The 61,777-nt window shown below is 33.7% G+C and overlaps 15 protein-coding genes across 15 annotated transcripts; 7 read left to right on the top strand and 8 right to left on the bottom strand.

Moving 5' to 3' along the window:
- Nucleotides 1–4,830: 4,830 nt before the first annotated feature.
- On the bottom strand, nt 4,831–5,391 carry GO595_009855 (60S ribosomal protein L18; the record flags this gene model as incomplete). Its single annotated transcript, XM_067923586.1, has 1 exon — nt 4,831–5,391. One exon carries the CDS (start codon nt 5,389–5,391, stop codon nt 4,831–4,833), a length of 561 nt encoding a protein of 186 aa, XP_067769983.1.
- Nucleotides 5,392–16,046: 10,655 nt separating this feature from the next.
- Nucleotides 16,047–17,531, top strand: GO595_009856 (Polyadenylate-binding protein; the record flags this gene model as incomplete). Its single annotated transcript, XM_067923587.1, has 1 exon — nt 16,047–17,531. One exon carries the CDS (start codon nt 16,047–16,049, stop codon nt 17,529–17,531), a length of 1,485 nt encoding a protein of 494 aa, XP_067769984.1.
- Nucleotides 17,532–17,764: 233 nt separating this feature from the next.
- Nucleotides 17,765–18,583, top strand: GO595_009857 (SDR family oxidoreductase; the record flags this gene model as incomplete). Its single annotated transcript, XM_067923588.1, has 1 exon — nt 17,765–18,583. One exon carries the CDS (start codon nt 17,765–17,767, stop codon nt 18,581–18,583), a length of 819 nt encoding a protein of 272 aa, XP_067769985.1.
- A 3,223-nt stretch (nt 18,584–21,806) lies between these two features.
- GO595_009858 (serine threonine) lies at nt 21,807–22,172 on the bottom strand (the record flags this gene model as incomplete). The annotated part of the gene is made up of 1 exon (XM_067923590.1): nt 21,807–22,172. One exon carries the CDS (start codon nt 22,170–22,172, stop codon nt 21,807–21,809), a length of 366 nt encoding a protein of 121 aa, XP_067769986.1.
- Nucleotides 22,173–22,328: 156 nt separating this feature from the next.
- On the bottom strand, nt 22,329–22,775 carry GO595_009859 (uncharacterized protein; the record flags this gene model as incomplete). The annotated part of the gene is made up of 1 exon (XM_067923591.1): nt 22,329–22,775. One exon carries the CDS (start codon nt 22,773–22,775, stop codon nt 22,329–22,331), a length of 447 nt encoding a protein of 148 aa, XP_067769987.1.
- A 1,892-nt stretch (nt 22,776–24,667) lies between these two features.
- On the top strand, nt 24,668–25,972 carry GO595_009860 (CMGC family protein kinase; the record flags this gene model as incomplete). Its single annotated transcript, XM_067923592.1, has 1 exon — nt 24,668–25,972. The coding sequence occupies one exon, from the start codon at nt 24,668–24,670 to the stop codon at nt 25,970–25,972; it is 1,305 nt and encodes a 434-aa protein (XP_067769988.1).
- A 280-nt stretch (nt 25,973–26,252) lies between these two features.
- On the bottom strand, nt 26,253–27,368 carry GO595_009861 (PHD-finger family protein; the record flags this gene model as incomplete). The annotated part of the gene is made up of 1 exon (XM_067923593.1): nt 26,253–27,368. One exon carries the CDS (start codon nt 27,366–27,368, stop codon nt 26,253–26,255), a length of 1,116 nt encoding a protein of 371 aa, XP_067769989.1.
- A 1,913-nt stretch (nt 27,369–29,281) lies between these two features.
- On the bottom strand, nt 29,282–30,019 carry GO595_009862 (26S proteasome regulatory subunit rpn10-related protein; the record flags this gene model as incomplete). Its single annotated transcript, XM_067923594.1, has 1 exon — nt 29,282–30,019. The coding sequence occupies one exon, from the start codon at nt 30,017–30,019 to the stop codon at nt 29,282–29,284; it is 738 nt and encodes a 245-aa protein (XP_067769990.1).
- Nucleotides 30,020–30,443: 424 nt separating this feature from the next.
- On the bottom strand, nt 30,444–32,423 carry GO595_009863 (TKL protein kinase; the record flags this gene model as incomplete). The annotated part of the gene is made up of 1 exon (XM_067923595.1): nt 30,444–32,423. One exon carries the CDS (start codon nt 32,421–32,423, stop codon nt 30,444–30,446), a length of 1,980 nt encoding a protein of 659 aa, XP_067769991.1.
- A 433-nt stretch (nt 32,424–32,856) lies between these two features.
- Nucleotides 32,857–34,245, top strand: GO595_009864 (exonuclease family protein; the record flags this gene model as incomplete). The annotated part of the gene is made up of 1 exon (XM_067923596.1): nt 32,857–34,245. One exon carries the CDS (start codon nt 32,857–32,859, stop codon nt 34,243–34,245), a length of 1,389 nt encoding a protein of 462 aa, XP_067769992.1.
- Nucleotides 34,246–34,307: 62 nt separating this feature from the next.
- On the top strand, nt 34,308–35,480 carry GO595_009865 (obg-like ATPase 1; the record flags this gene model as incomplete). The annotated part of the gene is made up of 1 exon (XM_067923597.1): nt 34,308–35,480. One exon carries the CDS (start codon nt 34,308–34,310, stop codon nt 35,478–35,480), a length of 1,173 nt encoding a protein of 390 aa, XP_067769993.1.
- Nucleotides 35,481–35,664: 184 nt separating this feature from the next.
- GO595_009866 (uncharacterized protein) lies at nt 35,665–36,279 on the top strand (the record flags this gene model as incomplete). Its single annotated transcript, XM_067923598.1, has 1 exon — nt 35,665–36,279. The coding sequence occupies one exon, from the start codon at nt 35,665–35,667 to the stop codon at nt 36,277–36,279; it is 615 nt and encodes a 204-aa protein (XP_067769994.1).
- A 201-nt stretch (nt 36,280–36,480) lies between these two features.
- GO595_009867 (uncharacterized protein) lies at nt 36,481–36,987 on the bottom strand (the record flags this gene model as incomplete). Its single annotated transcript, XM_067923599.1, has 1 exon — nt 36,481–36,987. One exon carries the CDS (start codon nt 36,985–36,987, stop codon nt 36,481–36,483), a length of 507 nt encoding a protein of 168 aa, XP_067769995.1.
- Nucleotides 36,988–38,927: 1,940 nt separating this feature from the next.
- On the bottom strand, nt 38,928–39,896 carry GO595_009868 (uncharacterized protein; the record flags this gene model as incomplete). The annotated part of the gene is made up of 1 exon (XM_067923601.1): nt 38,928–39,896. One exon carries the CDS (start codon nt 39,894–39,896, stop codon nt 38,928–38,930), a length of 969 nt encoding a protein of 322 aa, XP_067769996.1.
- Nucleotides 39,897–45,034: 5,138 nt separating this feature from the next.
- Nucleotides 45,035–46,366, top strand: GO595_009869 (Adhesive plaque matrix protein; the record flags this gene model as incomplete). The annotated part of the gene is made up of 2 exons (XM_067923602.1): nt 45,035–45,053; nt 45,210–46,366. The coding sequence occupies 2 exons, from the start codon at nt 45,035–45,037 to the stop codon at nt 46,364–46,366; spliced, it is 1,176 nt and encodes a 391-aa protein (XP_067769997.1).
- Between the last annotated feature and the right edge of the window lie 15,411 nt (nt 46,367–61,777).

Below are 61,777 nucleotides of genomic sequence, written 5' to 3' on the forward strand. Positions count from 1 at the left end.
AAAAAAGTAAATAAATTGACCTTCGTTGAACATCGTTTTTCAAATATATACTCTAATATATCATCAAACGAATATTTGATATGTGGATAAAGTGAAATGGTTTGAGAAATAAAGGATATTGGAATCCCTGGATTATTTGTACATGCTATGATGAAAGTTAGTGCCTCAGAATATGTAAAAGATTTTAAAACATTAATAAATTCATAGGGAAATGTTTCTTGTAAATTTAAAATTCGATCTGAATATGAATGAGCATATGAAATTAGTTGCTCATGATTTGATAAATCAGGATGAATATTGGAATAATCAAATGGAACTGGAGGATTAATTTGTGTATTAAGAATAGAGTTAATATAACATTCTACACCCCATTTGAAAAGTATTTTGTTCGTTTCTTTAATTGGATCTGTAATTGAAAGTGATTGAAAAATGGATAATGTTGAAACTAAATCTTTGTTATCTGATTTGAATAACATCGAATTTTGGAATTGGCTCAGTGAGAGTTCTCTAATGAATTCAATGGGAATTTGTCTTTTTATATTAGGAAATAGAGTTGAATCCATTTCCTTCGTATTCTATCGTAATTATCTATAATACATTTACTCATACATTGAAAACCTTTCTCTTAGATTAGCAGCACTTTTCGATCTGTTTTAAAGTGAAACCGATACTGCTGATTTTTTTCACATGTATTAGACTTAATAATTCAAATTAGAACAATAAATTAAAACATAAAATAAAGACAATTTTTAAAGTAGAAAATTCATATTGATTATTAATTAGATTATCAATAACAAAATTTTGGTGTAATGCAATGATGACATACACTTAAGAAGAATGAGTATTAAACAAACAATTCATAGATCAATTTAAAAGAAATTGTTTACTAACTTTTCAAAAAACTTTTGAAATCCTCTTCGTCTTGCTTTGTAATAGCTAGTTTTGGATCTTGAAAAATACATCTAGCTGCATATCTTATTGATGCAACACACCTTGGACCATATCTATCAAAGTCAGTGTCAGCTGCATGAATTGGTAGGTAGCGATTTAAATCTGATTTTAACATAGAATGTAACCACATTTCCAACTTGAAAGTATACCTTACAACTTTCCATTCTGAAAAGTAATCATTTGATAAAATTAAAACATAAGTAAACTTACTTGATTTTAATTGTAATTTTTCTTTTTCTTTTATTGAAGTAATATATCCTATATTATATCTTTCATTTATTGCCTTTTCTATCGAGTTGAGTTCATTTTGACTAATATTTCTTACATACAAAACATTAACCGTATACCCACTTAATGTTGTTGATCTTCTTTTATTATATCTTTCGAATCTTCGTAAGTTATTTCTAATATTAATATTCTTATACAATAAAAACTTTGAGTTACTGCTTGAAAATTGAACGCCAAATATTGCTTGGAATAAGTACATGGAATTATGATTTGGTTGTTCAAAGAATACATACGAAACTTGATAATTAGAAATAGATGAAATATTCGAAAGACTTAATATTTCAACATTGTAAAGATCTCTAAAATAAATTTTAGGATATAAAGTTGTTATTAAATTGCTTTCAATTTGATTTGCTTTTTTCAAATGATTATTAATTTTATTATTATAAATAATTCGTGGAATTGAAAATGCTAATCCAATTAATGGAACAAATGATAATATAGTAACAGCAGTGCCTGAAGCACCTTCATATAACCATTTCATGCCATTAAGTTCTTTTCCTTCCTGCATAAATTCTGTCCAGTTTTTATCGTTAGCTTTTATATATGATAATAAATCATGAAGAATTTCATTAGAATATTGCTGAAAGTCTAAAAATGAAATATCTTCATTGCCAAGAATATATGGTAATACATAACGTGTAGTCATAATAAATATTGTATTTATAGTTTGATGAATTGATTCTACATTATAATCATTAAAAAAAGATTTCATTAGAAGTAATGAAATATATTGATTAAGAGTTAAACTACATGCACAACACAATTTAAGTGAGCGATTAAGATTATTCGGAATCCTTTCATTCTGAAAATTAAGGATTTTATTCCGTACTTCAATATAAAATTCATCAAACAATGAAATAATTCCATATCTAAGAAAATTAAAACATTCATTTACATTCATTTGATTTGTTGTTGCTGTTAAAATAAAATATAATGATTGATAAACAGTGTTAACATAAACGTTGAAATTATTTCGATAATCTCCAAGTGGAAGTGGATGAAGAGAATTTGGTGCATAATATTCTTTAGCTATTTGATGTTGTTCCCACCATACACTTTGAAATCCCTTTATATTCTCCAAATATTCATCTGGATCGCTATTATTTAATACAATGTTCAAGTCTGCTTTATATTTCTTTACAAGAAAATATACTTTTGATAATGGTAGAGATGATGAAAGTTGAGCACGTCGAATAGTTGTTAAAACAGTTTTCATACTATCAACACTATCATTAAAATCAGAAATTGTCAAACAAACAGTAGAAACCGATGTAAATAATGCATTTGTTTTATCAAGAACATTTTTAAGTTGCATTTCATATTGTTCATCTCCAATTCCTTGAGAATCAATAAAAAATATTGCAGTTTCCTTATTGATTTTAGATTTTGTAATAAGAGAATTACATTTGCCAATAAGTTCACCATATACCGGTTCATCATCTTTTTCAATAGAAGCTATTCTATTAATTAAATCAGATCTAAGATATGGTCCATCAATCAATAATCCTTGTGTTTGACTTGCCGTTCCTTGTCCAGCATAATATGCAGAATTCCCTGTTAGTGTCTGTAAATACGTAGATTTTCCAGTTTGATATTTACCATATAACATTACGACCACAACTGGTCTATTACCTGCTCTTTTAAGAATTTCTTCTAATTTATCGACTTTTACAATTTCTTTTTTCCATTGATTTGGTTCATTTAATATTGGTTCTGGAATCAAAAAATTTATCATAGGACAGCGATCATTAGAAATTATGTATTGCTTGTATGTATCAACTTCCGCTACATTAATAGAAAGTGATTCATACTCTGATTTTATCTTTTTAAAAATTTTTTTGAAATTTGGTCTTTCCTTTGGATCTAGAGAAAGACATTTTTGAATTAATTTAGCAAAAAACTTAATATTAGTTAGTTCAGGAAGAATGTTATTTTTCTTTTTTCTTATAATTTCAAAAGTACTAAGTCCGGTATAAGGCATTTTGCCAGTTAATATTTCGTTCATGAGTAAGCCAAAAGAATAAACATCAACTTCTTTTGTATAATTATTTCCTTCAAAAATTTCTGGAGCAATATAAACTAATGTTCCAATATGTGTTGACATTAACTCATTTTGTGGAACTGTTCTGGAAATATCAAAGTCAGTTATTATCGGTCGGTATTGACTATCCACCAAGATATTATCAACTTTGAGATCACGATGACATATCTTTAATTTATGAAGGTATTCCATACCTGCTGCAATACCAAGTATTAGTATAACTTTATGTGTTAAGTTCCACTCATGTGGTGGTTTCTGAATTACATTTCTTAGAGAACCATGTTCTTGAAAAGGTGTAATTAAAAGCGAATCCTTGTAGTTACCAGTGTCGTAAAACCCAACAACTGTTTGAATACAAGGATGTGAGCACATGCATAAAAACTTATATTCATCTTTAAGAGAATTGTATGCACTTTAACTTTTGGCCTTTTTCATTGCTACATATTGTGATGTACTTTTGATAATACCTTTATCAATAACACCAAATCCGCCTTGACTAATTGCCTTTTTAACAATTTCAAAATTGTCTAGACTTCTTAGTTGATGCTTTTCCATTCTTACTCTAAGTTGCTGGGAAAATTTATTAGCTTTATTCATCTTCCTTAATGTAATAAAAATAATGAATGAAAAATGCCAAGCAATTATATCTGGCATTTTTATATTCATGGTTTTTCAACGCTGATAATTCGATCAAATCAAATAGCCATGTTACAGACATTGTTGTTGAAGGAATAATTGTCAAAAATGAGTTGATTGAATAGATGATTGAATTGCTATATTGAATTTTTTTGGTGTTTCAATCAAACGTCAACATGAAATTTCATTCAAGAAGCTTCTTGTCAAAAAGTGGATAAAAACTATTTGAGTTGGAATCATAATGCATTAAACTTGATAAAATGTTTGCGTCATCCATATTACAACAATATTGTGTTTCACCAAAATTCAATTAGGATCCGTTTTTCTCGTATCGGACAAAATGAACGGGTTAAATTTTCCAAATTTCTAACAAAATCAATATCTGTGTAATTTAACACAGGTAAACCTAAACATCATCATTAAAAATGGTATATTAATATAATTATGATATTTTCTAATGTTATTCCATTCATCGTAACCATTTCTACTTTTCACAAATATAATATTTTAATTCGCCTAGACCTTTTTTTAGATAAAAATATTCCTATGTCAGAAATTTTATTAAAATTTTGTACACTCTTGATGAAATCAATACCCAACCAATAACAAAAACTTTTGTGAAAAAATTTCTAACACACTGTGGTGCTTGCACAAAAAATCCCATTAGCCTAGAAAAAACTGAACATTATTGCAATAATAATTAATTGAACAATTTTTATGCATAATTACCGATCAGTGGGCATTTCCAGAATGCAGTGATCATAAATTCCATCTAATTTTAATAGATGAATAAACATCATTATATTTGCGCGTGATTTAACATTTTTGTGCTAAAACAAATGGGTTCAAGCATAATCAAAATCATAAAGAATGAATAAATACAAATTAATATAATTTAAGTTAATTGCTTTTTATACGTGGTAGAGCCTAGACTTCCTGCGGCCGCGTGCCATTTCGAATTTACGACCATGAGCACGAACTTTTGGACGAGACTTGCTATTATCATCACCAGGAGCAGCACCAAAATGCTTGCATGCTTCACGGCGTTTGCGATCACCTTCAAGAAGAAGGCATTTTTCACCTGTTGGGCGAAGTTGTGCAAGTTGGTCAAATGTGATGATCTCGCCACCTGCAGCAAGAATTCTAGCACGTGCTGTCTCAGAGAACTTAAGAGCAGCAACTTTCATCTTAGGAACAACCAAAAGGCGTTCATCATTAACAATCTTTGCTACGACTACAGCAATTGTATCAGCATCTTTGCCTTGAAGAGCAACAGCGAGACGAGAAACTGAATATGGACGTCTATTTGTGTTCGAAAGACAAAGACGATGTGCAATCTTCTTATTGAAATCATTTCCAGTACGTTGTGCGAGGTAGCTATATAATCTGAATAACATTCTGAGCTGAACATTTTTCGACTTGGGCTCGCGCCTCATTTTCTTTGGCACTCTATGATCCAAATCCACGCCCATTACTTATAATAAAAGTGAACTGAAGTCTCCATTCAATTATAGACAAGGTCTGTTTGGTCCAACAACATGGAGACCGTTTAAAATGCATTTTAAATTTTGATTGAAAGGAAAATTATCGTCAAAATCTTCGAGTATTGAAAATAATGTAAAACATTCAAAAATAAAATGCCCATAATTTAAGATATCAAATGATGGTCATTTTTTTTATTTTTAATGAACGATATGGAAGATACAACTAAAAGATTATATAACGTTAATCTTCTTCCTGCTGATTATTCTGCTGATACATTGCCTCCTACAAATGCATCTTCTCCACCAGATTCCAAAATCAAAAAAAGAATTACATTAAACGAACTAAAAGAATTGTTACTTAATAATATATTTTTAATTGTACCTGTTTTCTTATTAATATTTTTCACTATCCTATTTTTCTGTTCCCATTTTATTCCAAGAAGTAGATATTTAGAAGCCAAAAAACAACATCCCGATTTAAATTTTTTAGAGTTACCTACACACTATTAAATAGAACATTGGATATATTATGCGTGTTTAGTCCTTGTTTTTTTACTTATTCTTCTTGTAATATCTAAAGAATGGTGGTATCTCTACATAATTATAGGTTTAGCATCTGGTTACATATTATTTTGTGGAGTTGTTTATCACGAAAATGTTAATGACTTATCTAGGAAAATATGGTATCAATCCTATAATTATACAACTTATGAAAAAAATATTAGTAAAATGTTAAAAGAAATTCCATACATTAAAATTGGAGCAATTGGAAAATACAATGATGGTGAAGATCCTTATGAATGTAATCCAAAAGCATTTTATGTTTATGGGGAAAATGCGTCTGTATCTATAGATGAAAATGAAATTAGTGATTATGCATGGGTACAATTTATTATTAACTCTTCTGAAACTGATGAACAAAAACAATATATTAAAGAATTTAGTGATATATATAAATCTTATTTACCAAATGAAATTGTAGGTCGTAAGGTATATTGGGATTATGAATTTGGCTTTAGACTAAGGACTTATACAAATAAGTTAATTTTTGTAAAGAAAAAGGAAATTGAAAAAAGAATTAGCAAGCTAATAGGAATTACAATGATGGTGTTTTGGTCACATATAGGTTATATTTACAGACTTATTTCAATACCTCTTTATTATATAACAATATCATTAAAAAATATAGAAATTAATCTGACTATGATTCGTGAAAAGAATTCAAGTGTTTGGGAAAACTTTTATTTGGATTGCAGAGTGGTTTATTAAGTGACAAATAAAAAGTATTTTTCATTTTAATTGAATAAAAAAAGTTTCAATTAATGTTTCCATATACTTTTCGATCATCTTTCGTTGCAGACGAATTCATCAATTAATTGATGCGAAAAAGAAAAACAATTCAATATTATAAAGAAACACAAATGATATTTAATTAAGATAAACTTATTGCTGATAACATTTTTGAAATAAATAATAAAACATTAACATTATACTAAAACCATTAAATAATTAATTATCCTTATAAACAAACAAATAATTTTGTACTAAAAAAAAAATATTTTTTTTCATGGTAAACATTTATTAAGAAACAGAATTTATTATTATTTTGAGTTTAATGTCCTCAAGAAGTCCATATTTGATTTTATATTACTTTCGCTTTTTTGTTCTCTTTTTCTTTTCACTTTTTCATCACTGATAAATTGCAATGTCAATGGAATTGGTGCGTAATCTCCTTCAGTTAAGTTAATTCTCGGCGACACTCTATTAATAATTTTCCGATGTAATTCGATACCCAATGAAGAAAATGTTCGAACCCATTTTTCGATTTTATTTGGGAATTTCAATTCTTCTTCTTCTTTCAACTTATTAATCATATCGAATTGACTTGCGAATGGCTGAACTTTTAACACATTTAATTGTTGATCTAATAAATTTGGTAATGTTCCCAAATCCATACAATTGGTAAACATCGCATTAATTTCATTTTTATTATTAAATTTCGATAATTTAGTAATTATCGGACGAATTATTTCGCTCCATTTCGGGTTATTCTTTATTAATGAGATATCAATGATTGGATCGACGATTGTAACAATTTCTTTTATGAAATATAATGCTTCATTCATTGTAGTGATCATTTTCTTTGCAGAGTTAAATATAATTAAAATCGCTTGAATATTAATATCCAAATCTAAACTATTACTAAATTCCGAATTATATAAATTCTTTTGATTATTTATGAAATTCTTTTGTTTAGCATTATAACTAATTCGTGTATTATATCCAATTCGTTTATAAGTATCAAACTTATGAACAATTATTCGTGATATTGTAAAAATTCGTTGTTTAAGTTGTTTAGAACCATTTTTTATCATTAATGAATAATGCCCTAAAACTCTATTTAAGACTTCATTATTAGTTCGAGATACCATTCGAAAGTCTTTCATATCAGAGTTATTATTATTATGGATCAAAACACTTTTAATGAATTGTAAATCTTCTGTTTGAATGTTACTATTACCTAAAAAACTTTCAAATGTTTTCTTTGCTTTAGAATCAACTTCTAATTTACTTAAACATGTACGAAATGCTTTAATAAAATATTTCAATGCGTTTTCTTTAGTTATATAATTATCTAAACATAATTTATATAATGGTAACATCTTAGAAAAATATGTATCTGTTAAAACGGCGAAATCAAAAAATGAAATTATATAATCGAAACATAACATTTCATTATTAACAAAATGTCGAATAAATAATTTAAAAGTAGAATTAATATATTCGAAAATTGGTTCACGTGAATTTTTTTCATTTTTTAAAAAATATGATGTACTTCGATAAATACCTTTTAATAAATCAGTAATTATCGAATTATCAATTATGTATTGTAAATTGTTTAATATGTTAATAGATATTAATGAATATTTTAAGTTCTTACATCCAATAACCCAACGCATTGCTTCAAACGCCCAATTATTTATAGGGAACTCATTAAATATTGTTTTTTTACTCATTTCTAATAACTTCGTTTGTAGTTTTAACACAATAATTTTCAAATTTTTTGTTGTGTTATTAATTTGTATATATGGAATTTTTAATATTTTTGTGATAGTTTTATATAAATTTTCGGTGGAATTCGAATTAAATATTAATGAAAAATGTATTAATAATGGTAAATATTTTAACATAAATGTTTTATTATGTTTTAATGATTTCGTAATAATAGTAACCATCCAAAACTCTTTCTCAAAATTCATTCCATTTTGATATACTATAAAAGCATAAAAAGAAAATTGAAATCGTTGAATTAATCGATTTGATATTTCCTCAGGATATTTCGACAAAAGTCTCGAAAATATCATTAACTTTAATTCAGGATCATTCGAATTCGACACGAAAATAGGAATAATTTCGGAATCTTTAGATATCTCAAATAATATATTCCACAATTCTAAAATATAATCAAAATCTTTACGATGATTACCAGTTAAATTTAATAATGATGTTAAAAACTCATGTCTTGTTAATCTTTTCTCAGTGGTAATAAAAGTAGGTATACAACCTGCTTGATTCGGTAACATTCTAAATAGTTTAATCCATGGTGATATTATATCGACCATTGATTTATAAGAACCTTTAAATTTAGGATTATTTACTATTTGTAACCATGCAGCTACAATTTGTTCTGCAACACGTTCACCAAAATTCGTAATTATAGTTAAGACAATATCTTCCGAATTTAATAATTTTTGTTTAATTTCTTCAAATTCATTTGTTTTTAAATATGTGCTTAAATATATTAATGAGAATTGTTGTAAATATTGCCGTGAATTTATAGTTCCTTTTAATAAATGATATAAACCTACTAAAAATAAAGAACCATTATATTTAAGGAGAAATTGTGACTTAGATTTTAATGATTCTGTTGTTTCATTTTCATATGTAGGTAATATCGAATAAATGGTATCAAAGAAAAATTCGGTATATTGATTATTCATTAAAAAACAAGACTCAATAAATATTTCTAAAAAAAACAAATGATGTTTTAAAAAAGGTGTTAAAACATGATAACCAAAAGTTTCAGCTTTAGCTAAAGTTTTTACAATATTATTTGTAGACATTAAATTAAAATTATTACTTTTAAATATTGTCATTGTAGACACAAAATTTAATAAAGCAAATGCAGCATAACGTTGAACTCTATTTAAGAATTTATTACATTTAAATTGTAATATTTGAATTAAGAACATAAAAATATTATATTTATTTGATTCATTCGCTATGAAATCAGGAACATATTCAAACATTATAGTTATTGAATATAAGTAATATAGAAGATATTTTTTAACTTTTGATGATAAACAAATTTGTTTATTTTTATATATATTTTTTATTCCTTTATTATTTAATGTTATATCATCAATAAAACTTTTTTTAATTTTATTAAAACAAATTGATAATATATTTACAAGTGGTTCATAAAAATCTTTTTTAGATATTGTATTACTATCATAATAACATAAATAATAATATACAACAGATAATATTTTATTCGTTACATCTTTTTTATTATTTGGTTTCTCAAATGAATGTTTTAATGTTTCCGAAAGATTTGGTGCTGAATTAGAATATGATAAATGTCCAACACCTTTAATAATAATTGATGATAATATATTTAATATATGTGGAATTAAATTCGAATTCGCATGTTGAATTGCTTTAAATATTAATGATTTATTATTTTCATAATTAAATAATAATATCGAAATAACATTTAATATATTATAAACATAAATTTCCAAATATTTCTCTGTGGAAAATTTTGTTGTTAAATATAAATCTTGATTTTCATCATTATTATCAATCCTTAATGTAGATAATAATAATACTAAAAATCCAATTAAAAAATGATTTTCAATTGGTTTAATAGTTTTCGATAAATTATTAATCTCTTTTAATAATGGTGTATAATTAATAGATATTAAAAGTTTCCCTAATTCTGAGATATAATAAAGCCATGGAATTTGATAACGTGATGATAATGCATCCATAAAATGTAATATAATATCATTCGGTTCAGTAAACCAATGATGTTTTGGAATTCGATTTAATGTAATATTATGTGTAACATTAGATTCAATAGTAGGAATATGTGTTTCAAAATATCCATAAAATCCTCCATTTTGTAATAATTTATTAACTTTTATTAATAATTGATACCCTAAAATTCTTAACATCGGATTTTCTGAGGTTAATCCCAAAAGTGCCACCAATTCTATTTTATTTTTAATTTTTAAAGATATATCTTGATTAAAATCATCGATAGTTTCACATAATAAAGATAAACAGACAAATATTACTGGGCTTTTTTGATAAAAAGTAATCATTTGTAATAAGCATTCTAAAATTTGATTTCTATGATCAGAACTTTTTAAGTTTTGATAACAAATTTGATAAGCAGGTTTTGAAATGGAAGAATCGGTTATTGCCGATAGCAAAATAATCTTTTGAATCCACTTATTTGAATGGCGCAACTGATATTTCAATAGATATGGCAAAATTTTTGTGATTTTCATTGATTGTATTGATCTTTTAGTAGTTGTCGAACTAATTTGAAAGTATGGACCAGGTTTTAACTTCCAAATATTAGAAAATAAATTACCAACTATGTCAGTAGCAGTTTGAATTGTTTCATAATAAGGTTGGAAATCTTCATTTGATATTCCATAATTAGACATTAATTTAGTTACTTCAAGGATTTTATATTCGATATTTTCGGAAATTTGATTAAAAAATAAGTCTTTGATTTCATTAGATAAATTATAATTATGTATCATAGGAACTATGGATAACATAACTAAAAATCGATCAAATGAATCATCTTCTAATGAAAAATTTAAAAATTGATTACAAACTTTTTCGAAAAATTGATGAAAATCAGTTAGTGCTAAATGTACTAAAATGTCTCTAATTATATTTGGACATGTACCAAAATATTTTGAATGATAAAAATATTTCATAAATAGATCAATAGAATAAAATTCATTGTTTAAACGTAAGTAATCATATTCATTAGGACGATTTGTAGGTGTCCATGACCAAAAGACCATCTCTGGAGTTAATTCGAAATTACACATTCCATAAAGAAAGATTTTTGCGGCAATATACATTTCATTTTCAGAATGTGTAGCTAATGGAAAAATATGTTCTTCACAGAATTTGTTTATAATGTCTTTATCAGTATTAGTTTTGACTAATAAAAAGACTTTAAGTTCTAATGCTCCTGGATATAATACGTTGCTTTCTTGAATTGAATCAGAGAGCGATTGAAAATAATTCAAATTTTTGGGGTCCCCCGGATATGTCATGATTATAGTTGAAATAGATGAAAGTATTGATAATGTTAAATTACGGCGTTTACTATTAGAACGTTTTGTTAACGAAATAATTAAATCAAGAATGTCATCAATTTGATTACTATTTGAATCTAACCGGAGATATTTTAATAAAACAAAAAATGAATCAGCTCTGTTAATAACATAATTTGAAATCTTTTGGTAAATGTCACTGATGTAATTCTTTGAAATTAAAGAAAATATAACAGACCATTGATTTAATATTTTTTGACCAAGTTTTGTTGTAATTGTAGAAAATTGAAATGTGCATAAATCTATCCCACAATCAATTAAGGGATTTGGATTAAATTCTTTTGATTCTGTGGAAATAATCGTGCAAATTAAATCACTAATTAAAAGAATTTCAAAACATTGATCAAGTTCTTGATAATATTTAATAAGAGGCTTTAATTCTTGTGGCAGGTCTAATTTATTAAATAAACGATATTTACCATATCTTATTGCTAATAACATTTTTGAAATAAATAATAAAACATTAGAAACATCATACAAAGCAGTCTTAGATAATGTCGTGATAAAAGATGAATATTGTGGAAGTTCCCTAAAATAATTACTGAAAAATTGGATTAATAATTGGATATTTGATGAATTCTCTGCTGCTTGCCATTTAGAAAGTTCTTGATTAATTATCTTATCAAGATATTCAACTAACTTTCCCATTACAAAATGAAATATATATGGTTTAGACATTTTTTAAGTAGTAGAAGAATTAACGCTAACATTTTGGGGTGCCTTATTTTTAAAAAACAAAAATGGAAACAAATAAAGAATTTAATTTAAAATTAATAAAAATACTCATAAATTATGGGCGTATTTCAAGTGCAATTGGTGTTTTTCACGAAGTTATTCAATTAAATCCTAAACTTAATGAAAAAGAAAGATCATTATTAATTAATACATATAAAAATTTGTTCAACAAAAAAAGAAAAGCAATGAATATTTTAGAAACAGAAATGAAAAATAAGTCTGAAAAAGATAATGAAAAAAATGAAATAATTAAAGCATGTCATGAAATAATATTAAATGAAATGAAAAACATTTATTATGAAATAATTAAAATAATTGATGAAAAATTATTACCTAGTGCTGAAAATTTAGAAGCTAAAATAATATATTTAAAAATGAAAGCAGATTTTTCTCGTTATGTATGTGAATATATTGAAGAAAAAGATAAAAAATTATTTATAGAAAAGGCAGAATTATTTTATAATGAATCCATATCATTAACAAAAAATGTTTTTCCTAAAAATAGTTCAATTGTTTTGGGATTGATTTTAAATTATTCTGTTTTTATGTATGAGATTCAAAATAATAAAAATGAAGCAATTTCGTTATTGCAAAATACAGTTAATGAATGTTTAAAATCTATAAATGATATTGAAGATATTGATTCAAATACTAGGACTTTGTTGCAAATGATATTTGATAATATAACCATTTGGAGTACTTAATATCTTATGTAAAAAACATAAATTTCTAATTTTAGTTATGTTTAGACCATTTAAATCCTTTATCAATATATAGTTTAATTCTTTGTTAGTTATGCACGAATCTTGAATAATTTTGGAAGAAAAAAATAATTGTTTAAAATTAAAAAAACTCGCTGACCGGGAATCGAACCCGGATCACAGGAACGACAATCCTACATGATAACCATTACACTATCAGCGAACTTGAGAACTAAACTCAAAGATAATATTTGTTAATTACTTTAATGAAATGTTTTTTATGTTATAATTTTAATTTTGAAAGTTGGTTATGTTTATTTCAAATTTTTTTTTCCCACAGTGTTTTTTTCATATGACATCTTGTTTAATATAAATAATGAATTGAGATTAATAGATTAGGATGAAATTTTTGACGAAGTGCATATATTTGATATTTTTATTTCAATCTCTTTTATTGAATAGTACAACAACAATCTTCTTGTCTATAATTATTATGGTAATAATTATTGTTGTAGTTATTTGGCGTGTTGTATGCTATCCGAGGATTGTTTCTTTGGAGGTATTCAATCATTTGTTGTATTTCACGAAGTGGACCATAATAATAACTTGCCATCCAGTTAATAGTGAACGCCATTATTTTTAGACTCTTGACTTGTTTTCCAGCAATAACAAATGTTCTGGAAACAGCAACAGAAACATTTGTATTCGTAATTTCATAGAATTTATTTGTTGAGTTTCCACACAGTTCTGGGGCTTGAATCATGACACCATTTTCAACGAAGATTTTTGGATCTAAAATTAAAGCAAGACTTAGAACTGCTCGAATATCTTCTGCATTTAGTCGATCATAATTTCTATAGTCGTGAAGCCTATAAGGTATACCAAAGCTAATAAGATTCTCACAACAATCGAGGTAATACATCAATTTCCCAATACAATCATTTGGTACTTGAGTTGAATACCCAGTTGTTTTGACAGATATTTGATTACCAGTTGCAATGCCAATGGGTTCATTTCTTACGAGGCTCGTTCGAAGTGCCATTTTCAAATACGAATTTGAAAAATTTTAGTGTTTGAGAGAGTGATATCACAAACAAAGGAAAAATTGATTGAAAAATTGTACTGAAATGAGGTGATTTGAATAAAAAATCTGTCGGTTATAACCACCAGACGAATTTTAACCCCAACTGCTTGTGTAAAAACGGTTTATTATTCAATTAAAATTGCATGCAGCTGTTCAATTCGGTCGGTTCCCAGGCTCCAACAAGCTTAATTTTTTCTTTGAGTTATGTCAAATTGAATGCAATTACACTTAAAACTTGAGGCTTCACAAAAACATATGACTGTTGGCTTTTTCCGAGGTGAAAAAACTTGTCTCTGATGGGTATACCCATTTATTAATCGGCACAACTTTCCCCCACCAGACGAATTTTAACGGTCTTCGTCCAGCCTTATGCAAACCACAGATTTCAACACCAATTTTATTGGCCTTTATAAATCATTTGCACTCCTAGCTGAAATCCTCGTTACAGCATTTTTTGTTGCTCGTTTTACTACTGTTTCATCTGAAGTAATTCGAAAATTTATCCACATTGGTGTATCAAATTGGTGGTTTATTCTAGATAAATATTTTACTGGATTTTGGTTTTCAATTCTTGGTCCGTGCTTATTTATTATATTAAATTCAGCAGCTACTTTCTTAGGCTGGACAAAATTTTTTAAAATGAATGAAAGAAAAAGGAATTATGGCCTTATATATTTCCCATGTACTCTATTAATTTTAATTATTTTATATTATCAAAATGTTATTCCAAAATATGTTATTGGAATTTCAACATTAATAATGGGATATGGGGATGGCCTTGCTGCTGTAATTGGTAAAAAATTTGGGAGAAAAGTCATAAACCCAAATATTAACAAAAAAACATATGTTGGTTCATTCACAATGTTTATTTTTTCTCTTTTCATCCTTTACTTGTTTTCATGTTACTACAATCTTGAATGGTTTCAATCGTTACACAAGTGCGGTGTGATGATGCTGATTTCGTTTTTAGCAACATTCATTGAGTTTATCACTCCTTATGGTTTAGATAACCTAACTGTTCCGCTATGTGTTGCTTTTATGTTATGTGTTACCGAAAAGATCTTGGCAAATTAAATATTATATTGTAAAAATTCTATCCCGACTTTTTCATTTTTTGAAATTGTGCTGACTTTAAAAACGAATAACAGATATATGGTAAAAAAATTTTATTATGTATTTATATTTCAATATTATTCAAACGTGTGCCTGATATGTATGTGTCTTTACAATCTAAAAATTAAAATTATTTTTATGTGGAAAGAATTTTGTAAAAAATCCAAACACAGAAATTTCAAGCATTCATATTTTCAAATGAACATTATATTCTTAAATAAAACCATGATCATGACCATTTAAACCATTTGTACAGAAAGTTATGTTGATGAATTGCATATTTTCAATCATTTTATGTTATTACAAAAATTATTTGACTTAGGGTTGGCAATGAAAGGAATTTGGACTCAAAATGGAGGGGGAAAAAGAATAGGTGGACCGTTAAAAATACGTTATCCCCACTTATGCTTTTTCCCCCTCCATTTTGAGTCCAAATTCCTTTCATTGCCAACCCGAGTGAAATAAACAATTAAGATAAAAAGGTATAATTTATAAATCAGAGCACTGCAGTGCCAAAATAGATTGAAGCATCGCTGAAAATTCAATTAAAACGGTTTTTCATGGCTTGCCTTAATTTATATGGCTTCCCCAACAACGATTTATGTAGGCGATCTTCCTATTGATATGGAAGAGAGAAAAACTCTCGTTACAGAAGACTTCTTGAGAAGTCTTTTCAGAGAAGCAGGAACAATTCTTCCAGCACCACAAGGAGTTATAATCAGGCAACGCGAAGATCGTAATGGTGTCCCATATGCATTTGCTTTCATAACATTCGAAACTCGTGAAATGGCTGAAAAAGCTATATCTGATTTCAACTATACAAAATTAGAAAATCAACCAATTCGTATTTCTGTGGTAGACCCTGAAACGCGTAAGATTAGAAAGAGTGGTCTTGGTAATCTTTTCATCAAGAACCTTGATCCATCAATTGAAGTTTCGCAATTACATGAAGCTTTTGCCAACTTTGGTGAAATTATCTCATGCAAGATTCCTACTGATTTAAATAGTCAAGGAGAGCTGGTTTCACGTGGCTATGGTTATGTTCAATTCCGCAATCCAGAAGATGCCCAACAAGCCATCTCAGATCTGAAGGAAGCCACAATCAATGGCCGCCCAATTACCATTGAACCTTTTAGACGTCGCCAAAGGGTTAAGCCAGAAGAAACATATCAAAATGTATACATCAAGAATCTTCCACCATCCATTAAAACTAATGAAGATCTTGCCAAGATCTTTTCCGCATATGGTGATGTTCAAAGTGCCTATATTTCCATCAAAGATGGTAAGCCACTTCCATTTGGATTTTGCAATATGACCACCCACGAAGCTGCTGTTTCAGCTGTTGAAGCTCTCAATGGCAAAGAACTTGAAGGATGTGTTCTCTTTGCTTGCCGAGCCATGAAAAAGAATGAACGTCTTCAAGCATTACATGAGTCATCAGAAAAATGGCGTAAGTCTAACTTTGAGAAGTACAAAGGCAGGAATCTTTATGTACGTGGCTTTGATAAACAAATGACTGATGATCGCCTCAAAGAAATCTTTTCTGAATTTGGCGAAATTGAATCGTACACGATCAAGCGCGATGAAAGTGGCAACTCACGTGAGTTTGGATTCGTCTGTTACAAGAAAGCTGAAGATGCCGCAAAGTGCATCAAAGAATCCGTTAAGTTGACATATGACGGAAAACCGTTTTACGTTGCCAAAGTTATGCCACGTGATGAACGTATTAAGTATTTACACAACCAACGTGCAAATATTATGGCACAACATGCTGGTAATAAGCAATTAATGAATGCAATGCCAGGATCTACATTAAATAATAATCCATTGCCAATGCCAATGCAATACATTCCTCAAATGAATAGCGAGCAACAACAAATTATGTTTGCACAACCTATGATGTACGCACAGCCTTCAATTAGGGATAAACTCAAAAGCGAAATTTATGATAAAAAAGGTCCGAATTCTCAAGTTTTTATTCAAAGAATTAAGGATATTTCAGATGAACAAATTAATTTATTACTTTTGGACCAAGAATTATTAGAAAAATGGTTATCAAAATAAAGAAATAAAATAATTAGTAAATGGCTTTTAAACCCATTTTTTTCAAATGTTCGGAAAGAATAATGTTCATAATTGGACGATTTGTTTATCATGTGATATTTATAGGATGAAAACATTCATTTTTTATTCGCTGTGATGGGTATTCAATATGCGATAATTTTTCTATGTGCTAGCACAGAAAAATCACCAAACGATAAATTTTCAAAGATGCTCTTTTTGCTTCACATTCTTTAATGAAAGTTTGGTTTGTTACAGGAACATCAACAGGAATTGGCCACGAACTTGTTAAACTTCTTCTTGCACGTGGCGATAAAGTTATTGCAACATCTCGAACACCCGAAAAATTAATAGCTTCCATTGGCCCTGTTTCAGAAAACTTCCTTCCAATTGCACTTGACCTCAATTCTGAGGAGAATATCAAGTCTGTTGTTTCCAAATCTATTGAACATTTTGGTCATATTGATGTTCTTGTCAATAATGCTGGTTACGGACAAAATGGTACATTTGAAGAAACTTCTGAGGAATCTATCCGCAAAAACTTCGAAATTAACTTCTTTGCTCCTCTTCGTATTATTCGTGAAATAATGCCACATTTCAGGTCACGTAAAAGTGGTACCATTTTCAATGTCGCATCTATTGCAGCCTTCCATTCCTTCTATGGCATGGGCACATATTCTGCAGCTAAGATGGCACTTCGTGGAATGACGATTGGAATGCGTGATGAATTTAAGCATTTCGGAGTTCGTACATGTTGTGTTGCTCCAGGTCCATTCAAGACTGCATTTTATGACCAAAGTGGTCAATCTGATATTGTTATTGATGATTATGAAGAACTCCGTAAGACTCTTCCACCACGTGTTATGAAGTGGAAATGGGAAGACAATGTAAAGGGAGCTCAGCTTATCATCGATGCAAATGAATTAGATGAAATTCCAGAAACATTGTTCTTAGGAAAAGTTGCAATCGATGTCGTAAGAGGAGACCTAAAGAAAATTAATGACGAAATGGATAAATATGAAGAAATGTGTTCACATTGTGGAGCAGAGTTATAAACAGTTTAGTAAAAACTGAAAGATTCAAAATATTCATTATATATTTTAATTAAAATTTTCAAGCTATCTAAAAATAAAATATTAATTTATCAAAATAAGAGATGTTTTTGTCCTAATTATGCGTGATGACAAATATAAAATATTAAAAAGAATGATTAGTTTCAAAGTTTATTTAGTTTTCTGTTATGTTGAAGCATTCTCTAGAAATAATTGAACTATTTCATTATAATTTTTTTCACATGCAAGTATAAATGCTGTATTAAATGTTTTAAATGATTTCCATAACTTATTTTTAAATTTTATATTATTTAGTTAAACATCAAAGTTTTTAAGCGGACATCACGAATATTGATATCAATACCTTTTTGTTCAAGAAGTAATTTCACTATTTCAGTAAAACCATTTGCAGATGCTATCATTAAAGCTGTCCAGAAAAATAGAAATAATTTCCATATATTATTTTTGAAACAGGATAAAATAATTGAAATAAATTTTAAATGAAAAAAATAAAAATTTTTTGCATTGATATCTATTCCTTCTTGTTCAAGAAGTAGTTTGACGATATTTGTGTAACCTTTTGCAGTTGCGATCATAAGTGCCGTTTTAAACAATTACTATAATCTCCAAATATTATTTTTTGAATATTAAACTATTAGAATATATTTTAAATTAAAAAAATAATTTCCTTTTTCATTAAAAATGATATCATCTCGTTTAAGTAGTTCTTTAACTATTATATAATTACCATTATCACAAGCAAGCATAAGCGATGTTTCAAATATTTTGATTGATTTCCACATATTATCTTAAAATATAAAATTATTTAAAGAAATTTTAAGTTAAATAAATAAAGAGCTTTATCATTGATATTAATTTCTTTATGCTTGAGAAGTAATTTAACAATTTCTATATAATTATTTAAAACAGCTATTAGAAGTAATGTTCTATATAAAATGAATATATTTTAAATACATTCGTAAAACATTAAATTATTAAAATAAATTTTAATAAAAACGAATAAATATCTCGATCATTAATGTCAATTCCTTCTTTTTCAAGAAGCATTTTAACTAATATAGTATTGCCATTTTCACATGCAAGCATAAGTGCTGTTTCAAATTATTAAGATATTCTTCAAAAATTTTTATGATATATCGAATTATTAAATAAAGTATTAAATTGGATAAATTAATATTTTTGTCATTGAAATCAATTCCTTTTTTCTCAAGAAGTAATTTTGCTATACTATTATTTCCATTTTCAGCTGCAATCATAAGTGCTGTGTTAAATAATTTTAATAATTTCCAAATATATTCATTTAATGAGAAATATATAAAGCAAATAATAAATAAAAGAATAAAACATCTTTTTTATTGAAATCAATTCTTTTTAGACCAAGAAGTAATTTGATGACTTTTTCATGATTATTTTGAGATGCAATCATAAGTGCTGTTTGAAATAAATAAAATTATTTCCAAATATTAATATTTAATAAAAAAATATTAAGATAAACATTTAAAAGAACAAATAAACATTTATTGCATTAATATCAATTCTTTTTTGTCTAAGAAGTAATTCAACTATTTCGGGATAACCTTTTTCAGATGCAATCATAAGTGCAGTTTGAAACAATTTAAATAAGTTTTAATAATAATTTTAAAACATATAATTATTAAAAGAAATTTCAAATAAAACAAATTAACATCTTTTTCATTAATATTTATTTTTCCTTGCTCAATAATATATTTAACAAGTTCAATATTTCCGGATGCTGATGAAAATATCAAAGTAAATTTTGGCATTTTATTATTTTGCAAAAAATGCTTAATAAGATATAAGTTTCCAAGTTTGGCTGCTTCGTATATAATCATTTCATCAATTTTCATTTCTTCTTTTTCTAGGAATGAAAGAATTTCATAATTATCACTTATAACACAAAAATATTTTAGATCATTAATGTTCTTTGGTTTCATTTGAACGTTTGCTTGTTGTCTATTTAATGTTACATTGAAAGATAATCGAGTTCCTGAATTTGATGAATTTTGGAATTTTTCAAATTTATTTTCATAAATATATTTAAAGATTTCATTTTGATGAAATGTAATAGCAGTATAATACGCACCTTTAAATGATGAATGATTTTGTTCACATATATGAACTATTTCAAGATTCCCACCTGCAACTGCATATTTACCTGTTTCCTTTATTTTCGATTTGTTTAATAATAAATACCTAAAACACTTAATTGATCCAAAAAATGCTGCATAATCAATAAGTGGAATATATTCTTGGTTAATAAACGAATATCTTTCATAAAGTGATGGTTCTATTGTCTGTTTGAAATTAAATTTTGTTTGTGATGAAATTTCTTGAAGTTTTTCAACATTATCGTTTCGAATTATTTTTGCAATTTCATTTGGATTAACTCCTTCTTGAACATATCTCTTATGAAGTTCAAAATCATTTTGTGCTAATTCATCATAACTATTCACGAATGATCTTTCTATTGGATCAATATATTCCGAGTTTTTGTTTTCTATTTCTGTTTTATATTGTGCAAAATATTTTGATGATATATGTTTAGTAATGTTTTCATGAATTAAATTTCTTTCAATCATTTGCTCAATTAGGTAATATGCTTCTTGTGATTTAATATCAGATATATATTTAATAAAGATTTCTAAGATTTTAGGATAATCTTTGCTTATTTCTTCTTCTTTCACTTGAATTATTTTAACATATTGTAAGTATATATTGATTTCATTCCTTTTTGAGTAAAATGAGAAATATATCAAATTACTTATAACTAAATTGAAAGAATATGGAAAATTCAAATCAAATATATTCATCGTTTTTTCAACTGATATTTCGAGATTTTCTTCTGTTAGATTTAATATAATTTGCTGTAGCGTTATTAGTAATTCAATATAGTTTCTAAGATAGTTAGAGGCTTCATTTTTTCTTTTTAATGGGTCCTTAATAGTATTGATATTATTTTGGTTGCAATCCTTTATCATTGAGCATTAAAAATGATTTGTCAGAGTCAACCACAACATTCAAAAAGTTATTTCAAATTGTTAACAATATCGACTTTTCTAATTATTGGTGATGAAGCTGTTCAATGTTTAATCCTCATGGTGATATTCTAAAAATTTACAAAGTTAGCATGTCATCACTCATATAAAGGAAACTCTCTTTGATATGTTTATGTTTAAAAAAAAAATTATAATGATTCATCATAACCATCATTTGTGTTAGGTAAAACGCATTTAGTTGATCCTTCGGATTTTTCGCTAATCGTTCCATCTGGGCATTTCAAACAAGTCACGAAAGAAGATGAATCAGTGGAATTTGAGAAATAACCATTTGGACATGGTTTACACTTTTTAGTACCTTCTTCATCAGAATAATATCCATCAGGACATTGTGTGCATTCTCTTGATTCTGGTATTGGACTAAAAAATCCTTTTGGACATTTAACACAATGATGTTCTGTTCCACGTGGCCAATATTCACCTGATCTGCATGGCTTGCAGTCATCACAATATGCATTACCAGAATGTAGATAGCATAAAAACAACCCAAACATTATTTTTTATAAGCAAACGATCATTTTTTATTCAATGCAAAAGGGTACCCCAGTTCTAAAACTTAAAAAGTGAAAATTTCACAAAATTTCAATATTGAAAATGTTGAATCATGATTCCAAGCTTTACATATATTTGAAAGCACGATAGGAAAAATCTTATTTGCTTTTGATTTGTTGAGCACTTGGCCTTCTGGAGCTTGCTTTATGTATCGATTCAAGCTCATTTTGTTTCTCTACAAGCTGGGCCTCGAGTTCAGATTTCCTTTGCGTTAGCTCCTCTTTTTGCTTTTTAAGTTGCAACATTTTTCTTTGATAAGAGTTTTTTTCACGATTTTGTTGTTCTTCCAATTGTTGCCGCCTTTTTTCCAAAGCATCCAAAGCTTTGTCCAGTTCATCTTCTGATGGTATTTGTTGTGATTCATTTTTGTTCTTAGCTTCTTGAGTTTGTTTAATTTGACCCTTTAGTCTACGGTTTTCTGCAAGAAGAGTATGTCTTCGTTCCTCCAATACTTTGATCTCTTTTTGAGCGGCCTGTAGTTGGTTTTTTAGTTTAAGAACACTTTGCTGTGCTTCAATAGATTCATCACTATTTTCATGGTTCATTTGTCGTAGGGCTTTAATTTGCCGCTTTGATGTATCAACTAAAACGGAATTTTCGGTTTCAAGTTCTGCCAATTGCTTTTTTTTTGCTGATATTTTATCGCGGATGGTTCGAGAATCATACTTTTTTTGGATTGAAGAAAATGCTGAGTTACACCGTTTTTCAATTGTTCCAAATTTTCCTGATAATATTATGTACATAGTATCGTACGATTGACTTGTTGTAAAATCTACTAAAGGAAGTTGTGGCATATTAATTTTTGCTTTATTCATCAGGCCTTCTAACATTTTATCTAACATACAAATTTTTGTTCTGATTTCTGAACTCAGATCTATTTTACTTTCTTTTTGCATTAAGAAAATAACGTTCTCCAAACACAAATATCCAAAAATAAATTTGATGAATCTCTCTTATTTTTAACATAATTTAATTTATCTCTCATATTATTTATGTGTTCCTTCATTATTATCCATGAATAATTTATTTATTGTTCAAATTACCTATATATTTCCTTATAAAAACAATATTTTTTTAATAGAAGATTTCATTATAATGTTGATAATCTGTTGCATGAATATGAGCCATAATTTTTGGCCAAAAAATGAAAAACAAATCTGAATTTTAATGTCTTCCATTAAAAACAATTAAAATCAAAAAATTTCTCATCTAAGGATTTATTAACACTTGATATTTATCATCATCTTCATGATAGATTTTCATACTTTTCTTCTTTCTTATTGACATATGTTTTCTTAACCAAAGTACGGCGAACACAACCCAAGTTAATGCTATCAATAAAACAGTAATATAGATTATTAGCTCGGTTTCATCAACTTTTTTATCAAAGCATTTGTTTTTCACTTCTTTGCCTTCAAGTGCTTGAACAGAAACACCGTTATCATAACTAACGTGAGCGAAGAATGAGTGCACACACTTAGAATAATATTCTTCGTCGTCATGTTTTTTAAAGCGTTCAAAATAAAAACGACCACCTGACCCACTCTTATTGAAAGCAATGAAAAATGAGCCGGTAACATCAGCTTCACAATTACTATTGCGACACATAGGTGTTGGAATGGATGTTGAAAGCGATGTGTAAAGTGAAGATACTGCAGTATCTTCAGGTCTAATTCCAAAATTAAGCTTGACTTTATGGAGGTTACTTAAAGGTGAGAAAATACAAAGTAAAAAAGAATCATCTTTAACATGAAAATTGTATCTGATATATTTACCTGCCATGAAAAAGAGCGCATGGGTGGGACAGATGGTAGAAGGAATAACCCAGTATTGGAGATAGACAGAGTTATTGTAATTTATGAATTCTATTGATGTATTTTCTAAAAATGAAAAAGCATAAGCTTTGTCAATCATATTTGGTGTATAAGTACGTGAATCATTCTTTGCAATAGTAAACTTGATATGTTTTTGCATATTTTCAGAAAACATTAAAAATAATTCATATCCATCTTCGAATTTTGTAAGTATTTGATCATTTGGATGAATTAGTAATGAACCAAATTTTTGATCTCCAATATCTATAGTATCACTAAGTGACAAAGTGAGCAAGAAAATAAACATCTTTATTGCATTATAATTTAAAATTTTGTGAAGTGATTTCAGTAATTTACAAAACTTGGTGCTCCATCACAATTGTAGATATTAGTGACCGTTAACACCCCAATATTATAACCCGATATGGGGTTATATTGGTAATAAGATAGGAATTCAAATGCTATCGATTTTAATACAAAAATTGGGACCGTTTCAAGTTTTCTTAGGTTTGAACATGATCAGTATTCAAATCAGGACGAAGAACTTTGTAGGGATTAAAAGAAAAAGCGATTACAACGTATTTCGAAATTTTCAATGAACTGAAAACTGGTTATATTTTTCAATGAAACAAAGATTATTGGACAATTCAACATTATATCTACGCGAATTGTATCATCTGATAAATTCAGAAAAATATCCTAATGCTGTGCCAACAATTGGGCGCATTTTAAATCCACAAAATGAAGGATCTGAAACCCAAGGTCACCAAATTGTTGCAGTTAACGAAATTTTTATAGACCAAGAACATCATGAGTACCGAATAATTGATGTTTTGGGTCAAGGAACTTTTTCATATGTATACAAATGTCAACTAATTTCGAGGCCAAACGAATTTTATGCCCTCAAAATCATCAAGAATCTACCTCAGTATTATGAAGCGGGCATTTCAGAAATTTCCATTCATGAGATATTAAAAAAATCCAAACCACATCCTGGTAAAAAATATATTTCCAAGCTTCTATCAACCTTCGAAGTTGGTGGCCATATTTGTATGATTTCACCATTATATAATCGTTCATTATTTGAAGGATTATGGCAAAATGACATAATTGAAATCCTTGAAGGCATTCGAAACATTATGCAGCAACTTCTCCTTGCTTTAGATTTCATGCATACTAATGGTATCATTCATTGTGACATCAAACCAGATAATATATTATTTACTGATGACTTTACCACAGATATCGTCGTTGTTGATTTTGGATCAGCCACAACAGATCCCTCAGGGGTAGGGCAGTATTTACAGTCACGATTTTATCGAAGTCCAGAAGTAATTCTTGGACTTCCATATAATCAGCTAATTGATATATGGAGCGCAGGTTGTATTGCTGCTGAACTTTATTTAGATTTTGTTTTATTTGCTTGTGAGAATGAAGGCGATTGTCTTTATTCGATGATTGGTTTACTTGGTCCAATTCCTGATTCTGTTATTCAATTATCACGTAATTGGTGGAAATATTATAACATGACTCCACATATGTTTCAACTTAAAGGAGATCCATGTTATTATCTTTTACACAAACATTATTATCATGAAGTGTTCGAACAAAATGGAATTACATCATTAACAGAAATGATCGAACATCATCATCGAATAGAATCGGATGAAACATTGAAGAAAGTCGAATGTTTCGCAGATTTCGTAAGAAGATTATTGGATTATGACCCAAGAAGTAGAGTCACCGCTGAGCAGGCATTGCAGCATCCATTCATAAAGGGAGAAGTAAACTTCGAAAAATGGATGCCGCCAATTGCGAAAAGACCGGGCTTTTGCGTCGCAAGAAGAATGTTATTTCCGAATTGTTTCAGAAAGATTCATTCAGATGGTGAAATTCTTTCAAGAAACAATTTCTTAACGCTGATATAAAAAATATCATGTTTTTAAATAATCGATTCCATGAATTCATTTTTTGGTTATTTTATTTACGAAAAGTATATGTTATGGATTAAATCGAAATATTTCGATTTATCTATGCATACCTGCGGCATAAAGCATTTTGAATATTTTGGGAGAAATTTGTTGGTTACGGTAAATAATAACTTTTACATCTAGTTTAAGATTTTTAATTATAATTTTTATGTTTTTGATGAGTTTCAAATTTAAAATGAAATATTGAATTAAATCAGATTTAGCTAAAAATATTTATTTATTCTTGTGGCATTTCGGAACTTGTGGGCAAAAAGTGAGGAATCATCTTCATTACTTCTTGTGTGTCTCGGATTGCTTGCAACAAGTCGTTCCAAATAGGCGTTGGCTGGCATGCATCCTGATAACGTTGAACGATTGGCAGAACCGAAGCCAGTTTTTTCCGTACGAAGCTTTTGACTGCTTTTGCCATTTCGTATTGGCAATAAATGCATATGAAGGGATCAACATCCTGCGAGTTTTGAAGCCGGACGCAATCGACGTGAAGCCATTTCTTGCAAGAATCGCATAAAATCATGACGTCACTTTCATGATTTGAGTTACATATACACCGTGTCATGTCTTCAGTAATTTGGTCTGTTTCTATGTTATTATCTGTTTGGTTATGTGGATCTGTTGGATCAATATCTGAATTTGTACTCGTCATATCAGTGGTCATAAGAAAAGTAGACGCGAGGTTGTATTGCCATTCTGGTATTTTAGGTGTGGAAATTTTTCTGCTTTGTGCTGATTGTGGAATTGCTTTGGTAACGGTCATGGCGGGTTGAATGGTTATTGTTTTCTTCTGTGGCGAAATAGGTGGTGGTGGCGGAGGAGGAGGAGGATTTATTGAAGAAGTCGGAGGTACCGGAGTAACTTTCTTGACAATAGATTTGGTAACAACTGATTTGGTAAGAGGAGTCGTTAATTTTCGAGAATTTGCTTCTGGTGTGTCAACAAGTAAAGAAACCATAGATGGTGCCCCACGATGTGTCTTGACTGAAGGAGGCTTACTCTCATTGATTGGGTTAGCAAGAATTTCGATCCTTTTGAATGGACGTTGAGTTGGTTCAGATGAACTTTCATTTCTTGTGTTTTTTTCTATATTATCATTGAAATCTCCTGATGGTTCTTTTACTTGATTTGCTGGTTGGTCAAATACTTGAACGTTATTTAAATTATTTTTTTGCTCTACTTCTCCAGATATTGGCTCATGGATTTCTCTAATTTCTTGAGTTATGTTTTTTTCAACATTACTTGATTTCTCTATTTGATGGTTCCCTTCTTGTTGTTCATCAGGAGGTTTTTCGTATTGGTTATTTTCTTCATTTTGATTTGCCTCATCATTTAGAGACATATCAAAATATTTATCGCACTTTTATTAAATGAGGGTGCCCCGAATATGGACCGTTTATTTTTAACGTATATCTGTGACGTTAAGATAAAATGAATGATTTAATATCAGAGATTCCACAATTTTTGCAAAAGATTTCTTCACATGTTGATATGAATAATAAGAAGCAAAAAAATTTATATGAGTTCCTCCAATTGCATTCAGATGAATCTCAAACATTACAAAAATTTATTAAATTACTTCTTTCAATTATTTTAGAATCAAATACTAATAGCACAATAAATAGACTTTTGTCATATCTTAAAAGTCATGTTTCATTATTACAAGCAATTACACAAAATCCAGATTTAGCTTCACTTTTTCTAATTGGAGAAAATGGTAATCAATCTTTCACGAACCTCCAAAAATCTATTCTTTCTGAGCAAGCTGCACGTACACGAAAATTTATAAGTGATTTCAATGTTAACGTTAATAACACTTCAATTGGTGATTTTAAATCATACTTTACTAATCCAGAAGATATGCCTAATAAAATAGATGAACTTAATCAGCTCAAAGAAGAAATTAAAAATTCAAAAAATTTAATTGAAACTAAAAATGCTTTCGAAGAAGTTTGTTCAACTCTTGAAACAGTTTTTCTTTTCAATGATTTACTTCTTAGGAAATTTACATTATTAAATAAGCAAACGAAATCAAAAGATTCTCAAAAAAATAAAAATATATATGAAAAAGAGATAAAATCACTTCATGAACAAATAGATTTACTTAAAGAACAATTAAAGCAAGATTTTTATAGTGATGATTCTTCTGAATACCAAAAAAATGAAAAAGTCACAAAATCAAAGAAAACTGTTCAACATTTGAATTCAAATGCAAATGAAATGATTCGTTTTCTCCAAAATAAATTGGATCACATTCAAAATGAAAACAAAGAAATGAGAGAAGCTCTTGAAAAAGCAAATCTTAATTATATTAATATTAATGACGAACTTAAACGACAATCACTTGAAACTATATCACAAAATAAGGCATTAAAAAAAGAAAATACTTTATTAATAAATCAAGTACAACACCTTCAAGAACAAATCAATAATTATCAAAAACAAAATTCCGAAAATGAAATAATTATTTCAAAAATAATGAAAAAACTGAATAAAGAGAAATCGAATTCATTAATATTGTTGCAAAATCAAACACAACAAAATAATAAAATCGAAGATCTTAAACAACTACTTAAAAAAACAGAGCAAAGACTTAATGATTCTAATGTAAATTATTTAGATTCAAATAATCAATTAAAAGAAATACAAAAACAATATAATAGAACAAAAGAAGAAAATTTAGAATTAAAAGAAATGCTCCAACAATCATCTCAAGATACTGAAAAAGCAATGAAAGAGAAAGCTCTTTTGATAAGACAACTAAATAGAAATGGAATTCCTAAAGAAACTGATCCAAAATTGGAAAGAAAAATAATTAAATTAAAACAGAAACTTAAATCAGCATTAGCATTTATTAAGAAACTACAAAAACAAATTGAAGAATATCAACGTCAAAATGAATATAAATCAAGTTTAATATCAATTTCACCTTCAATATCATCAATATCAAATGAAATTTATACAGTAGAAACTAATTCTTTTGCATTAAGTGATTCTGTTTCAAGTTTTCAATCAGAAACAGCTTCACTTAGTCCACAATTAAATGATTTAGATAAAGCTATATTAAAACTTGAGGAAACAGTTGTTCGATCGAAAAAAAGCCAACCAAAATAAATGAAAAGTTTTAAATAAATATTAAATTATTTTTGAGATAAATTTATTTAAAAAAAGTTTTATAATTTTCTAAAATTAATAAAATTTATTAAATAAATATTTTTTTTTTTTTTTCAATAAGTAAAAATAACAAAATTGGAGTTAATCGCTATTCCCTTTTTTTGGATAAAAAATTGTTCTGTCTGTCGAATTTTCGTCAAAGTGCTTATACACATCTGTGACAGTCTTTGTCTTTGCTCTGTGGCGTGTGGTCTTTTTTTTAACTCTTGGGCTTTCGATTGTATCAACATTCTTTAATGCAATTCTTGTAGGCCTTTGCCCAAAACCGAGTTTGGATGATAGAACTGAGTCACTGAGTATTGTTGGTGACGTTGGAATATGAACAAATGAGCCTTTTTCATGGTTGTATAATAATTTTAAAATTGGAATATCATTTGGATCTAAACCAAAAACAACTACGTCCAAAATAATTTGTTTTTGGTTAGCCTCACGGTTAAGTTTCTGTGCTTTTTCTTTTGTTAAATCATGAATTGAACCAATAAAAATTATTATATGTTTCTCTTCAACATTACTCCCGCAATGATTAAGTGATAAAAAAGCTGATCTTACTCCTTTTTCAATGAGAATTTTGCCCCCTGTTGAAATATTTTGTAATGCTTGCTCTAATTTTTCTTTACTTGATGTAAATGAAGATCTTATCCCAAATTCATCACTTCCAATTGTTGCAATAGCAATTTGACTATTTAGATTTAAATCCAGATAATGTTGTGATAATCGATCAACTGCAACTTTTTGCGCTTCAATTCTAGAGGGATAAAAATCACCATTAATTGTTGGAGATGAATTATCAATTAGCATAATAACTGCTTTCGTCGCCATTTTATCGTAAGGAGAAAGAGTTTGCGACTTTTTGTATACTGTTACTTTGGTGAATAAGCCATACTGAATTTTGATCGGAAAAAATGAGAATTGAATAGTTGAATTTGACTCGCTTTGAATTCAGAGAACTCATAGAATAAATTATGACCACAATTTTCTATTCGAATAGAAAAAAGACTTGTGTGTAAACTAATCAAAAAATGAGTACTTGAATACCAAATTTCTTATTCCAATATTGGAGCGAATTCATAAAAATTTATAAACCAAAAAATTGATAATTTTCATATATAACAAAAAATTTTACAAATAGTTTCATAATAAGCATTTTCCTTTAGATTCCAAATTCAAATTAAAACTTAGTCGTTATCAAAAATTTAAATGAAGATTTATTGTTTATGGATGCAAATGCATTCAGGTTGTTGAATTACTTTTGATCCTTAAGGAATATTTCGTAGTATTCATTTAATTGTTTTAATGCTTTTTGAGATTTACTAGATTCCTTTTTTTCTTCACATATTGAAATTAATGTATTTAATGTTCCCATTCCAACATTAGCTCTTAGTAACAAAATTCTTAAAGTCTTTTTGTTTCCACTCTTAATAGCGCATTCGAATGAAGAAATATTGGTGATTCCGTCGTTATAAGATGCACGAGGATTTGCACCATGATCAAGTAAAAACTTAAGTACTTTATTATAGCCTTTTTCAGCAGCCAAGCAAACTGGATGTAATACCTTCGGCTTTACACATTTAGGTTTCTTAATATCAGCACCATAATCATTGATTAACATTTCTAATGATTTTATATTATTTCCATCAACAGCTTCTATTACATATTTATCTAATTCGCTAAGTTCAAAGTCATCACATCCTACAAGAATATTAAGTCCAAATTTGAGTGTGTCTGGTGCATAATTATGAGCAGCTGCTCGAAGAAACATTAATGATGTCAAATCAGTATTTTGTTCATACATTGCAACAATACAAAGAAAATTATTCTTCATTGCATAATATAATCCATTTAGCTCATCATCATCCGTTTTCACAACTGATTTACCAACACCAAGAAAAAGTGAAATAATTAATTCCCATCCATACATACATGCATTAATAATTACATCTCTTCCATATGAATTAGAAACTTCTAATTCACCTCCAAGTAATTTTAATAACATTATTAAGTCACGATAACCTTTCTTGGCCATTTCAGTTATAAGATATTCTCCTGAAAAGGGTACTTGTTTATATTCTTTCCCATCTTTACCCTTGAAGCCTACAAGTTTGTAAAATTTGCCTTGATTTTGGTATATCGTTCTTTGCCTGTAAAAGTTAAGAATAGGTGAAGGTTGAGCATTAGGCGCACATTGTTGGAATAATGGTTCGAAACCGCTGAAGTTATTCATATTTGGATTAAATGTATTAATCTTAAATATTATATCGTAATTACGACATTCAAATGCATACCATACAAGAGAAAGATTATCTAAATAATCACCACCTTCAATAGACATATTATGTTTGCTAATAAGATGTTGAACCATTTCTTGAGAATGCCCGATACATGCTGCGCATAGACAGCCGTTAATATCGGTTTCGCCCATAGAATAAAGACGTTCGAAAAGTTCAATGTCACCGTTATAGCATGCGGAATGAATTGCACGCCAACCATGAAGATTCGAGATATTAATAGGAACTTTTTGAGAAAAGAAGAAATCTATAACTTTCTGTGATTTGAAAAGAATAGCTAATGAAAGAATAGATTGTGTGTCAGAACTAAGGCCGCCTATGGAAACACTGTATTTAGATTGATTGGATCCGTCAGTCTTATAGAGTTTTTTAACAGTATCAATATCATCTTTAATAATAGCTGAATCAAAGTCACTGCCATCATAACAACGTTCGAAGCGATAAACTTTAAAATTATCTTTACTACCTTCACGATATTGTTCTTGAGTGAGACCATAACGTTTAATTATCGCGTCTACTCCATGAACAGAGACAAGTTCAGGAGCTAAAATTGAAGAATAATAAGAACCAGCTTTATAATGATAAGCATTGATAGCATCTTCAGGTGTGAAAACACCAAAATCACAACAGCAAAAGAAAAAGAATTCACTCTGATGAATAGTGATATATGCTAGATTTTTTCTTTGTTCTTCAGTAAAAATTTCCAAAGATAATTGTGCAAGAGCTTCCGCATTTTTCCTTTTGAAAGGCGTTACAGCAGCTAAAATTATGCTAAAAAAGTCGGTATAATATATTGGATCAAAAGTTCGATAAAGTTTTATAATTTCTTCTTTATCTTTTTGATCTCCTTCGTAGTTGCGAAAGAAATTAAGGTAATAATTGCACTGTCCTACAAATTTAAGTATATTTTCCTTTGCAAATGGTTCGTCAGCATCCATTCTTTCAAAATGTGAAGTTACTTAACTGTTATTTAAGTTATTTCAATTGCCGTTGGGAAGAATTGGCAACAAGTTTATTAAACGGGCGCCTTCGAATGGAACTACGATGAAAAAATTTCTGAAATTTTCTGTAACCACAAAAATAAACGGTCTGCAAATTGAATACTTTACACTCAGAAAAAGTTGATGCATAGGTGATTGAAAAGTAGTTAAAAAGTTTCAAATGTCAAAATATGTAAGTCGACCGTTATAATAGTCTGAAGTCTATCGTTTGACAATTTTGTGTAATATTACACAATTTTATTCTAAAATTCATCATTTTATTGGGTTTTAATTATTATTTCATATCACATGTCAAATGGCTATTTCATATTTTGATATTTTTCCCGACGCAAAATTTTCTATTAAAATCAAAAATCCATCTGCAAAGCAAATGTTTTCCGCAGAGCCATTGCATGTACGTGATATTATTTGTTATTTATTGATTGGAACAAGATTACCTGATTGGCTTGAATTTAAGCATTCTGCGCTTTGTCATCATGTATTTTTTCTTGGATTTGCTGGTATTGATAGTTCATATTACAACATTTTCAAAGATAGCTTTTCAACTTTTAAATCATTAAGAAACGGATTTCCGGTGATTGTGCTTGCACACGAAAGAGGTGGCGCTTTGTTACCTGCTATTGATACTGTGCTAGGAGTTGCATCTCATTCGAGTTTTAACTATAAATCATTTGATGAAATGTGTATATCTACAAATGACCAATATGATAATGGATACCCTGTTGAGCCAAATGAAGGTATACGACATTTTAATCGTCCACTTAGGTGTTCGCAATATAATATGAATCCGCTTTCTGAAGAAGAACTCAGTCATTTTAAGAAACTTCCCAAACTGAGTGAAGGCTCTCATTCACTTATTGCGATTGATTGTGAAATGATTACAACAACAGAAGGGGATGAACTTGTTAGGCTTTCATGTGTTGATTCTTCTGGAGAAATTATCATTGATGAATACTTTACACCTATCGGACATGTGATAGATTTTCATACTCAATTCTCTGGAATAACTCAAGAAATACTTGATTCAAAGGCCACTGTAAAATCTTTGGATGCTGTAGAACTTCTATCAAAATTTGCAGATTCAAGAACTATTATAGTCGGACATTCACTTGAAAACGATCTTCGTGCAATGAAACTTATCCATAAAAGAGTAATTGACACATCTCTTATCTACTGTTCAGACAGTAAATTTCCACATAAGCCTGGGCTTGCACGACTTTATGCTAAATATATTAAAAAGCCTTTCAGAGTTGGAAACGCAGCACATGATAGCGTCGAGGATGCGCGTGCTGCACTTGAACTTGCTCAATATGCTCTTTCTTCATCTGCAGAGTCCAGTGATGTATATTTACCAAAAATGTTTGAACAAATATTAGAGTCCATTTCATCAATAAATGTTTTCACAACGAAAACTCACTGTCCATATGCGGGTACAAATGGTAAAATTAATTGTATTTTGGGTGAAAATGATTCTGACGTATCGGCAAAACTAATTGATTCTTTGGAAAATGATCCACCAAGATTAACGTGCGCTTTTTTTAACGGACTTTGCGAGTGCGCCCCAAAAAGTGATGATGAGAAAATTGCAATTGATGAATATGATAAAATTTTAAAGAACTTTCTTGAGAAAGTACCCAATAATTCTGCTATCATTATTTACACAGGAAATGGAAACCTTGAGCGTTTGAAATGCTGCGTTAATCATAGCGCTGAATTAGTGATGTGTAGGCAAGGATTACTTTGGATAAAGTGTACATAATAATTATTATAATGTTTTTTGTTCACGGCCACAGGGCACCCTAAATTTTGGCCACTTTGAGAATGGCTCAAAACAAGCAGCCAACGCGTAAAGCAATGCTTAAATTTACTAAAACACTCCAAATGGGTATTGTTGGAATGCCTAATGTTGGTAAGTCTCTTCTCTTTAATCTTCTTTCAAAAAGAGATTTAGCAGGAACTGCAAACTATCCATTTTGCACAATCGAACCTAAACTTGCTAGAGTTGAAGTCCCAGATGAGCGTTTCACATGGCTATGCAAACACTTTCATCCAAAATCAGAAGTTCCAGCAACATTAAATGTTTATGATATTGCTGGTCTTGTTCGCGGTGCATCCAAGGGTGAAGGTCTTGGTAATGAATTCCTTTCTAATGTTCGTGCAGTCAATGGCATTTATCATGTTGTTCGTGTATTTGAAGATGATGACATTGTTCATGTTGAAGGTAAGGTTGATCCAGTTCGTGATCTTCAAATCATTTCTGATGAACTCAAGCTTAAAGACATTGAATGGATGACACGTACACATGAAGATCTTGAAAAGAAGATGAAATGTGAACCTCGAAAATACAAAGATGAATTTGAACTTTGTACCAAAGTTCTTGATTTCCTTAAAAATGATCCACGTCCAGTTCGTGCAGGTGAATGGAATCAAGTTGAAATCGAATACATCGAATCACTTAACATTCTTACATCTAAGCCAACTATTTATCTACTTAACCTTGATGAAAAGTCTTATATCACACATAAGAATCGATGGCTTCCAAAAATTGCCCAATGGATCAAAGACTATTCTGGCGAAAAGATAATTCCATTCTCTGCCACTTTCGAACGCGAACTTATGGAAATGGAACCTGAAGCAGCAGCAGAGTATTGCAAGCAAAAAGGTACAAAATCTGCAATGGATCGTATCATCCAAACTGGATACAATGAACTTGGCTTGATTCGATTCTTTACATGTGGCCCAGATGAAGTCCGTGGCTGGACGGTCCGTGATGGAGCTACAGCACCTGTTGCAGGAGGTGTAATTCATACTGATTTCATGGATAAGTTCATTCGTGCTCAAGTATATAATTATACAGATCTTGTTGAAGCTGGAAGCGAAGCAAATGTGAAAGCTCATGGAAAGATGAGAACAGAAGGAAAGAATTACATTGTTAAGGATGGAGATATTATACTATTTTTGCATGGTGCTGGCTCAAGTTCAAAGAAGAAGTAAAAAAAAATGATTAAACAAAAATTTAGAATAAAATAAATTTACAATATATTCGAATGTACCAAAATTTCAGTGATAATTCTTTTTATTAAGTTGAAATTGCGTGTCGAAAAATTTAGAAAATATTTCAAACAGAGTCTCACAATTTATCAACAACCGCCAGGATTGTGCCAATAATTTCAAAACAATGTGCAAGGAGCTGTTTGCAACTATCTTTGGCATCATGATGATAGCTACATCAGTGCTTTTCGTTTCTACATCAGGGGTTGCCTATGGCTACTTTAACAATTCCATTTTTTTCGAAAATTTTGATATTAATTTGAAAGTAATGTATGGGTGCGGTATTGGTGTTGGAATCGTATTGTTTGCTGCTACATTTGCTTACTTTAAGAACCCTACATTTTGCGGTAATTATGTATTTACAATTCCTCTTTATATAACAATGCTTTCACTTTACATAGCTTATTCACAACCTTCTCAATCATCGCGGTACGAACAACTTCTTGATCAAAAATGGAATGAAAATTCATCAACACTTATTGATCTTCAAATTAGACTTAAATGTTGCGGCTGGGATAATGCTACAGATAGAGGAATTGCAGGTTGCCCTTTCGAATTCGAATCTGGTTGTTCCGCTTTCTTTTTTGACTATCTTGAACCAAGAAATCAAAATATATTTGTAACATCAATAGTAATGTTTGCGTTTTTATTTGTTTCCGTGATATTCTTTATTGTGTTTTCATGTTTGGAAGATGAGGAAAATATGTATGAATATATCTTCCCATTTAATGAGATCATTTAAAAAATAAAAAATTATAATCTAAAGCAATTCTTTTTTTAATGTAATTATAATACTTTTAATGTAATTGAACATTTTTGAATATCACCCACATATAGCAAAATAAATAATTTATCAAATGAACAAAACTTCTTTTATTTAAAATTATAAAAAACCATTTAAATGAATTATAATTTAAGGAATCAGAATATTATTCTTTATAATTTATTCACGTTTTTTTTCTGCTCTCGGTCCTTGTTTTGCTGCCATAGCTTTATAACGATTTTGGATTTCTTCTGGAGGAATTTCTTCTGATGAGCTTTCTTCCTCTTCTTCTTCTTCGATTTCATCTAATTTTATTGTATATCCTGAAAGAAGGACTTCATGAAATCCAGAATTAACAAGTTCCACAACATCAATTGGAGAAAATGTTACTTCGGTTTCTTGTTGTTCTTTACTTTTTGGCTTTAATAAACATATTTCAATAGACGATTCTTTGAATGGAAAATCAACTTGATCTTCTTGGTTAACTTTTCCTTCATCATCTGAGTCGCTGAGTAAAACTGTTTTTATTTTTGCTATAACAGTGGATTCTTGGTCTAATTTGGAATTATCAATATTACTTAATTTTGCTGAAGTAATTGTTAATACCATGTCATTTTCGCATTTAAGGGGTACGGTTGTATTAGCTGGAATAACTTGTTCCCAAGAAAATTTGTTTTCTTCAGTCATTCCCAATGGCACTTTTCATGGTTCTGCTTAACGTTCACCAGAAGTTCTGGCATTAAAGATGAGTCAAAAAAAAGAAAAAAACGAATTTAGTGTTAAATACGAAAAATGGAGTCCCCCAGATGATGCTTTGTCTTCCCAAATTTACGAAGAAATTGATCCCGAAACTACAATTTGCACAATTTATGGACCACAAGAAGAATTAGAAAAACTTCGGATGTCAATCATCGAAACCCTCAATAAAAAAGGAAACAGCTTACCCACTGATACTGAAAGTATTAACTTGGTTATTTAAATAATAAAAAGTATCATACAACGGATTTTTATATTGATCATGATGCATTTACTATTGATATGAAATGCTCGTCGTTATCAAATGAAAAACATTATAATAAATTAAATCAACTCCTGAAAATTTACCATCACGTATAAATCAAACAATTCGAGAGTACCTCCTAAAGCTGGGAAGCAAGAGCTTTTCTCCAATATTTGTAAATTTATTCCCGAATCTATTAATACATCCTTTGTTTGAGTTTTTGCTAGGACTAAGATTTTTGAAACTTTCTTCAAGAGGCTTGAAGCAGCCTTCCTTTGATATATTGGGAAGCAAATATGTCAAAACAAACAAACAAGAATAAGATTTTCATCTGAATTAAGTGATCGCAAGAACGTCCTTCCCCTCTGTTGTTTAATGATTCACCTAATCCAACCATGAATTATCAAACTATTCAGCTGTGTAAATTCATCCTTTGTGATCGATATCGATTTCATTAAAGATTTACTTACATTTTCAGATATAAATTTTTGTTATTTATAAAAGCAAGAAATTTTGCTATAGTACCATTTTCAACATTTCACTTTCTACAAGAAACAATATTTTAAAACAATTGTATGCGTATTGCTTTAACAATAAATATTTCACATATTTCATTATTTGCTATACAAATTTTTTTCTTTTCTTTCATCAAATGTTAATTGATTATTGATATAAGAACTTACATTTTCTATATTTATCCCTCCAATAATTCTAACATCTTAAATTGTTCTAGTTCAGACAAGTTAGCTGACTTTGCAAAAATAAATTGTAACAACATTAGCCTGTAACATTGAAATTATTGCTTGCTTAAACCAAGATGTTTTTGTTTCACACACTGCATTCAATCCTTCTAAGTCTACGATAGCAAAATGTGTACATACTTCAGAAGAACCCGATTAGAAGAATTAATACGAGACCTTGTAATTCTAGTCAAACAAATTTTTCAATTAGATTGCATCCACATTGTAAATGGATGGTTTCTTATGTCATCTGTTTGATTTTGTGCATGGAAATATTGCACTATATCAGCTACAACAAATAGACGTTCTACATCACATATTACACCCTGAGGAGCAAGTAAATTGTTATTTATCATATGTTTCAAGATATTATTGATCATACCATATTCATTTTTGATCAAAGTCTAGATATTTTCTTTTGTAACACCAGGTCAAAGTATTTTTAAAACAGAATATATTTCATAGTAAATTTTTTTTTTGATTCTTTGAATTGATAATATGCGTTTAGGGGATAAGAACTGATCTCTGAAATCTTGTTGTATTTTCCATTTTTTACAGTACTTGTGAAACATTATGATTTCCTCTAGACATCATGAAATTGATTATAAAGACCAAATAAAGGCAAATTTATAATATCCTAAATTGTGAACCCAGATTCATTCACACAGCATTTTACATTAATTTCTTGAAGGAAAATATCACATAAAGTATCTTCATTTGTAAGGTAAAAAATACCTTCAAATTGATATTTATTTTAACATTTTAATATTACAATATTATGGTTAATTGATAGGCTTTCATACAAGAAAATTTATGATTTTTTTAATTTTCATTATTAATTTTTAAACAAAATTTCTAAATAAATCACTTGAAAAAATTACTTTTGACTAATTGTTTATTTGTTTTCCTTGATCAAGAACTCTTACTTCTGATTCAGGAATTCCTTGGACTTGAGCAATTTTAGCAACCAACTGTGCGTTTGACATTCCCGGCTCAAGTTCCACGTCAATAATTCTTCCAGTTGTAGTTTTAACCTGAATGACTTTTCCTCTTGTTTGTTGCTGGTTATCACTACTGAATAAAGTTGAAGAAATTTGAGTAAATATTTCGAGTACGGAATCATCAGAAGACTCAGAGAGACATTTCTTCACTTCGTTTGTTACCATTTGTTTCACTTCGTTTCTTGCTTTCTTCCATTTAGATATACTATAAAGATGTTCTATTGTAAAGTTCGACTTCAATGAATTATAAATTTCACTACCAAATTCGACTTTAGTTTCATTTCCTAACAACACTAAGAAATGTTTTAATGCTTCTGACTTATTATTTAACGCTATAGCGAAATTCATAAAATGTTCATTACCTATAACATTGATTGTATTTCTAAAGTAAATAAAATTATCAGTTAGCACAAGTAATGGTTGAATTGTTTCATTAATCTTCTTACATATTGAAGAAAGTCTTTGTAAGTCATTTGATTTGTTTTCTTTAAATTTAATTAAAACTTCTTCATTTAATGTATTACCAATTATTTTATATGGTTTTGTTGAACGACGACTCCATTCTAATGATACATTAGTAATTGGATTATTATTACCAAGAATTGTCACTAATTGTTCTTTAGCAATTGCATTAAATTCATTTTGAAGAGATTTAAATGAAGAAACAAATGAATCAATCAAAGATGAATTATCTGAACTTGCACATAATGTAACACAAAACTTAAACAGTTGTTCACTAAGTTCAAGTAATGAATTGCCATTTAATTTGTTAATTATGAATGGAATAATTGTTTCTTGAAGTGTTGAAGCTTCGATATTAATTGATGGTAATATTTCGATTGCATATTCCACCATGAAACTATCGCTTGAATTTAATGCTTGACAAATGAATTTAGTGATGAAATATTCATATAATGATTTCCATTCATTTGATCCGTTTTTAATATTAGAAAATCCTTCAATATTAATATCAACTTTTATATCTGATATAATTTGATTCATTCCGATTGCTCTACGTGCGATTTGTCTATTTATTAATATTCCTGAAATTACAGTTAACTCATTTGGATGTTTAGAGTAACAAATCTCTAATGCATTGCATAATTGTTTTGATGATTTTGTTGGTGTTGAACCAATGTTATATAAATTAATATAATATTGTGAAACTGATGAGAAAATTGATTGAGAAACTATTAAAGAATTTGAATTTGTTGCTGCAAATGTAATGAAATCAATACAATATTGTGGGGCTTCAACTAATCCAATGATATTATTATCAAGACATAATTTAACTAATGAAGATAAACCATTTTCATTGATTTTACAATTTGACGATTCGGCAATATTAAGTAAATTCTTCATAAACAAAATTCTGTCTTTAACAGAATATATAACTTGTGGAACAATATTTTGTATTAAATTAGAGAAAAGTGGACTTGATAATATTTTTGTTATTAACTCAACGTCATTATTAAGTAATGCTCTTCGAATGAAAATATCAAATGTAGAAGCAGAAAAATGAATATCATATTCTGTTAGCGGACAAAGTAATGAAAATTGTTCAGAAATCTTTGGCCAAATAGAATTACGACGTTTATGACATAATTCTTGGAAAATTTTGGTTGATTTAGTATAAATTGATTGACGTGACTTTGTTTGCGAAACAAATGTTTCAAATAATTTAATAAGGAATTCATCACTTAAAACAGGTGTTATTAATGTAACAAAGTTGGTCAAATTTTCATTTATAAATATTTGATCAGTTGGAATTGATTCTAATGCTTTAGCAACCTTAAGATATGGTTTATATATTAATTGTTCATTTTGAGGTTTTAGTATAGTTTCAATATATTTTGGTTTTGGTATTTTTTGTGGTTTTATTAATTCATTTTCTGAATGGAAATCACGTAAATTATTTTCCGCATTATGTAAATCGAAAGTTTTTTGGTTTTTATTTTGAATTAATTTTGCTTCAGTTTCTATTTCATCCCGAAGAAGTTTTCTTGATTTATCTCTAAATTCAAATGCAATTGGCGTATTTATATTTAATTTGAATGTAATTAATGGTGGATTAAATAAAATAGTTGAATTATTTCCATGATAAAAATCATATAATTGAAGAGTTTTAATTAATTCAAATAAATTTGATGATGAAAATAATTTGTAATCATTTGAAATTGATTTAAAGAATTCATAATTTGTTTTAGTAAGTTCAATTTTAGGATTCAAACTTATTTCTTCAATTTTTACATCTAAATCATCAAATGTTGGTTGTCTTAATTCAATATTAATAACATATGTTAATGATGCCTTTAAAAATGTTTGAAATTGTATCAAAAAAGCAATTGATGGCTTCTCAGAATTTACTGGTTTTTGTACTGTTTGAATTTCTTTGTAAAAGAATTCTAAACATTTTACATATGATAAACCACCAATTTTAACTTGGGGCATTCTCATTATTTCTTCAAAATTTAATAATATTTTTGGATCTATAACTTCTATTTGTTGGTATTGAGAAGTTTCACCAATTTTAATATGTGAAACTTTTGTTTTTGATAATGCATCAACTAAATTTTTAACATATGATTTGTAATCAGTTCTATTAAGAGGATAAACTCTACCAAATAATGAAGGAACATTCTTTTGAATTCCTGTAATTGTTGCGATTGATTGTGCATAAGGTAAAACTATTTCCAAAACATATGATGCTGTTTCATCTAAATGTGGTAAATCTTCACAATAACTTGTGTATAATAAAGAAAGAATTACTTTATGTATTGGTACAAATTTCATTTTTTGAAGAATTTTGTTATATAATAAAGTTGCATATTCTTTAGAACCACAAACAAGTGAACCAACTTCCATCGATATTGGAGTACATACAACTTCAGAGAGTAATGTCATTTGGAATGATTCATTTTCAGAATGATAAACTTTTAACAAAAGTTCACACATTCGAATATGTGAATCAATTGCTTTTTTCATATATTCTTTATCATTTAAAAATAGGGAATCAATTAATAATTCCATTGTATTTCTTAATAAAAATTCATATCCATCATCAAGTAAACTTGTTTTAGATTCCCAAAATTTACATGTTAATATTTTATATTCAGATAAATGCATTTTTTCTCCTTCAGAATTAGTAACAAAACAATGTTCATCAACTGTTACATCATTATCTTTTATAATTAATTGCGTTTTCCTTGGTGATGAAAGTTGAAGAATAGGTGCGGATAATGCTGTAACGCCTGCAACTTTAACCCAATCAGCAAAATCGTCACTTAATGGATCTCTAACTGATGCAGCAATTAATTTATCCCTTAAATCTTGATCAATGAAACTTAAAACACTTCGATAACCATCACGTGTTCCTTCAAATGCTGGTAAAGAACTTACTGGAAAAGTTCGATATGTTGCCCATAAATTTGAGATTAAACGAAGAAGAAGATCAGTGTATTTACGTACATCTACTTGAACAATACTTTCACGTGCATTGAAAACAGCATTAATTGTATTAGTTATAATTGAAATTGCTTCATCAAATGAAAGTAATGAAAATGCTTGATTTGTTTTAAATGTACCAATAACTTTTTGGAATAAAGTTGCTTGTTCTAAATCAATGAAATAATGTATTACGTTTTCATTTAATTTCTTAAGTAAATATGGCCAAAACGGTTCATAACGACCTCCAAGTTGACGCATTTTATGGACTTCAAATGCTAAATTATTATCAGTCATCATTTGGATGGAAAGATCCTTTAGTGCATGTTGTTTAGAATCGCCATTTAGTTCAAGTTCACATGCAGGTAAGAAATAAAAATTAACTAATTCTTCTTTTTTTAGGTATTGATTTAATGTATAAAAAACGCCTTTTGGATTTGAAGTAATTATTGATAAAACATTATCAGGATGTTGTTCATGAAATGGTACTTTAATTAGCATTTGGCGAATTCCATTGATTTTCTTTTGGCTTAAGTCTTTAATAATGTTTAACTTAGTTGGATGAGAATCTCTTTTCAAACTTTTTTCAAGAACTGATAACAAAACAGGCAAAACATCATCACGTTTTTTGAAAGCAGAAAAAGGAAATGAATTAATATCATATTCAGTTGCAAATGGTGGAATTTTAGCAACTGGAAGTTTCACAGTTGTTTTGTCGAAATCAAGTAATGATTCAAATATTGGTTCTAAAACAGAAACAGGCAACAATGGAACAACATTTGAAAATTGACTTAAAACCCAAGAATGTTGTTGAACATTATTGAAACATTCATAAATTGAAGAAATTTCTTCCTCTGATGGATGCTTTCTAAGTTTTACTAATATATCTGATTGTATTTGGGTTATGTCAAGAACAGTAATTAATACAGATTTTGGCATTTTTGATAATTGTTTGTATGTAAAAGAGAATGATTCACTAGGAATAGAATTATTTAATTCCAAAATAGTTTGAAGCAGTTCTTCCCATTTTTCAGATTCGACTAGAAAATCAACCAAATGATGGCGTTGAGTAATTAGCTGAGATATTTTTTGAGAAGTTTGTGATTGTGTCGATCCGTTGTTTTGATAATTTTTCGTTTCTTCTTCATCGCTGACAATATAAAAATCACGTCGGGATGCAGATTCCATTGATTCCTTTTAAATTACAAGTTTTGACAATATCTGGTTTGAAATGTTTTCTATCGTTTCGAATTCAATTTTTTAGTCAAGCGAGGGTTAGACCATTTAGAAATTCAATTTATTGTTTTCGTGGAACGCCTCAGTAAGATTACCAATAAGTTGAATGGAAATCTCTTGAGATAAAGCATCTTCATTCAAATGAAATGATAACGCAAACTATTCAAAAAACATTTAATTTTTAGGAGAAAATGCATCTCCGAAATATTTAGATTCGCAGTGAATGATTAGCAATATTTATTAAAGTTTTTGGAAAAGCTTCATTTTTGATTGCTGTAAGAAAAATAATAATTATTCTTGATAATATATACTTTTTTATTGATTAGATATGTTTAAATAGAAAAACAAAAAAAAATTACGAAATTGAATAAAATACTAATGATTATTTTCTGTGTGGCATTATAAATGTGTACGATATAAACAATCATAAAAATTCCATCATCATCATATTTAATGATGTTTATCATAAGTTTAATATGTAAATAAATATCTGTAATAATATCTCTAACAATAATTTAATAGGTATTGTGAGATATAGCCGGCCTAACGATTTATATTTTCATTCTTCTCTAGGGACTGCTTTCTATATATATTTTGGTATATTTTTATTATTTTTTATTGAGCGCCCCATAGTACATTCATTATTGATAAATTTGGTTCAGCAACAACAATTTCTATTTTAATTTTTTCGAATTATTATTACAAGTATATTTATCTATTTCATAAGAACGTCCATAATAATGTTGATTATATAATCACTTACAATGGCCTATGATTATTTGGTAATTATATTCGCGTGTAATAAAATAATTCTATCAAAATATCATATGCAAATCAAAAGAACTAGTATATATTTTATTTCTGATTCCCTTCTTCTTTAAAACATTATTTTTTATGATATATTGAATGCTATCTCAAAATAAGATTGTTATGTTTATTTACAACATGTGTGTTGTATTTCTCAATATAGAGTTATTGTATCAACGAGTTGCTTAGTAAACTTAATATTACCATTTTTATCATGACTTGCCTATAAAGATTTAGATGATTTTCATCAAAAAAAATATTTTCATGATGAATTGAAATCCATGTTTTTCATTAATAAATAAATAGGTATAATTATCTGCATATTCGAAATGTTTACATGTTTATCTCATACATTTATGTTTTGTATATATATTTCGATATTATTATGATCATGTTGTCGGAATATAATGACATCATGAGTATTTTTCGATGTAGTTGACATTTTTTTCTAACTTATTTTCTATCTTCGCTATTAATCACAATTTCAATCGACATCGTTAGGACCGATGATTTTGATCCGAAAAAGTATTCTGCCTATTATGATTTTGGAGATATTTCAATACTCGGGTCGACTTATGTACTTTCTGAATTGAATAAAAATGTATATATTCACAAGCATCATTTACCCCCACCATACCCACATGTAATACCCACCCAGTGATGACACACCATATACACAAGTAACACTTACAACATCCCCACCCCACAAGTACCCCCCACCCAGATACCCCACAACACCCACAAGTACCCCCCACCCAGACACCCCACAACACCCACACAATACCACCCACCCACACAGTACCACCCACCCACACGTACCACCCACACACGTACCACCCACCCACACAGTACCACCCACCCACACAGTACCACCCACCCACACGTACCACCCACACACGTACCACCCACCCACACAGTACCACCCACCCACACACCCCACCACCACACGTACCACCCACACACCCCACCACCACACGTACCACCCACACACGTACCACCCACCCACACAGTACCACCCACCCACACAGTACCACCCACCCACACGTACCACCCACACACGTACCACCCACCCACACAGTACCACCCACCCACACACCCCACCACCACACGTACCACACACACTTACCACCCACACTCCCCCCCCACACCACATCCCCCCAACAACCACACGTACCACCCACACTCCCCCCCACACACCACCCCCCCCCAACAACCACACGTACCACCCACACTCCCCCCCACACACCACATCCCCCCAACAACCACACGTACCACCCACACTCCCCCCCACACACCACATCCCCCCAACAACCACACTTACCACCCACACTTACCACCCACACTTACCACCCACACTTACCACCCACACTTACCACCCACACTTACCACCCACACGTACCACCCACACTTACCACCCACACTTACCACCCACACGTACCACCCACACGTACCACCCACACAGTACCACCCACACACAAGTAACACCCACACTTACCACCCACACTTACCACCCACACTTACCACCCACACTTACCACCCACACTTACCACCCACACTTACCACCCACACAGTACCACCCACACACAAGTAACACCCACACAGTACCACCCACCCACACAGTACCACCCACACTTACCACCCACACTTACCACCCACACTTACCACCCACACTTACCACCCACACTTACCACCCACACTTACCACCCACACAGTACCACCCACACTTACCACCCACACTTACCACCCACACTTACCACCCACACTTACCACCCACACTTACCACCCACACTTACCACCCACACAGTACCACCCACACAGTACCACCCACACACAAGTAACACCCACACTTACCACCCACACTTACCACCCACACTTACCACCCACACAGTACCACCCACACACAAGTAACACCCACACAGTACCACCCACACACAAGTAACACCCACACTTACCACCCACACAGTACCACCCACACACAAGTAACACCCACACAGTACCACCCACACACAAGTACCACCCACACTTACCACCCACACTTACCACCCACACTTACCACACACACACAAGTACCACACACACAAGTACCACACACACAAGTACCACACACGTACCACCCACAGGACACATGTGACTATCATCACAAGTAACACTCACATAGTACCACACACACACAAGTACCACACACAGGACACATGTGACTATCATCACAAGTAACACTTACATATTACCACCCACACATACCACCCACACACGTACCACCCACAGGACACATGTGACTATCATCACAAGTAACACTTACATATTCCCCCCAACACCCACACATGTACCACCCACAGGACACATGTGACTATCATCACAAGTAACACTTACATATTCCCCCCAACACCCACACGTACCACCCACCAGACACATGCGGCTATCATCACTAGTAACACTTACATATTCCCCAACACCCACACAGTACCACCCACAGGGACACATGTGACTATCATCACAAGTAACACTTACATATTCCCCCCAACACCCACACGTACCACTCCCCAGGACACATGTGACTATCATCACAAGTAACACTTACATATTCCCCCCAACACCCACACGTACCACCCACAGGACACATGTGACTATCATCACAAGTAACACTTACATATTCCCCCAACACCCACACAGTACCACCCACAGGACACATGTGACTATCATCACAAGTAACACTTACATATCTCCCCCAACACCCACACGTACCACCCACAGGGACACATGTGACTATCATCACAAGTAACACTTACATATTCCCCCAAACACCCACACGTACCACCCACAGGACACATGTGACTATCATCACAAGTAACACTTACATATTCCCCCAACACCCACACGTACCACTCCACAGGACACATGTGACTATCATCACAAGTAACACTTACATATTCCCCCAACACCCACACGTACCACCCATCAGGACACATGTGACTATCATCACAAGTAACACTTACATATTCACCCCCAACACCCACACACGTACCACCTACAGGGACACATGTGACTATCATCACAAGTAACACATTCCCCCCAACACCCACACGTACCACCCACAGGACACATGTGACTATCATCACAAGTAACACTTACATATTCACACCCGCCGCCCACACCTACCACCCACAGGACACACGCGACTACCATCACAAGTAACACACACATAGTACCACAACACCCACACGTACCACACACACAAGCACACATGTGACTACACACAAGTAACACTCACATATTCACCCCAACACCCACACAAGTACCACACACACAAGTACCACACACGACTAGCATCACAGTAACACATATGCATACCCAACACACACAAGTACCACACACACAAGTACCACACACACAAGTACCACACACACAAGTACCACACACCCACAAGTACCACACACACAAGTACCACACACACAAGTACCACACACACACAAGTACACACACAAGTACCACACACACAAGTACCACACACACAAGTACCACACACACAAGTACCACACACACAAGTACCACACACACACGCACCACACACACACGCACCACACACACACGCACCACACACACACAAGTACCACACACACAAGTACCACACACACAAGTACCACACACACAAGTACCACACACACAAGTACCACACACACATGTACCACACACACAAGTACCACACACACAAGTACCACACACACAAGTACCACACACACAAGTACCACACACACAAGTACCACACACACAAGTACCACACACACACAAGTACCACACACACAAGTACCACACACACAAGTACCACACACACAAGTACCACACACACAAGTACCACACACACAAGTACCACACACACAAGTACCACACACACAAGTACCACACACACAAGTACCACACACACAAGTACCACACACACAAGTACCACACACACAAGTACCACACACACAAGTACCACACACACAAGTACCACACACACAAGTACCACACACACAAGTACCACACACACAAGTACCACACACACAAGTACCACACACACAAGTACCACACACCCACACAAGTACCACACACACAAGTACCACACACACAAGTACCACACACACAAGTACCACACACACAAGTACCACACACACAAGTACCACACACACACAAGTACCACACACACAAGTACCACACACACAAGTACCACACACACAAGTACCACACACACAAGTACCACACACACAAGTACCACACACACAAGTACCACACACACAAGTACCACACACACAAGTACCACACACACAAGTACCACACACACAAGTACCACACGCACCACACACACAAGTACCACACACACAAGACCCCACACACACAAGTACCACACACACAAGTACCACACACACAAGTACCACACACACAAGTACCACACACACAAGTACCACACACACAAGTACCACACACACAAGTACCACACACACAAGTACCACACACACAAGTACCACACACACAAGTACCACACACACAAGTACCACACACACAAGTACCACACACACACAAGTACCACACACACAAGTACCACACACACAAGTACCACACACACAAGTACCACACACACAAGTACCACACACACACAAGTACCACACACACAAGTACCACACACACAAGTACCACACACACAAGTACCACACACACAAGTACCACACACACAAGTACCACACACACAAGTACCACACACACAAGTACCACACACACAAGTACCACACACAAGTACCACACACACAAGTACCACACACACAAGTACCACACACACAAGTACCACACACACAAGTACCACACACACAAGTACCACACACACAAGTACCACACACACAAGTACCACACACACAAGTACCACACACACAAGTACCACACACACAAGTACCACACACACAAGTACCACACACACAAGTACCACACACACAAGTACCACACACACACAAGTACCACACACACACAAGTACCACACACACAAGTACCACACACACAAGTACCACACACACAAGTACCACACACACAAGTACCACACACACAAGTACCACACACACAAGTACCACACACACAAGTACCACACACACAAGTACCACACACACAAGTACCACACACACAAGTACCACACACACAAGTACCACACACACAAGTACCACACACACAAGTACCACACACACAAGTACCACACACACAAGTACCACACACACAAGTACCACACACACAAGTACCACACACACAAGTACCACACACACAAGTACCACACACACAAGTACCACACACACAAGTACCACACACACAAGTACCACACACACAAGTACCACACACACAAGTACCACACACACAAGTACCACACACACAAGTACCACACACACACAAGTACCACACACACAAGTACCACACACACAAGTACCACACACACAAGTACCACACACACAAGTACCACACACACAAGTAACCACACACACAAGTACCACACACACAAGTACCACACACACACACAAGTACCACACACACAAGTACCACACACACAAGTACCACACACACAAGTACCACACACACAAGTACCACACACACAAGTACCACACACACAAGTACCACACACACAAGTACCACACACACAAGTACCACACACACAAGTACCACACACACAAGTACCACACACACAAGTACCACACACACAAGTACCACACACACAAGTACCACACACACAAGTACCACACACACAAGTACCACACACACAAGTACCACACACACAAGTACCACACACACAAGTACCACACACACAAGTACCACACACACAAGTACCACACACACAAGTACCACACACACAAGTACCACACACACAAGTACCACACACACAAGTACCACACACACAAGTACCACACACACAAGTACCACACACACAAGTACCACACACACAAGTACCACACACACACAAGTACCACACACACAAGTACCACACACACAAGTACCACACACACAAGTACCACACACACAAGTACCACACACACAAGTACCACACACACAAGTACCACACACACAAGTACCACACACACAAGTACCACACACACAAGTACCACACACACAAGTACCACACACACAAGTACCACACACACAAGTACCACACACACAAGTACCACACACACAAGTACCACACACACAAGTACCACACACACAAGTACCACACACACAAGTACCACACACACAAGTACCACACACACAAGTACCACACACACAAGTACCACACACACAAGTACCACACACACAAGTACCACACACACAAGTACCACACACACAAGTACCACACACACAAGTACCACACACACAAGTACCACACACACAAGTACCACACACACAAGTACCACACACACAAGTACCACACACACAAGTACCACACACACAAGTACCACACACACAAGTACCACACACACAAGTACCACACACACAAGTACCACACACACAAGTACCACACACACAAGTACCACACACACAAGTACCCACACACACAAGTACCACACACACAAGTACCACACACACAAGTACCACACACACAAGTACCACACACACAAGTACCACACACACAAGTACCACACACACAAGTACCACACACACAAGTACCACACACACAAGTACCACACACACAAGTACCACACACACACAAGTACCACACACACAAGTACCACACACACAAGTACCACACACACAAGTACCACACACACAAGTACCACACACACAAGTACCACACACACAAGTACCACACACACAAGTACCACACACACAAGTACCACACACACAAGTACCACACTCACACAAGTACCACACACACAAGTACCACACACACAAGTACCACACACACAAGTACCACACACACAAGTACCACACACACAAGTACCACACACACACAAGTACCACACACACAAGTACCACACACACAAGTACCACACACACAAGTACCACACACACAAGTACCACACACACACAAGTACCACACACACAAGTACCACACACACAAGTACCACACACACAAGTACCACACACACAAGTACCCCACACACAAGTACCACACACACAAGTACCACACACACAAGTACCACACACACAAGTACCACACACACAAGTACCACACACACAAGTACCACACACACAAGTACCACACACACAAGTACCACACACACAAGTACCCACACACACAAGTACCACACACACAAGTACCACACACACAAGTACCACACACACAAGTACCACACACACAAGTACCACACACACAAGTACCACACACACAAGTACCACACACACAAGTACCACACACACAAGTACCACACACACAAGTACCACACACACAAGTACCACACACACAAGTACCACACACACAAGTACCACACACACAAGTACCACACACACAAGTACCACACACACAAGTACCACACACACAAGTACCACACACACAAGTACCACACACACAAGTACCACACACACAAGTACCACACACACAAGTACCACACACACAAGTACCACACACACAAGTACCACACACACAAGTACCACACACAAGTACCACACACACAAGTACCACACACACAAGTACCACACACACAAGTACCACACACACAAGTACCACACACACAAGTACCACACACACAAGTACCACACACACAAGTACCACACACACAAGTACCACACACACAAGTACCACACACACAAGTACCACACACACAAGTACCACACACACAAGTACCACACACACAAGTACCACACACACAAGTACCACACACACAAGTACCACACACACAAGTACCACACACACAAGTACCACACACACAAGTACCACACACACAAGTACCACACACACAAGTACCACACACACAAGTACCACACACACAAGTACCACACACACAAGTACCACACACACAAGTACCACACACACACAAGTACCACACACACAAGTACCACACACACAAGTACCACACACACAAGTACCACACACACAAGTACCACACACACAAGTACCACACACACAAGTACCACACACACAAGTACCACACACACAAGTACCACACACACAAGTACCACACACACAAGTACCACACACACAAGTACCACACACACAAGTACCACACACAAGTACCACACACACAAGTACCACACACACAAGTACCACACACACAAGTACCACACACACAAGTACCACACACACACAAGTACCACACACACAAGTACCACACACACAAGTACCACACACACAAGTACCACACACACAAGTACCACACACACAAGTACCACACACACAACCGTACCACACACACAAGTACCACACACACAAGTACCACACACACAAGTACCACACACACAAGTACCACACACACAAGTACCACACACACAAGTACCACACACACAAGTACCACACACACACAACCCCCACACACACAAGTACCACACACACAAGTACCACACACACAAGTACCACACACACAAGTACCACACACACAAGTACCACACACACAAGTACCACACACACAAGTACCACACACACAAGTACCACACACACAAGTACCACACACACAAGTACCACACACACAAGTACCACACACACAAGTACCACACACACAAGTACCACACACACAAGTACCACACACACAAGTACCACACACACAAGTACCACACACACAAGTACCACACACACAAGTACCACACACACAAGTACCACACACACAAGTACCACACACACAAGTACCACACACACAAGTACCACACACACAAGTACCACACACACAAGTACCACACACACAAGTACCACACACACAAGTACCACACACACAAGTACCACACACACAAGTACCACACACACAAGTACCACACACACAAGTACCACACACACAAGTACCACACACACAAGTACCACACACACAAGTACCACACACACAAGTACCACACACACAAGTACCACACACACAAGTACCACACACACAAGTACCACACACACAAGTACCACACACACAAGTACCACACACACAAGTACCACACACACAAGTACCACACACACAAGTACCACACACACAAGTACCACACACACAAGTACCACACACACAAGTACCACACACACAAGTACCACACACACAAGTACCACACACACAAGTACCACACACACAAGTACCACACACACAAGTACCACACACACAAGTACCACACACACAAGTACCACACACACAAGTACCACACACACAAGTACCACACACACAAGTACCACACACACAAGTACCACACACACAAGAACCCCACACACAAGTACCACACACACAAGTACCACACACACAACCACCACACACACAAGTACCACACACACAAGTACCACACACACAAGTACCACACACACAAGTACCACACACACAAGTACCACACACACAAGTACCACACACACAAGTACCACACACACACAAGTACCACACACACAAGTACCACACACACAAGTACCACACACACAAGTACCACACACACAAGTACCACACACACAAGTACCACACACACAAGTACCACACACACAAGTACCACACACACAAGTACCACACACACAAGTACCACACACACAAGTACCACACACACAAGTACCACACACACAAGTACCACACACACAAGTACCACACACACAAGTACCACACACACAAGTACCACACACACACAAGTACCACACACACAAGTACCACACACACAAGTACCACACACACAAGTACCACACACACAAGTACCACACACACAAGTACCACACACACAAGTACCACACACACAAGTACCACACACACAAGTACCACACACACAAGTACCACACACACAAGTACCACACACACAAGTACCACACACACAAGTACCACACACACAAGTACCACACACACAAGTACCACACACACAAGTACCACACACACAAGTACCACACACACAAGTACCACACACACAAGTACCACACACACAAGTACCACACACACAAGTACCACACACACAAGTACCACACACACAAGTACCACACACACAAGTACCACACACACAAGTACCACACACACAAGTACCACACACACAAGTACCACACACACAAGTACCACACACACAAGTACCACACACACAAGTACCACACACACAAGTACACACACAAGTACCACACACACAAGTACCACACACACAAGTACCACACACAAGTACCACACACACAAGTACCACACACACAAGTACCACACACACAAGTACCACACACACAAGTACCACACACACAAGTACCACACACACAAGTACCACACACACAAGTACCACACACACAAGTACCACACACACAAGTACCACACACACAAGTACCACACACACAAGTACCACACACACAAGTACCACACACACAAGTACCACACACACAAGTACCACACACACAAGTACCACACACACAAGTACCACACACACAAGTACCACACACACACAAGTACCACACACACAAGTACCACACACACAAGTACCACACACACAAGTACCACACACACAAGTACCACACACACAAGTACCACACACACAAGTACCACACACACAAGTACCACACACACAAGTACCACACACACAAGTACCACACACAAGTACCACACACACAAGTACCACACACACAAGTACCACACACACAAGTACCACACACACAAGTACCACACACACAAGTACCACACACACAAGTACCACACACACAAGTACCACACACACAAGTACCACACACACAAGTACCACACACACACAAGTACCACACACACAAGTACCACACACACAAGTACCACACACACAAGTACCACACACACAAGTACCACACACACAAGTACCACACACACAAGTACCACACACACAAGTACCACACACACAAGTACCACACACACAAGTACCACACACACAAGTACCACACACACAAGTACCACACACACAAGTACCACACACACAAGTACCACACACACAAGTACCACACACACAAGTACCACACACACAGCACACACACACAAGTACCACACACACAAGTACCACACACACAAGTACCACACACACAAGTACCACACACACACACACACAAGTACCACACACACACAAGTACCACACACACAAGTACCACACACACAAGTACCACACACACAAGTACCACACACACAAGTACCACACACACAAGTACCACACACACAAGTACCACACACACACAAGTACCACACACACAAGTACCACACACACAAGTACCACACACACAAGTACCACACACACAAGTACCACACACACAAGTACCACACACACAAGTACCCCACACACACAAGTACCACACACACAAGTACCACACACACAAGTACCACACACAAGTACCACACACACAAGTACCACACACACAAGTACCACACACACAAGTACCCCACACACAAGTACCACACACACAAGTACCACACACACAAGTACCACACACACAAGTACCACACACACAAGTACCACACACACAAGTACCACACACACAAGTACCACACACACAAGTACCACACACACAAGTACCACACACACAAGTACCACACACACAAGTACCACACACACAAGTACCACACACACAAGTACCACACACACACAAGTACCACACACACAAGTACCACACACACAAGTACCACACACACAAGTACCACACACACAAGTACCACACACACAAGTACCACACACACAAGTACCACACACACAGCACCACACACACAAGCACCACACACACACGTACCACACACACACAAGTACCACACACACAAGTACCACACACACAAGTACCACACACACAAGTACCACACACACAAGTACCACACACACAAGTACCACACACACAAGTACCACACACACAAGTACCACACACACAAGTACCACACACACAAGTACCACACACACAAGTACCACACACACAAGTACCACACACACAAGTACCACACACACAAGTACCACACACACAAGTACCACACACACAAGTACCACACACACAAGTACCACACACACAAGTACCACACACACAAGTACCACACACACAAGTACCACACACAAGTACCACACACAAGTACCACACACACAAGTACCACACACACAAGTACCACACACACAAGTACCACACACACAAGTACCACACACACAAGTACCACACACACAAGTACCACACACACAAGTACCACACACACAAGTACCACACACACAAGTACCACACACACAAGTACCACACACACAAGTACCACACACACAAGTACCACACACACAAGTACCACACACACAAGTACCACACACACAAGTACCACACACACAAGTACCACACACACAAGTACCACACACACAAGTACCACACACACACAAGTACCACACACACAAGTACCACACACACAAGTACCACACACACACAAGTACCACACACACAAGTACCACACACACAGTACCACACACACAAGTACCACACACACAAGTACCACACACACAAGTACCACACACACAAGTACCACACACACAAGTACCCACACACACAAGTACCACACACACAAGTACCACACACACAAGTACCACACACACAAGTACCACACACACACAAGTACCACACACACAAGTACCACACACACAAGTACCACACACACAAGTACCCACACACACAAGTACCACACACACAAGTACCACACACACAAGTACCACACACACAAGTACCACACACACAGTACCACACACACAAGTACCACACACACAAGTACCACACACACAAGTACCACACACACAAGTACCACACACACAAGTACCACACACACACAAGTACCACACACACAAGTACCACACACACAAGTACCACACACACACAAGTACCACACACACAAGTACCACACACACAAGTACCACACACACAAGTACCACACACACAAGTACCACACACACAAGTACCACACACACAAGTACCACACACACAAGTACCACACACACAAGTACCACACACACAAGTACCACACACACAAGTACCACACACACAAGTACCACACACACAAGTACCACACACACAAGTACCACACACACAAGTACCACACACACACAAGTACCACACACACAAGTACCACACACACAAGTACCACACACACAAGTACCACACACACAAGTACCACACACACAAGTACCACACACACAAGTACCACACACACAAGTACCACACACACAAGTACCACACAAGTACCACACACACAAGTACCACACACACAAGTACCACACACACAAGTACCACACACACAAGTACCACACACACAAGTACCACACACACAAGTACCACACACACAAGTACCACACACACAAGTACCACACACACAAGTACCACACACACAAGTACCACACACACAAGTACCACACACACAAGTACCACACACACAAGTACCACACACACAAGTACCACACACAAGTACCACACACACAAGTACCACACACACAAGTACCACACACACAAGTACCACACACACAAGTACCACACACACAAGTACCACACACACAAGTACCACACACACAAGTACCACACACACAAGTACCACACACACAAGTACCACACACACAAGTACCACACACACAAGTACCACACACACAAGTACCACACACACAAGTACCACACACACAAGTACCACACACACACACACACACACACACACACAAGTACCACACACACAAGTACCACACACACAAGTACCACACACACAAGTACCACACACACAAGTACCACACACACAAGTACCACACACACAAGTACCACACACACACAAGTACCACACACACAAGTACCACACACACAAGTACCACACACACAAGTACCACACACACAAGTACCACACACACAAGTACCACACACACAAGTACCACACACACACACAAGTACCACACACACAAGTACCACACACACAAGTACCACACACACAAGTACCACACAACCACCACACACAAGTACCACACACACAAGTACCACACACACAAGTACCACACACACAAGTACCACACACACAAGTACCACACACACAAGTACCACACACACAAGTACCACACACACAAGTACCACACACACAAGTACCACACACACAAGTACCACACACACAAGTACCACACACACAAGTACCACACACACAAGTACCACACACACAAGTACCACACACACAAGTACCACACACACAAGTACCACACACACAAGTACCCCACACACACAAGTACCACACACACAAGTACCACACACACAAGTACCACACACACACAAGTACCACACACACACAAGTACCACACACACAAGTACCACACACACAAGTACCACACACACAAGTACCACACACACAAGTACCACACACACAAGTACCACACACACAAGTACCACACACACAAGTACCACACACACAAGTACCACACACACAAGTACCACACACACAAGTACCACACACACAAGTACCACACACACAAGTACCACACACACAAGTACCACACACACAAGTACCACACACACAAGTACCACACACACAAGTACCACACACACAAGTACCACACACACAAGTACCACACACACAAGTACCACACACACAAGTACCACACACACAAGTACCACACACACAAGTACCACACACACAAGTACCACACACACAAGTACCACACACACAAGTACCACACACACAAGTACCACACACACAAGTACCACACACACAAGTACCACACACACAAGCACACACACAAGTACCACACACACAAGTACCACACACACAAGTACCACACACACAAGTACCACACACACAAGTACCACACACACAAGTACCACACACACAAGTACCACACACACAAGTACCACACACACAAGTACCACACACACAAGTACCACACACACAAGTACCACACACACAAGTACCACACACACAAGTACCACACACACAAGTACCACACACACAAGTACCACACACACAAGTACCACACACACAAGTACCACACACACAAGTACCACACACACAAGTACCACACACACAAGTACCACACACACAAGTACCACACACACAAGTACCACACACACAGTACCACACACACAAGTACCACACACACAAGTACCACACACACAAGTACCACACACACAAGTACCACACACACAAGTACCACACACACAAGTACCACACACACAAGTACCACACACACAAGTACCACACACACAAGTACCACACACACAAGTACCACACACACAAGTACCACACACACAAGTACCACACACACAAGTACCACACACACAAGTACCACACACACAAGTACCACACACACAAGTACCACACACACAAGTACCACACACACAAGTACCACACACACAAGTACCACACACACAAGTACCACACACACAAGTACCACACACACAAGTACCACACACACAAGTACCACACACACAAGTACCACACACACAAGTACCACACACACAAGTACCACACACACAAGTACCACACACACAAGTACCACACACACAAGTACCACACACACAAGTACCACACACACAAGTACCACACACACAAGTACCACACACACAAGTACCACACACACAAGTACCACACACACAAGTACCACACACACAAGTACCACACACACACAAGTACCACACACACAAGTACCACACACACAAGTACCACACACACAAGTACCACACACACAAGTCCCACACACACACAAGTACCACACACACAAGTACCACACACACAAGTACCACACACACAAGTACCACACACACAAGTACCACACACACAAGTACCACACACACAAGTACCACACACACAAGTACCACACACACAAGTACCCCACACACACAAGTACCACACACACAAGTACCACACACACAAGTACCACACACACAAGTACCACACACACAAGTACCACACACACAAGTACCACACACACAAGTACCACACACACAAGTACCACACACACAAGTACCACACACAAAAAGAACACACACACAAGTACCACACACAAGTACCACACACACAAGTACCACACACACAAGTACCACACACACGCGTACCACACACACGCGTACCACACACACAAGTACCACACACACAAGTACCACACACACAAGTACCACACACACAAGTACCACACACACAAGCACCACACACACAAGTACCACACACACAAGTACCACACACACAAGTACCACACACACAAGTACCACACACACAAGTACCACACACACAAGTACCACACACACAAGTACCACACACACAAGTACCACACACACAAGTACCACACACACAAGTACCACACACACAAGTACCACACACACAAGTACCACACACACAAGTACCACACACACACAAGTACCACACACACAAGTACCACACACACAAGTACCCACACACACAAGTACCACACACACAAGTACCACACACACAAGTACCACACACACAAGTACCACACACACAAGTACCACACACACAAGTACCACACACACAAGTACCACACACACAAGTACCACACACACAAGTACCACACACACAAGTACCACACACACACAAGTACCACACACACACAAGTACCACACACACAAGTACCACACACACAAGTACCACACACACAAGTACCACACACACAAGTACCACACACACAAGTACCACACACACAAGTACCACACACACAAGTACCACACACACAAGTACCACACACACAAGTACCACACACACAAGTACCACACACACAAGTACCCCACACACACACACACACCACACACACAAGTACCACACACACAAGTACCACACACACAAGTACCACACACACAAGTACCACACACACAAGTACCACACACACAAGTACCACACACACAAGTACCACACACACAAACACACACACAAGTACCACACACACAAGTACCACACACACAAGTACCACACACACAAGTACCACACACACAAGTACCACACACACAAGTACCACACACACAAGTACCACACACACAAGTACCACACACACAAACACCACACACACAAGTACCACACACACAAGTACCACACACACAAGTACCACACACACAAGTACCACACACACAAGTACCACACACACAAGTACCACCACACACACAAGTACCACACACACAAGTACCACACACACAAGTACCACACACACAAGTACCACACACACAAGTACCACACACACACAAGTACCACACACACAAGTACCACACACACAAGTACCACACACACAAGTACCACACACAC

This window comes from Histomonas meleagridis, assembly GCF_020186115.1.
Source record: "Histomonas meleagridis strain 2922-C6/04-10x chromosome Unknown contig_97, whole genome shotgun sequence".
NCBI lineage: Eukaryota > Parabasalia > Tritrichomonadida > Dientamoebidae > Histomonas > Histomonas meleagridis.